Below are 72089 nucleotides of genomic sequence, written 5' to 3'. Positions count from 1 at the left end.
GATGCACAGGGGTTACTCCTTACTCCTGGCTCTGCACTCAGGAATTACCCTTGGTTGTGCTCAGGGGACCATATGGGATGCTGGGATTTGAACCCGGGTCGGCCGCGTGCAAGGCAAACGCCCTACCCGCTGTGCTATCTCTCCAGCCCCTGATTGTGCTTATTTTGTAGATGAAAAGATTTAGGGCACAGAAGGCCAGAGAGAGTTCATGGGCTGAGCACATGCTTTGCGTACAGGAGACTGGGTTCAGTCCCTGCACTAGCCAGTCCCCTGCCACTGGGCACCCTCCAGGAGCAACTCCCAAGCACAGGGCCAGAAGTAGCTCCTGAACATGACGGGGTGTGGCCTAATCCCTACACCCCCAAAATGTAAAACACAGAGAGATCCAATAAATTACCTAAAATTACATAGCTGATGACAGGGACATAATTGAAGCCCCCCCCCTTTTTTTGGCTTTAAACACTCATTCTTACCTGTCAGCTGCACTGCTCCGGGAACCCTAGAATGTTAATGTAAACTCTCAGCTGAGGGTCTTTACGTTGTTTCCAGCCCTTGATGTTCTGCGGAAATGTCAGATATCCCCACTCACACCCATAGCTGCTCACCTGGAGAAATGGATCAAAAGGTCAACAGCCGAAAAGAACGCTCTGTCACATTTTAATTAAATCACTATGCAGTCAGCTCTCTGGAGAGATGCCTGAGCTAGGTCAGGGGGGTCCTGCTCTTCTCCTGGCCTGTCTGACTTCTCATCTGCTTCCTCCCTCTTCCTGCCTTCCCCCTTCCTTCCTTCCCTCCCTCCTTCCTTCCCTCCCTTTTTCCCTTCTTTCTTTCCCTTTTGCCTTCCTTCCTTCCTCCCTTCCTCCCTCCCTTCCTTCCTTCCTTCCTTCCTTCCTTCCTTCCTTCCTTCCTTCCTTCCTTCCTTCCTTCCTTCCTTCCTTCCTTCCCTCCTTCCTTCCTTCCTTCCTTCCCTCCTTCCTTCCCTCCTTCCGTCCTTCTCTCCCTCCTTCCTTCCTTCCTTCCTTCCTTCCTTCCTTCCTTCCTTCCTTCCTTCCTTCCTTCCTTCCTTCCTCCTTCCCTCCCTCCTTCCTTCCTTCCTCCTTCCCTCCCTCCTTCATTCCCTCCCTTCTTTCCTTCTTTCTTTCCCTTTTACCTTCCCTCCTTCCTTCCTTCCTTCCTTCCTTCCCTCCTTCCTTCCTTCCTTCCCTCCTTCCTTCCTTCCCTCCCTCCCTCCCTCCCTCCCTCCCTCCCTCCCTCCTTCCTTCCTTCCTTCCTTCCTTCCTTCCTTCCTTCCTTCCTTCCTTCCTTCCTTCCTTCCTTCCTTCCTTCCTCCTTCCCTCCCTCCTTCATTCCCTCCCTTCTTTCCTTCTTTCTTTCCCTTTTACCTTCCTTCCTTCCTTCCTTCCTTCCTTCCTTCCTTCCTTCCTTCCTTCCTTCCTTCCTTCCTTCCTCCCTTCCTTCCTTCTCTTCCTTCCTTCTCTCCTTCCTTCCTCTGTTCCTTCCTCTTTTCCTCCATTCCTTCCTCTTTTCCTCCATTCCTTCCTCCTTTCCTCCCTTCCTTCCTTCTTTCGTTTCCCTCTTCCTTCCTTCCTTCCTTCCTTTCTTCCTTCCTTCCTTCCTTCTTTCCTTCCTTCCTTCCTTCCTTCCTTCCTTCCTTCCTTCCTTCCTTCCTTCCTTCCTTCCCTCCTCTCTTCCTTCATTTCCTTCCTTCCTTCTTCTATCCTACCCTTCTCTTTGTTTCCTCCTTCTGAATCATTTGTTTTAACTTTCTAAATTTCACCTAGAATCTAGGAACACTCGTAAAAGCGAGAATAAAGTTACTTCCTGTTTTTCCACACCATCATCTATTCAACTCATGTTTTGTTTTGTTTTGTTTTGGGGGTCACATCACACCCAACTGTGCTCAGGAATTACTCCTGTCTGCTAGGGATTTCTCCCGGAAGGACTTGGGGACCATGGGGGGAACTAGGGATTGAACTCGGGTCGGCCACATGCAAAGCAAGTGCCCTGCCCACTGTTCTCTCTCTCCTGCTCTTATCCAGTACATTTTATCAATCACCTATTACGTGCACAGGGACCAGTTTAGGGACTAGAAATGCAAACAATTCCATGGAGGTGATAACTGCCTTTGCAGAGCTGGGAGGAGATTGAGAGAAGCAGAGAGGAATCCATGGGGAAGGGCACCCTGAGAGCACTGTGCACCCCAAAGCCAGACAAGTTTTCCATGAAGAGGCTCAACTTAGCAGAGATGCAAAGAGATGCAGAGGGAGTACACGGGAGGGCCGCCGGAGAAAAGACTCTGAGAGAGGATTTGAGCCTGTGCATCTGTGAGTTTGGTGTATGTGAAGGAGGGAGTGACATAAAGAGGGTCTGGTTCTCGGGAGGTGGGGCGGGGAGGAGGAGGCGGAGACTGGAGAGGCTGGCAAGGCCCTGATTCCTCAGCAGCCAGATCAGGCTTTATCTTTAAATCACTGAAAGCCTCCCATCGGTGCCAGGCTGCCTTGCCATTCAGAAAGAGCATCCTGGGGGCTGGAGAGATAGCACAGCGGGTAGGGCATTTGCCTTGCACGCGGCCGACCCGGGTTCAAATCCCAGCATCCCATATGGTCCCCTGAGCACGGCCAGGGGTGGTTCCTGAGTGCAGAGCCAGGAGTAACCCCTGTGCATCGCCAGGTGTGACCCAAAAAGCAAAAAAAAAAAAAAAGAAAGAGCATCCTGGCTCCATGGATGAGAGGACATCAGAGGAGGGGAGACCGGAAGTGGAGGAGCCCAGGGATGTTTCTGTGCCTGCCCTGGCAAACATGAGACCATGAGTTTGATCCCCAGTGCCACCCCCATGCACAAAGTATCCCAGTGTCTTCGCTGTGTGGGGCCCCTGGCACACAGGTAGGTATGTGAGAACACTGCAGCCTGGCGTGTGGTTCCCAGTGCACCCTGCAGCCAAGGTGTGAGCAATGAAATCAAAAGCTCAATCCCCTGCCAGGAACACGGCCAAAGAGGTGTGTCCCCTGGTCATTACAAAAACAACATCTCCACAATGGAATACTAGGTAGCTGTTAGAAAAGGCAAAGTCATGAAATTTGCTGATAAGTGGATGGTCATAGAGAGCATCATGCTAAGTGAAATGAGCCAGAAAGAGAGGGACAGACACAGAATGACTGCCCTCATTTGTGGAATATAAAATAACATGATATGAGACTAACCCCCGAGGACAGTAGAGATAAAGGCCAGGAGGATTGCTCCACGGTTTGGAGCCGGGCTCATGTGCTGGGGGAAAAGGCAGTTGGGATGGAGAAGGGACCACTAAGTCAATGACGGTTGGAGATCGATTGGCATGGGAGATGTGTGCTGAAAGTAGACTAAGGACCAAACACGATGGCCTCTTAGTATCTGCATTGCCAAATAATGCCCCAAAGGAGGGAGAGAGTAAGAAGGAAGGTGCTTGCCACAGAGGCAGGAGGTGGGATGGGGTGGGGAGATGGGGGGATTACTGGGATCATTGGTGGTGGAGACTGGGCACTGGTAGAGGGATGAGTGCTCAATCATTGTATGACTGACACTTAATCATGGAAAGTCTGTGACTGCATCTCACAGTAAGTCAATAATAATAATAATAATAATAATAATAATAATAATAATAATAATAATAAAAAGGGACAGGGGGACACTAGATCATAAAAACCAAACAAGTCAAGCAAAAGGGCAAAAGGAAGCAAGTATGCTTCCAAGGTAGCTTCTGAAGCAGGGGCATTGGTGCTCTTTGATGAGAAGCCGCGGATGGGAGAGCGGCTAGGGTAAGGGTAAGGGGATGGGAGCACTGGCTGGGAGGAGGGAGCGCGGCCCCATCGAGGCTGGTGAGCCAAGCCTTGCTCTCTTTGCTTTCAGCAGCACTCTCTGGGGAGACCCTCTACCCCACTCTACGTCCACACTTCCTCCCCATGCCCCTTGCCGAGCTCCTGGGCCGGCTCCAGATCCATCCATGCAGCGACCAAGGGCTCATTTTCCTTCCGGGGCCCCTGGGCACACCTCAGCCCTACTGGTTCCTCCGGAGCTATCTCTCCTGCTCCCACCTTCCTCCTCGTCCTTGTGGCACCCTCATTTTGTGGGGAGTGTCCCCCCTGCAGCCAGCTGGCTCGCTTTCAAACACAGGCTGTGCACAGATGCGCGGGAGGGGGAGGGGGTCTGGGGCACTGTCTCCCCTCTGAAACTTGGGGTTTGGCGTAGCTGCTTGCCAGAAAGGAAAGGAGGGAGAGAGCAATTATCGGCCTTCACGGAGCCGCCCGCACCGTTGGCAGGAACGTTTCTTTCCCGGGTGTCAATACCAGCCCAGGGTCATTTGTCAGCGTTTGCCAATGGCTGTAATTGCATCAGCCAGAGAAGCTCTCCCGAGAATCCCATTCATTCCTCCCGGACAGTGCTCCGCAGACACGCCTCGGGCCATGGATCATGTGTTTCACATGACCCGTTAATTACTAAATAAAACAACCCAGCCTTCAACCTGATTAGCCCAGATTAATGGCCAGCAACGGGTTTCACGCGCCTGCACAATTTATCACTGAAAAGAACGGTGTCTTTAATGATTTAGCTACCTGGCCGAGGAGGGCCCCGCTCAGTACCGCCGGCCTTGCAGAAGAGTTAATTGCTATTCTTCGTTTCTGCCCTGGAAAGGCCCAGGTGACAGTTCCCATTAGCCAGGCTTGGCCTGCTAGATGACAGAGGATGGCAGGAAGCCCTTCCCTCCCACTTCGGTCAGGAAATATATGGAGGTTAAGTGTCCCCCACCCCCCAGCCCCCCACCCCCCGGCTGCCGGCTGGAACAAATTGTGTCAACCTGTAAATTTATGTGCTTCTCACCCCTCCTTTCCAGACCTTCCTCCTCTTTCCACCTTTCTTTCTCTCTTCTTTCCTGCCCTACTTTTTTCTTTTCCACTCTCTCCCTTTATCCCACCTTCCTCCCTTCATTCCTTTCTTCCCTAATGAACAATTTTTTTTTAATTTTTTGAGTTTGGGGCCATTCCATCTGTGCTCAGGGCTTACTCCTGTCATCTCTGTGCTCAGGGATCATGGCTGGTCGTGCTGGGGACCCGCTGCAGTATCAGGGACCGAAGCAGGGGCCCTGCATGCAAAGCAAAACACCTTGACTTTTGTACTATCCCTCTGGCTCTTCAGTGAATGACTTTTAATTTAATTTAATTTATTTTTTTGGCTTTTTGGATCACACCCAGCAATGCACAGGGGTGACTTCTGGCTCTGCACTCAGGAATAACTCCTGGTGGTGCTCGGGGGGGACCGTATGGGACACTGGGAATCGAACCCAGGTCAGCCGCATGCAAAACAAACACCCTACCCGCTATACTATCACTCCAGCCCCAAGATGATTTTTTTTACCATGGTCTAAGATTTACTCCTTTGTCAAAGGTCGGTTGACTCTGATTATGGGGGTGTATTTCTATCCTGTTCTGTTTATCTGTCTGTTCTTTCCTCAATACCACAATATCTTGATTACTGTTACTTCATAATAAAGCTGAAAGACAGGCAGTTTCAAACCTTCGGCTCTGTTTGTCAACATCATTATTGTTGTCTATCTAAATATTTCATGGATCCCAACTTTTTTGAGATCAATAAAATAGCAACCTGGGACAGTGACTGAAATTGCACTGGATCAATCTGGAAAAGATTGGCATCTTGGCAAAGATAAGCCTTCCTATTAACAGATATGAACGATGGCTCCCTTTTTTCATCAGAAGTTCTTTGTTTTATTCATATAGGTCTTTTTCTCTTTCTTCTTTCTTTCTTTCTTTCTTTCTTTCTTTCTTTCTTTCTTTCTTTCTTTCTTTCTTTCTTTTCTTTCTTTCTTTCTTTCTTTCTCTCTTTCTCTTCTTTCTTTCTTTCTTTCTCTTCTTTCTTTCTTTCTTTCTTTCTCTCTTTCTCTTCTCTCTCTCTTTCTCTCTCTTTCTCTCTCTCTTTCTTTCTCTCTCTCTCTTCTTTCTTTCTCTCTTTCTTTCTCTTTCTTTCTTTCTCTCTTTCTCTCTTTCCTTCTTCTCTTTCTCTCTTACTCTCTTTCTCTCTTCTTTCTCTCTTCTTTCTTTCTTTCTTTCTTTCTTTCTTTCTTTCTTTCTTCTTCTTTCTTTCTTTCTTTCTTTCTTTCTTTCTTTCTTTCTTTCTTTCTTTCTTTCTTTCTTTCTTCTTTCTTTCTTTCTTTCTTTCTTTCTTTCTTTCTTTCTTTCTTTCTCCCTTAACCAGCTGTGCTCGGGGCTTACTCCTAGCTCTGTTCTCAGGGACCATTCTTGATGTGTTCAGGGACCACATAGGATGCTGAGGATTGAACCCAGGTCTTCTATGTGCAAGGCAAGCACCCAACCTACTGTGCTATCTCTAGCCCCTTGTATCATACAAGCTTCGATCATACAAGTCATCAAACACCCATCCCTTCACCATTGGCAGTTCTCCACCACCAAAATCCCAATATCGCCCCCTTCCACACCTCCCCCAGCCTATGTGGTAGACAATTTGCACAATACTCTCTTTCTCTAGTTACCTTTGATATTTTGAGACCAGTCCCACCACCACTCATACCTGCCGAAAATGCAATGCTAGACAATGTGTTTTGTATTGCCTGTTATGGATACAATATAATGTCTCATGGCCACGCTCCAAGAATAATTAGGGTCTGAAGAAATCGCTGCAGCAAGTTGCTTGGGTCCAAGATTCGTTTGTGTGTCTCTGGATCGTGGTCATATGGAAGCTTAAATAGACGGTGGCGGATGTGGCATCATCTCGGAGTCTCATCCATGCAGGGGAAAGGAGGAGGGCCCATCCTTCTTGTCCTGTGGGGCTTGGGATTTGCCATCACCGCCACTTGTACCTGGAGCTTCTCGGTGACTTCTAGAAAATGGCAGCCGCCGCCGGGGTTCCTAGAGGGCAGATGGAGGAACAGCACCTGCCCCCGTCTGGAGCAGCCCAGCGGAAACGGCCTATTGCAAAGTCCCGGGCCATCTCTGCAGCAAGTTGTTTGGGTCCAAGATTCATTTGTGTCCTCTCATACATGATTTGTTAGATTCATTTTGGGAGTCTTTATGTGAATGATAACTGTATTTTTAAGTTCAAGTTCTGGACTGGAGCGATAACACAGCGGGTAGGGCATTTGCCTTGCATGCATCCAACCTGGGTTCGATTCCTCAGCCCCTCTCGGAGAGCCTGGCAAGCTACCGAGACTATCTCTCCTGAGCGGCAGAGCCTGGCAAGCTACCCGTGGCATATTCAATATGCCAAAAACAGTAATAGCAAGTCTCACAATGGAGACGTTACTGGTGCCTGCTCAAGCAAATCGATGAGCAACAGGATGACAGTGATAAAGTGAATTTCAAGTTCCAATTATTCATTACTGGCATATAAGAAAAGTACTGAGCTTGAATATCAAATTTATATGGTTTATTAAAAAGAATATATTTTCTAGTATTGCTTATTAGTTCTAGGAAGGTTTTATTCTTTCATTTTGAGTCTTCTACACACACAATCATGTCATCTGTAAACAAATACAGTTTTATTTCTTCCTTTCCAGACTGTATATTTGTACTTTCAAGCAAATATTTTTGTCTTTAAATGATAACCACTTGACTTTTTCACTTTTGCATTTTCAAATAAACAGTCTAACATTGTGTTATGGATAAGTGAGAAAAATTCCTTAACTGCTAACATTCCTTAACTTCTACCCCATCGTCTAAATAATCAAAGTAGCATAAATTTATAGGTAACTGTTAATAACTAGAAGCTAATAAAGAATTCCTACACATATGTGCATGCCAGTATGTGAGCACACACACACACACACACACACACACATTTTGTTTGGCACCACACCCAGCAATGCTCAGGGCTTATTCCTGGCTCTACACTAGGGATCACTCCCGGCAGGACTCAGGAGTGATGACATGTGGTGATATATATGTATGTATGTATCTATCTATCTATCTATCTGCCTACTACTACATATATATATGTGATATGTGATGCTGGAGGTCAAACCTGGGTCGGCCATGTGCAGGGTAAGTGCCTTAACCCCTGTATTATCTCTCTAGCCCAAACACTTCTTGTTATAAATGGAAAATTCTTTCTTTCTTCTGCACAAAAAAAGACCAGAACTTCCTTAAAGTTTTCTTCCTTAAAGAAAAAATAATTTTTTTTTCTCTTTCAAAGTCATTTTACTTTAATTTTGTGTTGGAGGGTACGGGCTCCCAAGCAGGCTCAGGGGCCATGGGGTCTCCTTCCAGGCGATTCTCAGTCAATGGGGCCCTGGTTCAATGTGAGGGTCTGAGCTCAGAGACTGAGGGCCACAGCTGGTGATGCTCAGGGAACCGTGTGCTGCTGTGGATTGAAATGGGGCCAGTTGCGTGTAACTCATGTGCTTAACTGTCTCTCTGGCTCCTACAGTATTTTCTTTATTTGGCCACACTAGTGGTGCTCAGGGCTTAGTCCTGGCTCTGTGCTCAGGGGACCGTATGCAATGCCAGGGATTGAATTGGAATCAGCTGTGTACAGTACTATCTTTTCGGCCCTCCAAATACACTTTATTTTTTTTAAACAAATTTCTTTAGCAGCATTTTTATGAAAAAATGTCTCTTAAAAATGTATGAACCTTGCTGTTTATCTTAAATGATACTTTAGTTGACTATATTATTTTAAATTCACAATTATTTTCTTTAAATAATTTATCTGTTGGGGCTGGAGTGATAGCACAGCGGGTAGGATGTTTGCCTTGCACTCGGCCAACCCGGGTTCAATTCCCAGCATCCTATATGGTTCCCTGAGCACCGCCAGAAGTAGTTCCTGAGTGCAGAGCCAGGAGTAACCCCTGAGCATCGCTGGGTGTAACCCTCCCCCCAAAATTTATCTGTTGACTCAAAAATATATGTTCTTCATATTTCTTCACCCCTATCTTCCAGTTCTCTAGTTGTCTCTCCAGCTGTGACTCATTTCAGGTTTAATGCCTATGTAGTTCTTTCTTCATTAATATCATTTTTGATTATTATAATCAATGCCTCCATTTGTAATTCTGTTGACTTGTTTCCTGCAAATACCTAGAATTTCATGAAAACCATCTGTTCCTTATTCATGCGGGTTATCCCCTCATTTTTTTCTCTTTTTTTTAAATTATATTTTTAAATGAATTTTTTAAATTGAATCACTGTGAGATAGACCCTTACAAAGACCCTGATTAGGTTTCAGTCCTACAGTGTTCCAACACCCATCCCTCAACTAGTGTACATGTCCCAACACCATGTCCTCAATTTCCCTCCCATCACCTCCCACCCCACCCCCAGCCTGCCTTTGTGTGGTTTGCAAAATACAGATACTGAAAGGTTATCGTGTATATCACTTTACCTACTCTTAACACTCAGACCTTGTGCAGTGTGATCATTCCCAACAATTATTATCATGCTGGTCCCTTCTCTATCTTGCCTGCTCTCCATCCTACACACACTTGTGTATTGACCAGTCCTTTGACCAACCATTGACCAGTCCTTCTAGCCCTTCTCCCTGACCTCTGGTTACCCTTTTCCTACCCCCTATAATTTCATGAAAACAAAACTATTCAGTTACATAATTCACACACATGAATCCTGGGGAGTTTACTGTGTTGCTTTTTCATTTCTTCTGATTCTTGTATACAGTGACTTGTTTTTCCATGTGTTAAAATGGGGAATTGTGAGGTCACTAGTGTACATAGTGAAATGTACACTAGTTGAGGCATGGGTGTTGGAACACTGTATGACTGAAACCTGTTCAGCTGACTTTTCAGCCCATGTGACATGGGCTGGAAGTGTAACCTTACAGAGGATTTGCATTTGTTTCTGCACCTTTGGGTGCTATAAGCTCATTTAATTCCCTACCTGGGTTTTCAACCCACAGATATTGTCAAATGTGCTCCCTTGCAAAGAGAAATTTGAACATATTGTTTCTAGCCCAGCCTTTAACTGAAGCATCTCACGTTATTGGGGGGAGTAAAAATCAGTTCTAATTTCAACACTTACTCAGTCCATCTGATCCTCTCTCTCCTCCAGGACTTCTCAGTTTGCTTGAGTGATTGACAAATGCTCTTGCAAGAACTAAGAATGACAGCTTTAGCACCAGCTCCCTCTTCCGTGTGGCTCCTGGGATTTCCCTTACTTTGGGGCCAGCTCAGCTCTGAATATAAAAGTAGGCCTGCTATATTTTATCCAGAAAAGCAAAGGCCCCTGCAGACACAGTGAGATTTTTTTCTTTCTGGAGGAGTTTTCAAGTTCTCTAGCTATTTGCCAAAAAGTCCGTTCTTTCTAAAATTAGTCACTGTTGGGATCTAGAGCTAGTATAGCGGGCACAGCCCGGGGATCAGTCCCTGTCATCACATATCTTCCCAAGGACCAGCAGAGACAGCCTGTGAAAGCCCCAAAGTACCACCAGGTTGGCCTAGGTATTGCTGCCCAGCACTGTGTCTGCAGGGGCCTTTGCATTGAACCACTTCCTGAGCATGCATGGGAAGTGCACCGCCTCAGTTAATTTTTAATCATTGTTCTTGCAACACAGACACTGAGAGTTCATCATGTTTGGTCCATTCCATAATGCCCAAAAGCAGAGAGAGAGTATGGGGAATACTGTCTGCCATAGAGGCAGGGGAGGGTGGGAAAGGGGAGGTATGCCCGGGATATTGGTGGTGGGGAATGCGCACTGGTGGAGGGATGGGTGTTTGATCATTGTGAGATTGTAACCCAAACATGAAAGCTTGTAACTATCTCACGGTGATTCAATAAAGTTTTAAAAAAAGAATTGTTCTTACTTTTATTGACAAAAATATCACTTTTTATTTGAAAGGATGGGTTGCATATATGTCGAAAATACCTAGTAGAAGGCCAGAGAGGCAGCACAAAAGTTAAGGTATTTGCCTTGCATGTAGCCATCCTGGGTTTAATCCCTGGCACCATGGAAGGTCCCAGGGTCCTTCCAGGAGTGAGCACTGAGCACAGAGCCAGGAGTAAGCCCTGAGCACCACCAGGTGTGGCCCTTAAACAAATCACTGTCACTGTCATCATTGTCATCCCGTTGCTCATTGATTTGTTCGAGCGGGCATGAGTAACGTCTCTCATTGGGAGACTTATTGTTACTGTTTTTAGCATATCCAGTACGCACGGGGAGCTTGCCAGGCTCTCCGAGAGGGGCGGAGGAATCAAACTCGGGTCGGCCGCGTGAAAGGCGAATGCCCAACCGCTGTGTTATCGCTCTAGCCCCCCTAAACAAATAAATAACAAAAGTAGAGGAGAAACTTTTCAGTTGCTTCTCTTCAGTCCACACATGCCTGGTTCTGTCTGAGAGTAGAGGCCCAGACTGAGGGAAAGAAACCACATCTGTCTCTGTGTATGTGTGTGTGTGTGTGTGTGTGTGTGTGTGTGTGTGTGTGTGTGTGTGTGTGCGCGTGTGGCGGGCGTGGGGGGGGCACGAGTGTTCAGAACTCTACTGGCTTGGGCGTCTAGTCTCGGCTTCTTCCCTGCTGTTACCTTGGAGCTCACCCAGGTTTGAGACCCCTGAGCCCAGATGCCACCTGGCCCGGCTGGTGTATCCTGGCTAGAGAAGATCCTGATCAGAAGCCATAAGACCTTACTTGTTCTCTTTGTCCTGCGGAGTTGGGGGAGTGGTCAGGGGGTGACCTCTCTAGCAGTGTTCAGGGGTCCTCCTGGAGATGCCGCACCTGGCTGTCCAAGCCAGATGGTTCCGTGCTTGGGTCTGCCAAGACACTGCTGCTGGGCTGCGCTGGGTGCACGGGGCAGGGGGTCCAACTTGGGGCCTCACGACTGCACGGCACTCCCACCTGCCCTGTGATCTGTCTCCTGGCCCCTGCCCTGCCTTTGATTTTTTTATTTGTTTGCTTTTTGGGTCACACCTGGCAATGCTTAGGGGTTACTCCTGGCTCTGCACTCAGGAATTACCCCTGGCGGTGCTCTGGGGGGACCATATGGGATGCTAGGAATCGAACCCAGGTCAGCTATGTGCAAGACAAATGCCCCACCCGCTGTGCTATTGCTCCAGCCTGCCCTGCCTTTAAAAAACTGAATAAGCTGAAGGAATGATCCTCAGTTCCCCGGGGGAGGGCAGCTCTGTGTTTTGAGAACAATCCTCTTTGGCGGAGTGGCATCGGTTCTGGGGTCCCCACACAGAGACTGGATGCGGGGGACTGTGCACTGGCAGGCCTGGGCATTGGAGTAGCATCCGGAGGAACGTTCCCCACAAGGCCAAACCCGCTTCCCAGGGAGCAGCTGCCCAGAGTCTCTCACAGTCCAGATCGATGCGTTTTCCCACCAGGAGTGAGAAAATAAAAATCCATGCCAAACCCTCTCCCAGCGCTAATGAAAAGAAGCCAGGCCACGGGGCGGGGGCCGCGGGGGTGCGGGAGGGGGGCAGTTAGCCATTGAACTCCTTCTGCGTATGCAATAGATCTTCATTATCTGAGGCGCCCTGCGCTGCCCCGACTCCCTGGGGAGAGGGGGGTGATAGGCGCGGCCTAATAAGCAACGACTGGCACCCCCAAAGAGCTGGAAGGCCAGTGGCTTCCCTTCCCCGCAGCTGGTCTCTGAGATAAAAGGCCGAGATGGACAAAGACCAGCTGGCCGGGGCCCAGGCAGTCCCCCTGAGGGACCAGTTCTTCAGGTGCTTTTCTCATCCCGGGGAACCAGGGTCCAGGTGGAGTGTGTATTCGGGATTGGGGGTGGGGTGGGTAGGGAAGGGTCTTATACTGATATGGGCACAATGTGTCACTCACCCCCCAAATCCCACCTGTTCTCAGACTCATTTAGAGCAACCCCCCAGTGAGTCAGGTCATATTTGAGAGTTTAACAAAAATCAGCCTGTGTGGGGTCCAAGTGGGCCAGAGTACAGCTGGTCTGGGACTTGCCTTGCATGGGGTTGACCCCAGTTCCATCCCGGCATCCCATATGGATGCTTGATTGCAGCCCAAAACCAAAACAAAAAACAAAATCCAAAGCCAATATGGTTTTGTTTGTTTGTTCGTTTACTTTGGCATTTAAACTTTTGTTTATTTACATTTTTAATTGAATCACCATGAGATACAGAGTTACACAGCTGTTCATGATTGGGTTTCAGTCACGCAATGGGCCAACACCCATTTCTCCACCAGTGCATATTTATCACCTCTAATGCCCCAACTTCCCTCTACCCCACTGCGGAAGTCTACCTCTATGGAAGACACATTTCCACCCCCCCTTCTCTTTCACTCACTCGCTCACTCTTGCTCGCTCTCTTTTTCTCTTTCCTTTGGGGCACTGTGGTTTACAATACAGGTGCTGAAAAGTTATCATATATAACCCTTTCTCTCCTTTCAGAACTCAGTTCTTGTCCAGAGTGATCATTTTCAACTATCATGGTCACAGTGGTCCCTGTTCTGTCCGAACTACCCTCCCCTCCTTACTCCATGCCTGGCAAGCTTCCAACCATTGACCAGTCCTCCTGGCCCTCACTTGTGCCTACTGTTCCTGGGTAATAGTCTCATGCTATGCTTTCTATATCCCACAAATGAGGGCAATCATTCCATGTCTGTCCCTCTACTTCTGTCTCATTTCCCTCAGCATGATACTTTCCATTTACAAGCAAAGTTCATGACTTCCTTTTTCTTGGTGGCTGCGTAGTATTCCATTGTGTAGATGTATCATAGTTTCTTTATCCGATCATCTGTTCTGGGACACTTAGGTGCTTTCCAGCTTCTGGCTATTGTGAATAAGTGCTGCCATGAGCATAGATGTGCAGATGGCTTTTTTTGCATCTGTGTACAAAAACAGTGTTTGGCCCGGAATAAACTCGGAACACTGCCAGTTGGGAGCTGCACCCCTGCCCCCTCTGCAAATGAGCCTCTGCTCTTGACCAGTGTGACTGAGCAGGGGACATTTCCAAGCAGGAATGAAAAGTGAGGAAACAAGGCACAGGGGTGAAGACTGCGCATCCCTAGGAACACGGGGGCTGCCCTGCACTCTCCCCCTTCTCTTCTCTCTGACGATGTTGCTGATGTGGTACACGCGAGGCATGCTAGGCCTGCAAGCTGGGCTGTGGGGCTCCCAGGGTCACATAGCCAGTGACAGTGCTCACATACTTGCCCTCGTGCTTGCCTCATCCCTCCCTGAGCTTCTGGGGCTCATGCATACTTGGTGACAGTGTGGCTGGAGAGAGTTTGTGGAGAGATGACAGAGGGCAGAGCTGCCAGGAATGGGCTCGGTGTATGTAGCTCAGGACCTTATGCTTGCACGGCAAGAGCTCTGAGGCACGGGCCATGCATGGCTTGTCCATGCATCTGACCTCCGTTCTGGGTCCAGGCGTGACCTTCTTTGTCTTGAGCCTGCCAGAGTTCTCCCTCTGTCCTCCTCGCCTCAGCCCTGAAGGAGATGTCCACGTGTTCATCGAGTACACAGTTGACATTTGAACATGGGTTTGGACTCAGCATCCACTTGCTCCCAATTCTCTTCTTTCAGAGTTTTCTGCCTTCTCAGATTCAGGCAATCATGAGTGCCAGATGGATGGATTCAAGGACACCAAAAGCCGTAGATGTTGAGTCAGTTCTAAGTTACATTTAGGGCTTTCACTGGGGAGGGCTGAGTATCCCTTAGCCTGCATTGTCCAAGGGGCCACCTGACACTCCCATTAGATGTTTCCAGATAATAGTTCATTGTCTGAACCTTTCTTCAAAAACAAAAATGCAAGAAGAGGCATTTGTCTCCTGCCAGGGTAGGTGGGAGTGGGATCAAGTTATGCACACAGGTATTATCCCAATGTGGTTTATAACATTGAAAAAATTGGAATCAGTGTTAGTGTTCAATGATACGAACCTACCAGCTGACAAAAAAATGAATTGTGAAACCATCAAATATTCCCATTTCAGAAGCAGGGAAGATAGTATAGGGTCCGGTAGCTTGCCACTCATGCAGCTGACCCTGGTTCAATCCCTAGTACCATATGTAGCTCCCAAGCATCACCAGGAATGACCTCTGAGAACAAAACCTGAGCACTGCCAGATGTGGCTCAAATCCCTATCTCCCCAAATTCCTGTTTCAGGATGGAGAGATCGGGAGCTAAGAGCACGCTCTGCATGCAGGAGGCCAGCATGTGGTGCCCCAAGAAGACGGCACACATATATTATTACTCCATGTATATTTAATCATGGGTTTACCAAGCACTTTGAAACTTTCTTTTTGGGGGGTATTCTTTTTTATTTCTGGGGGGGAAATTAAATAAAGTAACAAGCTGGATCTCATTCCCCTGACCCTGAAGAGCCCCCAGTGCAACATCGTTAGGAGGACCGAGTTAAGATAGACTTCTAAGATCTCAGGGAAAGGACAAAATGAGATGTTACTGAGCCCGCCCGAGAAATCGGTATTAACGGGATTTCGTGATTCATGATTCTTTTTTATTATTATTCTTTTTCATTTATTAGTGAATCACTGTGAGAGTACAGTTACAGATTTACATATTTTCATGCTTGTGTTTCAGTTATACAATGCTCGAGGACCCATCCCTCCTCCAGTGCCCATTCTCCTCCACTGATGATCCCAGTATCCCTCCCATCCCCCATCTCACCCCCCACCCTACCCCAACTCTGTGGCAGGGCATTCCCTTTTGATCTCTCTCTCCTTTTGGGTGTTGTGGTTTGCAATGGAGGCATTGGGTGGCCATCATGTTCAATCTATAGTCTACTTTCAGCACGCATCTCCCATCCCGAGCGGGTCCTCCATCCACACTTTACTTGGTGTTTCCTTCTCTTTCTGAGCTGCCTTTTCCCCCAGCATGTGAGGCCAGCTTCCAAGCCATGGAGCAAACCTCCTGGTACTAATTTCTACTATTCTTGGATGTTAGTCTCCCATTCTATAGTTTTATATTCCACAGATGAGTGCAATCTTTCTATGTCTGTCTCTCTTTCTGACTAATTTCACTTAGCATGATACTTTCCATGCTGATCCACTTATATGCAAAGTTCATGACTTCATCTTTTCTAACAGCTGCATAGTATTCCATCATGTAGATGTACCAAAGTTTCTTTAACCGGTCATCTGTTCTAGGGCACTCGGGTTTTTTTCCAAATTCTGGCTATTGTAAAAAGTGCTGCGATGAACATATAAGTGCAGATGTCATTTCAACTATACGTTTTTGCCTCTCTGGGATATATTCCCAGCAGTGGTATTGCTGGGTCAAATGGGAGCTCAATTTCTAATTTTTTGAGAAGCATCCATATTGTTTTCCAAAAGGGCTGAACCAGTCAGCATTCCCACCAACAGTGTAGGAGGGTCCCTTTCTCCTCACGTCCATGCCAACACTGATTACTTTTGTTCTTTTGGATGTGGATCAGTCTCCGTGCTGTGAGGTGGTATCTCACGGTTGTTTTGATCTGCATCTCCCTGATGATTGCACTTTGAAACTTTCATCCTTCCTTTTTTGTTGTTTTTTAATTTTTCACCATACCAGAACACACAGTGCTGGAGATCAAGCCCGGGCTTCCAGGATGCAATGCAGGTGCTCAGCCTACTGGACCTCTTTGGTCCTGCATCTGTGTTTTAATATTTCTCATGAACTTTGGGAACTGATGCAAGCATTTATTTTTTCAAATATTACTTTACCTGGCTCATCTATTTATTTTCTCCCTTAGGGACTCTAATGGCATATATTTTTAGTTTTGTTGGTTGGTTTTTTTAAAGAGGTACAAAGTTTCTGTCCATTTTTTGATCTTTCATCTAAATCTTGTTTCCATCGGAATAATCTCTATTGATATAGCTTCCATTTCTTGAGACCATTCTCTTGTATCTTTCAAGCTGCTATTAAACCAATTAAGTGGATTTTTTTCTTTCGGGGTTACAACTGGCAATGCACAGGGGTCACTCCTGGCTCTGCACTCAGGAATCACTCCTGGCGGTGCTCAGGGGACCATATGGGATGCTGGGAATTGAACCCAGGTCGGCCGCGTGAGTGCAAGGCAAATGCCCTACCCGCTGTGCTATCGCCCCAGCCCTCCAGTGGAATTTTTTATTTTACACAATACTCATATTTTAGAATTTCCATAAAGGTTTTACTTTTGTATTTGGGCCCTAGCAGGCATTACTGAAATGTTCACTCCCAGATCTGAGCTCAGGGGACAATGTGGTGCCAGGAATTGAACCCAGGGTGTCACCCTGGCAAGCTTGTGTTCTAGGTTTTTTAGCTATTCCCTAAGATCCATATATTTCTTTAAAAAATAATAATTTTTATATCTCTGCTGAGAGTTGTTAGTTTTTTATTGTCATTGAATGTATTAATAATAGCTGCTTTCAACTTTAGATCTTGCTGAATGCCAGTATCTATTTCACTTTAGAGCCCATTGATTGAGCTTTCGTATATTAATTTTGATGATGTCATATTTTCTTACTTCTTTACGTGCCTGGTCATTTTTTATTAAATGTTCCTCAGTATGGACATTAATCTAGATCAGTGTTTCTCAAATGGAACTCTATGCCCTCCTTAGGATATTCCAAGGGGGCTACAAATGAAAATTACATAAGGGAGGGTACAGCACAAGACTTGTGGGGGTGAACCAATAAGAATGGGGTGTACAGGAGGGAAACAAGGTCAGAAGCAGGCCACAGCTGGAAAAGGATTGAGAAAAGCGGGTCTAGATGATGACATTTTCCTTTGGCTTTGAATTCTGTTCTCAGAGACAGAAGATCATTTTGTTCCTCTCTGACTTGTTTTGCCTTGGTAAGAATGGGTCTGTGTGTTTTGAGCTTAGTTTTAAAATCTGGCCCAATCCTGTAGGGTTATGGGAATAATGATGGATCATGGCATTTAATCAGAAGGCAGCGCCTTTCCAGGTCTCCGCCGATTCTTCCTAGTACTTTAGAAGGTTCCTGAACACTGCCTGGGCTGAAAGTCCATGTCTGAGCAGGGCGGGACTTCTGGTCTCCCTGTTCAGTCTTGCAACATGCAACCTCTGTTTGGCTTCGGGCTGTTTGGCCTGTCCATGTCCTAGTCAGTTGTCAGTCTTTTTTTTTTTTTAATTAATTCACCATGTGGAAAGTCACAGTTTCCAGGCTTATCTTGGTTATACACTGCTTGAACACCCGTCCCTTCACCAGTGCACATATTCCACCACCAAAAACCCCAGGATACCTCCCACCCCCCCCAACTCCCACCCCCGCCTGCATAGCTGATAAATTTCACTTCATTTTCTCTTTACCTTGATTACATTACATATTTCAACACAATATTCACTATTGTTGTTGGAGTTTCCCCTCAAAAAAAAACAGCCCTACTGACAAGGAAGCATTTGATAATTAGTTTTCCATTGCTGAGAATGAAGAGATATGAAGTCACGCGGCTGCAATAGCAGCCGCGTGGTTTAGAATTTCTGCATTTTAGTACTTTAGTAGTTAAGTCCAGTGAGATTTATGTTAGAAATTGCATCATTTCCCTTCCTGGGGTAGCATGGGGCTCTGGCTTAGTTCACAGTCTAGAGACATTGGTGGAAGGAGTTACTGGTACCAAAAGTAGTCTAGCTGGCCTCCTGGTCGTGGTCTTCAGCAGCAGAGCGGCCGCACAAACAAACATGTGGCCACCCGGGTCGCATCTCGGCAGCATCAGTTGTCAGTCTTAATCTTCAGTCAAAACCTCACATTTTACAGGGGCCCACTTTCCCGGAAGCTCCTTCTTCTCTGATTTCTCTATAAATTCCAGCATCTTTCATGGTCTGAAGCATCAGTCTCTGCCTCCTCAGCTCAGGGTGATATTGCTCACCTGGGTTTTCTTTGTGTACCTCTTTAGGGGGCCACATCTGGTGGTGCTCAGTGCTCACTTCTGGTCCTGCTCTCAGGGACCACTCCTGGTGGTGTTCAGAGATCCATATTTAGTGCTGGGGAATAAACTGGGCCAGGAATTTTAATCCCCATCCCTGCTGTACTCACTCTCTAGCCCTTCACCTTGGTTTCTATCTTTGTTACAGGAAGAAATTTTTGTGGCCAGCCAGCTGCAGTGACCCAGTGACTTCTTGGGCAGTTCACTGCTCACTCCGTACATGAAAAACAGTTGTCTCAGGGGGCTGGAGCAATAGCACAGCGGGGAGGGCGTTTGCCTTGCACGCAGCCGACCTGGGTTCGATCCCCTGAGCACCACCAGGAGTAATTCCTGAGTGCAGAGCCAGGAGTAACCCCTGTGCATTGCTGGGTGTGACCCAAAAAGAAAAAGAAAGAACAGTTGTCTCATTTATCTTGCTTGTTTATAGGTTTAAAGGAGGAAGGCAAGTTATATGCCGGCAACTCTGTCATGGCCAGAAACAGAAATCCCCATGTGATTTTCATTCTTTGCAACATCAGTTCTCCAAAGTCACAGGGTCCATTTTATCTTAAACTCTTGTTACAGTCTTTTCAAAAATCTCCTCGGCTCAAAGGATGGAGTTGCCTATGGCTCAACTTTGAGTAACCTGATTTAACTGAGAGGGTTTACAGGGATATCTAGACACTGATCATAAAGTTCTATAAAGAAATGTTCTGCTTCTTTTGCTAAATATTTTTTAATTACTGCAAACTCCAAAAAAAAGAGGCAATTCAGCATTGGGCAAACTTTTCCCTTATATCTTGGAGATACATGTGATAAACACACACACACACACAGAGAGAGAGAGAGAGAGAGAGAGAGAGAGAGAGAGAGAGAGAGAGAGAACATTGTTCCTTGTTCTATTCATTGCCTTTAGCCAGAACCTTTATTGCAAGGTTAGCAGAAAATTGAGGTCTATCTGAAACTAATAAGTACAGGGTATCCTCAGAAATATTTACCTTAGCTTCTAATGTCACCTCCTCAGTGTCCAGCATAAGTTACTGTGTATGTATTCTGTTATTCTTGCCTCCACCAGGGCTTCTTTTACTTTAGTACACTGAAAACAGTTAATCACACATACACAAACACAACATGCACAGACACACATGCAGGTATATGTATATACACACACATTTTGTATATTTTCATTCTCTTCCCTAGATAATAAACTCCACAAAGGCAAAAACCCTCTCTTGTAGCTCCAGGGTTTAGCACAGGGTCTGGCTGATATATGGGAGCTAAGAATTATTTGTTTGCTTGTTTTTTTTATTTGGGGGCCACAGCTGGCTCTGCTCAGGGCTGACTCCACATTAATAGGTTCAGGGGATCATGTGTGGTACTCGGGATGGAACTGGAATCAGCTGCACGCACAGCACAGCAAACACCTTAACACCTGTACTGTCTCTCTGGCCCCAAGAATTATTTGTTGAAGGAATGAAACAATAAATGAATCCATAGGTTAACAGATCCCTTTGAAATTAGACCCCAAAAGTCATCAGCATATAAGGCAAGAAAAAATAGACTTAAGAGTTTCCAAAAAAAAATTTTAAAAAAATAGACCACTGAGAAAGTCTACTTTTCAGTTAACACAGAAATGGTAAGTGGAGAATTAACCCAAAGTGCAAAGGAGAGAAGCTACCTGTGCTCTCTTATGGATGGGGTGATGCTTAGATGTTGTCCTCAGACCATGACCACTATGATCTATAGGGGCACGTATGAGGGTCGCATACCACATACCAAGACTCTGGTTTTCCATGAGAGAGCTCCTCTTGGTGACTAATAATTCCCAGGGTACTGAGAGTCCATCTCTGGACAGGAACAGCTTGTATTCTCTTGGTTTTGGTGGCCAAAGAAACTAACAACAAAGACAGGAAAGTTTTTGGTCAAAGGGAGCCCCGGACACAGAGCCCTGAGGACTATTGGTCAAAACCACAACCCTCATGATTGGGGAAACGTGGTCTAGGGGCCACAATGAGACAGAACTGAACCCAAGGCACTTGATGAGTCAGGAACACCCCTAGATTCATTCCTAGGATATCTGTTCTTAGTTCGGTCTATTACTGTGTTTCTGTGTTTGTTCCCTGTTTTTTCTCCTTCCCCATCTGCTCTTACCAATGCAGGAGGCTGCATTTCAGCTCTGGTCACTCAAACTCCCCCCAGAGAGCTTGATGTTGTTCACTTGGTGCCTTTTTGGGTAATGCATTCCTAGGGAAAGTTGCCATTTCCAGGGCAAGAAGATCTTGGTCCATAGTCAAATCATTTCATGACCTCATAAAAGCCTGTAGACAAATTGGATTGGGCAGAGGGAAACAGCTCAGGTGTTCAGAGACTTGAGACCATACTGGCCCTGAGCTGTTGTGCCGGGAGGGAAAGCCCCTCCATCCGTTCTCTGCTTGGGTACCATCGGTCAGCCAACGGGACTGGAACTCATCCTTTATCATCCATCTTTAAACAGCCCCCAAACAGTAGCACACTGGAAGGAAATGTATATGGTTCTTCTACCGGCTCTGTTTTCTGCATTCCTCAGAGGCAGAATGGATTCTTCCTTTGTTTCTAAACACACACACGCACACATGCACACACACACACATACCTGGATTTGCATCCCACACCAGTGTGAGAATTCTAGTGTCAGACCTCCTCCTCATAAGCCGGCACACTCCATGTGTTCTGTGTCTTTCCTTACTCCAAAGCTCATTAAAAAGTAGAGCCTTTCAGCACTACTCTTCCTCAGGAATTTTAGATGTCAGGAGTCTATTTCTGTTTCTCCTCTGACCTATAGGCAATGCTGCTCAGCTCCCTTTCCTGACAGGTTACTTACAACTACGAGTTCAATCATGAAGAGAGAAAAAAAAATTCTTGGTGACCATTATTTGGAGCCCACAATATCAATTATGTTTAATAAACCCCCCCCAAAATATATAGCTCTTCAATAGACTGAAGGGGCCACAAGACTGACACACTTGGAAGATTCTCTCATGGCTAGTTTTCCATAAGACCCTTTTCTATGTCCACAAATCTCTCCGGAGTTATTCTCATAAATATCTTTCACATAAGCAGATATGGCAACAGTGAGGGGAATCCTGAAGTTGCTGATAACTGTGACCTTCACGTGACCTTCACAACATTGTCAGCTCTTCCTATCCCGATCACCTCACGTTTCCTCTAACGAGGCTTGGAGCTGGATGCGGCTGACACAAAAGAGTTTATGAAAGGGCCAGGGAAACCTTCTGGGTGTAGTTAAGGAAACTGGAAAAGAACAGCGTTATGTCATGAAGAGTGGAGAGAGAAATGGAAGGAGACAGGCTTTCTGTCACACGAGACAATAAAAATAAGTCTTTGTGCAAATTATAAACGTTATTCTTAGCTGAAGCAGGTCTTTTCAGAGTCAAGCACGCGAAGGGAGGGAGTTGTCCTGGACATGTGTAGGCGTTTCTTCAGAGGTCACCTCTGTGTCGGGCAGAGGCAAGGCAAGGTTGGACTGGGCAGTGAACTTCCTGGAGCACTTTAGGAAGCTCCTGGGCTAGAAACAAGTTGCCAGAGAACCGCAAACAAAATCGGAAGCCTTCCTCTGGGTGAAGGCAGAGGGACATGCGGGGTCACATCCAGAGGTAAGGGAGGGAGGCCCTCAGAGGCAGAAGAACCCCGTCCTACTCCTCTCAATCGCCCAAGGAGCGTGATCTTGTCATTTTTTCTCTCTGCATCCTCAACTTCCCCTTTTCTGTTAGAGCTCAGTCATCAGCCTACGTAGAAACCATAGGCAGGACCCAAGACACTCTTGTGACTATTTCCTGTTTCTCTCCTTGCCCATCCTGCCAAACTCCTTGATAAACTGCCTGCTCACCCCATCACCAAATTTCACTCTTCTCATTTTCCCTCATCCCCTCACCAGACCACTCCAGCTCCACCCACCCTCCGCAGCTGCTCTTCCAAGGCCGCTCTTCAGCTCAATTCCTTCATCCCTGTCCACCTCTCATTTCTCTGAACTCCCAGAAGCATCTCGCCCAGTGAATCACAGCCTCATTTTGGAATCCTTCTTTCACCTTGTTTTCTGGACACCATATACTTCTGATCTCTTCTTCTCAGACTCCATCTTCACCTCTTCTCAGCCTCCTCCTCTGCTTGTTCTTTCTCCTGGTCACTGCCACACCAGATCCCTCTGTACAAATTATTTTGCCCTCCCTACCCCTGGCCCCTGAGTCATCTTATTTTCCTTCTAGCTTTGAATAATAGGCTCCCAATGCCACCTCTCTGGCTGTATGAATTTCTTCAGGCATCTGTAACAAAGGGCCACAAACCTAGAGACGTATAGCAATGCAAATCTAAATCATTTGTAATGCTGCAGATCAGGACATTGAAATGAAATGTTGCGGAGAGGGGAGTGGGTTGAAACCAAAGTTCAGCCCAGCTGGCTCCTTCTGGAAGGCTCTTAGGAGAATCTTCTCCATGTCTCTTCCCACTTCCATGCTGCCAACATTGTTTCAGAGTCATATTGTTTGACCCTTGACTTGTGTCATCACATCACCTCCTTTCTTCTGGATTCCTCTTCAAGAACCACTAACACCACACCGGACTCATCCAAGTCATCTCATCTCAAGATTCTTAATTAATCTCACCACCAAGGCCCCGTTTTGTCCATATACAGTAACATTCATGAGGTCGGAATGTGGGTATATGGCGATTGTGGGGCATGACCCCATGCCAGCCAGCGCTCTTGATTCTAGGATGCCCAGATTCCTTCTCTGCAACTCTGTTGGAGGTAGCATGAAAGCCTATTATTTAAAGCTATGAGGAAATTGAGATCACTAAAGGGACAGAGATAGAGACAGTCTTAACATTGTATCGTGGGCTGGGAGGGAGATATGCTCCAAGACACTCAACCCATGGACAGTACCAAACCCCATATAGGCCGGCTTTCCCCATCAACACATACCCATGATAAAGTTAACTTTATAAATTATTCACAGTAAGAGATAAGAGCAAAACTAATAATAAACAGAACAATTATCACAACATATTATCATTAGGGGAATGCCACTTGCTCTCTGTCTCTGTCTCTGTCTCTGTCTCTGTCTCTGTCTCTGTCTCTGTCTCTCTCTCTCTCTCTCTCTCTCTCTCTCTCCTTCCTCTCTCAAAATAATCTACATAATAGTTGCAGACCGTGGTTGACCGCAGGTAACTGAAACTGAGGAGAGGAAACCACAGATCAGAGGTACTACTATAAACATTTTAACAGCAACATGATGGTAAGTGAGCAGCCTTTCTTGCATTCTTCCTCATTGCAATTAATGCTAACTCATTCCTTTTCATTGCATTGTGTCGCCTCTCTTCAGTTGTTTTTATTCTCCCTCCTTACATACCGTGCCCAACTTTTAGAAACAAAGTCTATTGTCTCTCTTCAAAATGCCCCAGATTTCTCCCACACTACCTCTAGCTGAGCCTGTATCAACTCATCATTATTTGTTCACCCATATCATCCAACACCCTCTGAGCCTGTTTTCCCAACTTTCTGTATCCGTCCTTCCGTTCTCCACACAGAATTCTAAGTAGCACTGTCGCACTGTCGTCCTGTTGTTCATCAATTTGCTCGAGTGGGCACCAGTAACGTCTCCATTGTGAGACTTGTTGTTACTATTTTTGCATATCCAATATGCCATGGGTAGCTTGCCAGGCTCTGCCGTGCGGGCGGGATACTCTCAGTAGCTTGCCGGGCTCTCCGACAGGGACAGAGGAATTAAACCCGGATCAGCCCCGTGCAAGGCAAACGCCCTAATCACTGTGCTGTCCTTCCAGTCCTAAGTAATCCTGCTAAAAAATCACATTTTCAAACCGTCCTGCTCAAAAACTCTCTGTTGGCTTCCCAATTTCCTAATAATGCCCAATGGGCCCTATTCAACCTATGCCCACGAACTTTCTGCCTCTTCTCTCATCAAAGTTTCAACCATCGATCCTAGACTCTCGAACCTTCCTTAACAAGCCAGGCGCCTTCCTGTCGCAGAGGCTCTGCTCCCAGATATCTCTGAGCTGTCTCCCCAGACACTGCTCCCTCAGGAAGTTCTTCATCTCTGGAGATGTTCCACCATATTCTTTTCCCATCGCAGCGCTATCTCCCTTTCCTGCTTCATGCTCCTGTTCGTTTCTTTGTTGGTGGCCCCCAAGGAGTCCTTACGGGCATTCGGGGCAACTCCCAGAACTAGAGAGTTCGGTGCTCAGGGGCTCAGGGTGGGGCTGTGGTGCTGTCTGGGCTCTATGCGGCTGTCACTTGTACTTTCCATTGCCCTTACTCCAGGTGCCAGAGGCTACTGGAACCATACCCAGAGCTCCTGGGGATGGATGGATGCCATGCCAGGGACCAAACACTGGCCTCATCCCGAGCTACCTCCTGGCCCTTCTGGCTTTATATTTGTGTCGCTCTTTTCTCTACCACTTGTTGCTGTCCAGCCATTTCTCTAATATATATATATATATAAAATATATGTATATATACACATATATGTATATATACACATATGTGTATATATATATATTTTTTTTTTCCTTTGATCCTCTCTTCTAAGCTGAAAATTCCATGAGGATACTGGGATCGGAGAGCTAGCACAGGGGTTAAGGTGCTGGCCTTACAGCTAACCCTGGTTCGGTCCTTGGAACCCCATCTGGTCCCCAGAGCACCTCCAGGAGTGACCCATGGGCACAGAGCCAGGAGTGAGCTCTGAGCACAGACAGTGTGGCCCAACCCCTCCCCTCCAAAATCCATGAGGAGATGGGCTTTTTCTCCTTTGTTCAGCCATAAGCACGGACAGTGCCTGGCATACAGGAGATTCTCTCAGTATGTGACAGTGTGGGAGGAGACTCCGTCCACCTCGGTGCCGACGAGGTCCAGGAATGTGGCGTTTGCTATAGCCTGTCCTTTTAGTTCTTCAGCCATTCACTGTGGAGGAGGCGGCTCTACCCATGGATTGTGAGATGACTTAGAGTAAGACATATACGCTTGGTCTTCCTAACACCGTTCTCCTGAGGAATTTCTGCTAGCAATAGAGATGTCTGTTGCTTCGTGAGCTGTGGGACTGGCCATGAGCAGGGCCAGCCACATGATCAGGTGATCCAACGTGGCACTCTAAGTCCCACCCCCCCAGGGTCCTGGGAGAGAGCTAGCAAGCTCTCTCAGCTTCCAGGCTCTTGAACCACAAAGCACCCCTGTGCGGGGCCCCAAACCCTAAGGGACAGATGTGTCTTTGTTGAGAAAACTCCCTTTACCTTTCTCTTCACCCAGTCATTGGTTCCTCATCCTCTGCAGTGAGCAAACTTGTGTGTGAGCCCTGGGAACTGCCGAGAAAATGAGTCAGTGCCAGGAACTGGGCGTGCAGGCCTGTGGTTGGCAGAATAGGATGTGCAACCGCAGAACTTTCATTCAAAGCCTTCTTAGAAATGTTACAGTAAGAGTTCAATGTGTAATGGGGACATATTCTCTTAAAACTCTCTATATATGTGTGTATACATGTATATACACATGTATATACATGTATATATACATATATACATATATATGTAGGGACTGGAGCTATAGCACAGTGTGTAGGGCATTTGCGTTGCATGTGGATGATCTGAGTTCAATTCTCAGCATCCCATATGGTCCCCCGAGCAGCACTGCCAGGAGTAATTTCTGAGTAAAAAGCCAGGAGTAACCCCTGTGCATTGCTGGGTGTGACCCAAAAAGAAGGAAAAAAAAAACTATGTGTGTATACACACACACACACACACACACACACACACACACATAGTTTTATATATATGGAAAGAAGCAGTGCTGGGAATTAAATCCAAGGCCTTAAGCCACATTCCTGTGCCTACAACTGATGTAGGAGCAGTTATAACTGGCCACTGTGTCCGCCCACAGTTCCAATGATCTTCAGTGCTCTCAAGGATGCAAAACATTGAGTAGTCAAGATAGTCAGAGTTAAAAAATAGAAAAGTATGTTGGAAATTAGAAAAGAAAGAAACTCCCTCGTCCAGTGAGGAACTTCATATAAGACTAAGAGTAATGGTCATTGATGGGGAATGAGAGGGGCTTTCGGATAAAAGTTGAGTTCTTTGCATTTCTCAGTGACTGACGGGAACATTACCAAGAATTCAAGGGTCCTGCAGAGTGGTCTGGCTCACTGAAGCCTTTCTGGGCTCTCCTTGGGCCAATTGTCTTCGGTACTGCCCATTTCCTCTTGGCTTCTGATGTGCTTAAGCTTTGGGGTAAAATTTTGTGGTCTTGGTAAGCTCACTTCCTCCAGGAGGGACCAAGAGTTTGCAGGAATGTTTGCAGGTCAAGTGTAGTATGGGATCTTGGGACTGAGGTGAGAGTCAGGCCTATGGGGACAGTGCAAATGAAGCTGCTGGCCAGGGGAAACTGAGGCTTCCTCTTTCACTATGTTCCATGTCTCTGTTTTCTTTAGGGAAGTCTCAGAAGCCATGACTCCAGCAGCCTTAGTGTTCCCGAGAGGGAAAGCGTGGGACCCCCGCTCCAAGACTCAGGCCCTGACATAAACCAGGCTGAGGTGGAAACGCTGAACTCGAAGGGCCTTTAGTTCTGGTCTGTCCTCAGCTTCCCCCATGCCAGAGTCCTCTCAGGAGAGGGCTGGCGTGATCACGTGTGCCAGCAGAAGGCGAGGCTCCAGCCAGGCCAACGGCCAGGTACTGTCTCCTGATGTAACGGGCGTCGGGCGGAGAACTGGGCAGGAGATCAGAGTCTTGTTGCGCAGGGGTGAGGGCAGGGGTGAGGGCAGGGGTGAGGGCAGACGGGAGCAAACTGAGCATGTGCCCTGTGGTGAGCTGAGGGCGGATCAGTCAAGAGGATCTAATATCAGGGTGGGGGGGCCCTGAATTCTCCCCCTTGTGTCTCCTGGCGGAGGTTCTGTGGGGAAACAAAGGCTGTTGCCCTGCTATCTAGGTCTGACCTTCTGTTCCCGTCTCAAACTTCAGAGCGGAGGCATCTGGCAGCCTCCTGTTGGCACGTCTTCCTCGCACACACGGATGTCTTTAGTGTGGGAGACCCAGGAACCAGTTTAGACCTGCCATGTGTAATTTGCGCACACACACAAACACCCCCACCCACACTCACACCTCCCACATCCCCCCACATGCACACACACGCACACACACCCACACCCCCACACACACATGCATATACACACGCACACACACATGCACACACACACCCCCACACACCCCCACACACATGCATATACACACGCACACACACATGCACACACACCCCCACACACACACCCACACCCCCACACACATGCATACACACACACACATGCACACACACATGCACACACACACACTCCCCCGATGCTGGCTGCTCCAGCTCACTGGGCTTCCTCACACATATGGGCACCCCCTAACTTGGCCCAGAGTCTCCTCTCTGCTTCTGGCACCCCACAGCGGCGCCCTGAGATGTTGCTTGAACCATACCCCGCAGCGTCTGGGTTCCAGCTGATGGCAGAGGAGCCGAGCCAGATCACCTGCCTGCAAGCCCTTTGGAGGCAGCGGCGGGGAGGGTGTCTCTCGAGGTCGCCCCTTGACTGTGGCCACGATGTGTGTGTGTGGGAGGGGGAGGAGCGAGCACCTTCCGAGTGTCAGAGTGCCTGGTGCAGCTGTCAGGTGGGGCCTTCTCGGACAGGGTAAAGATGACAGTGGGCTGGGTTGGGTCCCAGGCGCAGCTGGGAGGGGGCTTTGTCCTGAAGGGCAGGTAGCAGGGTGCAGCGGGCTGTGGAGTGTCTTCCTGTGGGCCTCCATGCAGGGGGGAGGAGGGGAGGGGGGAGGGCTGCATCATCACCCTGCCCCCACCCCACCCCACCCCAGGGGCCAGTGCCAGGACTGGGCTCAAAATCTACAGGTTCCTCCCCAGAGCCGGATGATCAGGGCTGGTTCAGAATTCAGTGACAAAGAGACGAAAGTAGATGCCAGACTGACAGATGACTCAGGAGCATGGGAGCGGGGAGAGACCAGCCTGAAGCAGGGCCCTGCTAGGACCCCGGGAGGTGGGCACAGAGCTGAGGACAGCCTGTTGCAAAACTCTGCAGGCAACTGACTGGGGAACGATGTACTCAAATCTGCGACCAAAACGAGTGGAAAAGTACCGGGGTGACAAACCGAAGGAGCCCTCTCGGGTTCCCACAGATAAGATGCCATCTGGTCCTGGCGAGTCTTCTGGTTATGCCGAGCTGAGCCGGCCTCTAATCTGCCTGGGATCAATGGGTCCCCGTTCTGCCCCTTCCTAAGGCACCGCGTGAGGGGCAACAGTCTCAACTGCTCCGTGCTCAGTTCCTCCTCTGCAGAACCGCCATAGTAACAGGAACTGCTCGTCTTGTGTGTCCTTGGACACAGGGTTACAAAGTTGCTCACGACTAGGTTTCAATCTTACAATGTTCTAACCCCCAATCCTTCACCAGTGCACATTTCCTGCCACCAACGTACCCAGTTTCCCTCCCGGACCCACCCCACCTGCCTCTATGGCAGACACCCGCCCCCACCCCTCCCCTCTCCTTTCAGGCACTGTGGTTGGCAATACCCTTCCTGAAAGGTTATCATGCATGTCGCTTTGCCTCCTTTCTGCAGTTCTTGTCCAGAACGATCATTTCCAGCTATCACTGTCATACTGGTCCCTTCCCTGCCCTAATCACACTCCCCTACAACTTGTGGCAAGCTTCCTACCATGGGCCAGTCCTACTGGCCCTCAAGAAACTGCTTTTTCTGAGCATCCCATGAGTGAAATTCTTTAGGCTGCAGAGATAGTTAAAAAGTCTCGCGAGCATGCTTTCCATGCGGGAAACCCGGGTTTGATCCCTGGCACCGCATGGTTCCCTACACACTGCTGGGAGCTAGCCCAGAGTAATCCTTTAGAAGCAGACACCAAGAACCTCCAGAACGTGCTCCCCAGTAAACACCAAGGAAAGCCTTAAGATAATGTGGAAAAGGATGTGCTAGAAATCGTATGTGCAGCTAGGTGAGTCAGCATCCCTGCACCCAACCTCCCTTCCTCCTTCCGTGAGAGGAGTCTCACCATCATCCCGTGAGCCTTCCACACGCAGATGTGGAAGAGTCAGACCCTGCCTCTGCCCCCTTTGTGGGTAAACTCCGGGCTGGGAGCACACAGGTGTGATGTGAGCAGTAGCACCCTGACCTACTGTATCACTTCCAAGGGAAGTCGGCGGACCCCCCCCCCCATGGGTGATTTATGTGAGGTAGAGAGGAGAGAGGAGAGAGTCTCTTGCCCGCATGCCTGGCTGTCTTCCCCGGGGCCCCTTGGAGGGGATGGGCTTCAGCTTCCCTCCCCACCCCAAGCAGAGCTCCCGGCGGCCAAAGACCAACAGAACCTAGCTACAGCCATGCTGGAGGCTCCTCTCTACACGTTCGGACAGGCCTCATGCATGAAGGTACCGGCAGAGGAACCCAGGTGTGTGTAATCCCATCAATAGTCAACATCCAGAGACTTAAAAGCAAGCTCTCAGAATCGATATCTTTAGCCTGCTTATCCCTCTGGGAGAAACTGGCAATCTTCTCAGAGTTTCCTTCCCACATGGGACAGCCATGCAAGCTTCCCATGGTGTATTTATATGCAAAATCCAGTAACAAGCTGGATCTCATTCCTGTGACCCTGAAGAGCCCCCAGTGCAACATCGTTGGGAGGGCCAAGTCCAGATGGACTTCTAAGATCTCAGGGAAAGGACGAAATGAGATGTTACTGAGCCCGCCCGAGAAATCGGTGTTTAATGGGCTATCGTGATCGTGATCGTGATCGTGATTGTGAGAGAGGAGAGAGACGGTCACTTTCTCCTGATCCACCTCTGCCACCCCGGCCCGACTGGGAAGGCTAGGACTGATGAAGTCTGCGATGAGCCCTGCACGGCCCGGGCCGGAGCCCCCCCAGCGCCTCCAGTGACCACCTGCCGCACCTGGCCATCTGCTTGGTCTTCACAGCGCAGGAGCTGACCCTCACCACCTGGACACTTGTGGAGCTGCGGATTTAGGCTGGATGAAGGAATTGCTCTTTGCAGGAAAGGAAAATCCTAGGCCTTACCCAGGGTTTCCGGATCCTTGTCTTTCTCACAGAAAGGAATTTTAGGAGTCGGCGAACAGTGAAGTAAGAACAGACTTTATTTGGGGGCTTTTTAGAAAGGGGAAGGAGAGGAAGTGAGTAAGAGAGAGAGACACACACACACAGAAAGAGAGAGAGAGAGAGAGAGAGAGAGAGAGAGAGAGAGAGAGAGAGAGCACAACATGTTCAAGCAAGAATGAAGGTATCGCCAAAGACGAGAGAGCCTCAGAACATGTCTCAAGAGGGATGCGGGCACATGTTTTCAGGCACCACACGTGCTTGGCCATGTGGGCACAAGAAGCACATGAACTTGGGCAGCACATGTGTGTGCTTCCTTTGTTGAAGGTGACTTTAATAAGGTCTTTCCTAAGCTGTTCCACATGGGGCTTTCTAGCTAGGTAAGAGTCCGTCGCTAGGGTGTTGCCAAGGGGGTAGAGTTGGGATGGTCTTCTCTGAAACTCCTGTCCTTGACTTTTGTTCCTGCTGGATCTTCTCTTGGAGTCGGGGGTCCAGTCTTCTCTGGTCTGGGCTAGCTCTGGGTAATGGCCATGGTGGGTCCTGACAGCCTCAGGGCTAGGTCTAGGTGGTCTGGCTACTCCCCAGGAATTCTATTGCCTTGGGCCAGGGATAGGGGGTCGGTTGGGGAGGTAGAGGTGAGGGCCTTCCCTTATCCACCTACCTACATCACAGGACTGTGGCCGTGTCTGGGAGTGTGGTTGTGTGTGTGGTTGTGTGTGTATGTGCATGTGTGTGTGCATGTGTGTGTGAGTGTGTGTGAGTGTGTGTATGTTTGAGTGTGTGTGAGTGTGTGTATGAGTATGTGTGTGAGTGTGTGAGTGTGTGTATGTGTGTGAGTGTGTGTGAGTGTGAGTGTGTGTGAGTGTGTGAGTATGTTTGAGTGTGTGAGTGTGTGTGTGAGTATGTGTGTGAGTGTGTGTGTGAGTGTGTGTGAGTGTGTGTGTGTGTGTGTGTCTGTGTGTGTGTGTGTGTAGGGGAGTTGTTACTTGCCCTGGTCTCCCCACACCCTTGGGTATGGTACATGGAAAGCAGTCAGGAAAACTCTTGTTGGAAGAACATAAAAACCCTCTTCTAGTTCCTGACACTGCCTGGCGCACATCTGGGGTGCAGCTGTGGGGGGTGGCAGGACTGGGCTGCGGCTCTCCTTGCAGGGGTCCCTGGGCGTACAGGCCCACGGGCTGCGGCTCTCCACCTCAGGGAGCTTCTCCTCACACAGGAGTGAGGGGCTGGGGGCCTGGGGGTCCGGAGAGGTGAGGGCAGGGAGGCTGAGTGAGCATGTCCAGGAGACCCTGGACCCTGGCCTGCACTCAGAACAAAGGCATATGCTGTGATGTGGCCACTGGGCACCACTGCCTTGGTGTCCAGCTCCTGGTCTGAGCCCCACACACACCTGGGCCTTCCCGGCCCCTTCCACAAAGCCCGGGGTGGGGGTTACTGGGCAGTCCGGTAGAAAACCAACGGGCGTGCGTCCTCGCTTTCCTTCCTCCCACCCCTCCTTGCACCAAACTGCTTCTGGCTTCCACAAGGCCACGGGGCTCTGCTCCGATGCTGCACACAGATACAGATGAAGTCCCTGTCCGTTTCTGGGCTGGGGAGCTGAGTCAGCCCAGCCCGCCCCGAGCAGCGATGCCTGGAACCGTGACTGAGCCTCCTCGGGACCAGGGCGCCCTCCCCCACCCCGGAAAGCACAGGCATCATGGGGTTCCTCCCCGCCCCACGCCACCTCTCACTTCCCAGGGCTCTCTGCATCCATTATTCATGTGACCCTCACAGCCCTCTGCTGAGGTCAGCAGCTACTACCTGGGGTGGGAGGCAGAATGGGTTTTGCAGGGCTCAGCAAGCTGCGGTTGGCTGGGGCTGGAGTCGGTGCTGGGAAAACCTGCAGCACGGAGAGAAATGCAACCCCGGCCGCCGCGGCCTCGCCCGTCTCAGTGAGGCCGGCCCCGGGCAAGGTCAGCAGGCTGCGCCTCTGAGCCCTCTGGTCCAGCTTTCCTCTGTGTACAGGGAGTTCACGATGCCAAATTGCTGGCCCAGTGTTTGGAGGAGGATGCCAAAAAGAGATTTCGTCGCGGTCTACACCCACGGTTGAGTCCCCCTCCTGCTCTGGGGTAATGAACAATGTCATAAACATGACCACTGCTGTTTGCAAGTCATAGACACGGCCTCGAGCCGCCAGCCCTAACTTGACTCTGTGTTTTTCTTTTGAACTGGTGGCTCCTGGCTGCCCGAACGATCCCCTGGAACTTCAGATGGGTGGGAAGAAGGAGCCTGAGCCTGCCTCCTCCTCCCCCTACCTCAGACACGGTCAGACTCCAGGAACAAGCCGGCCGAGCCATCCGCACCCCTTCTTCCCAGCTCCCTGGCTTCCGGGACGGCTGCCATTGACATGTTCGGTTCAAGGCCGGAGACGCGGTGGAGCACGGTGCACAGAGCAACTGAGACCTGCGTCACCAAAGGCACCTTGGTCCCCAGAAGCCCTTAGAAGCAAAAATAAACAGAAACTCAGTGATCCTGAGGCCAAGCTCGGCAGCATGGATGGTCCAAAGCACTAAACAAGAAATGACTCTTGTTCTTTTTTTTTTTTTTTAATTTTATTGAATCACTGTGAGATAGTTACAAGCTTTCATGTTTGGGTTATAATCTCACAATGATCAAACACCCATCCCTCCACCAGTGCACATCCCCCACCACCAATATCCTGGCTATACTCCCCACTTCCCACCCTTCCCCGGCCTCCATGGCAGACAATATTCCCCATACTCTCTCTCTACTTTTGGGCATTATGGCTTGCAACACAGACACTGAGAGGTCATCATGTTTGGTCCATTATCTACTTTCGGCATGCATCTCCCACCCCAACTGGTTCCTCCAGCCATCATTTTCTTAGTGATCCCTTCTCTATTCCATCTGCCTTCTCCCCTCCATTCATGAAGCAGTCTTCCAGCTATGGGGCAGTCCCCCTGGCCCTTGTATCTACTGTCCTTGGGTGTCAGCCTCATGTGATGTTATTCTATACTCCACGAAATGACTCTTGTTCTCAGTTTAATGAACACCAGGCCAGGTTGAAAGACGGAACTTTCACAAGGGGTTGTCACCCATGGACTTGAGCCTACATCTGGTCTTCCCTTCCAGGAGGCTGAAACAACCCCCGTCCGAAAACCCTGACTTCGTTGGAAAAAAAGGAACACTAGGAGTGCAAAACCTTAAATGATTTTATCCGATTTATAGCAAATGTAGTTATTTTTATGGAGTCCTGAGATAGCATCGGGTTTAAGGCGCTTGTCCGGCGAGCAGCTGCCATGGGTTCAATCCCCAGTACCTCATCGGGTCCCCAAAGCACCGCCTCTTATGACTTTTGGTGAGCGTTCTTGCAAGAGCCTGAAAGGAGTTTATAGTTTATGTATTTGAAAGGGTGAACAGAAAGGAAATAGAAAAATGGTCAGGTTGTGGGGGGGGGGATCTTCAGGATTTTTCCTGGGGGCCCTGGGGAAAGCCCCTCAGACCGCTTTACACCTGAGGTCAGCAGGCAAACCCTGGCTGTCCAGCCAGCACCCTGAGCTCAGCTGTTTCCTCAATCCACAGAGCAACGGCCCAGAACCACAGCTGCAGCATGTTGCTTATTTGGGGGGTGGAGGGAGGGTGGGTTTGGGCCATGCCTGGTAGCAGTGCTCAGGGCTTTCTCCTGGCTCTGTGCTCAGGAATCACACCTAGCGGTGCTCGAGGCATCTTAAGCGTCAGGGATCCAATCAGTGTCGGCTGCACGCAAGGCAAGCACGGAAGAGGAGGTTTCTGAAAATAAGGCCCCTCTAGCCCTCTAGGATACAAACACGGGCCGCCGACACTCCCTCCACCTCCCGCCCCACCCAGTCTTGCTCATTTATTTCAAGTCGGGGCACACAGATGTTATCGGGAAACTGCCTGGCTCGGCGCTGCCTCAGCTAACCCTCCCGTTCCTGTGTTTCCTGATCAGGAGGGAGTTCCGGATTCACGGGGCTCCCAAGGTCACAGGGAAAACCAGGAGGCAAATGGACACCGATTCTGCCTGGATGAGCCTTGCAGCCATGGCCGGCTCAACCCCTCTTTTCTCTTCAAGGACCCACCCGATGGGGGGAGGTGATGATGTAGCACGTTTCTTCCTGACTGTCAGAAAGGCCGCTTTGCGGACAGTGTGCGCTGGTCCTTTCTAAAGCTGTGTAAGAGTCTGGAAACCACACCCTCCCGTCTGACTGTTATCCTGGTGACGGGCAGGCTTACGAGATGATCTCCATGGACCCTGGGTTGCAGCTCAGGTTTCCTCCCATCCCAACCCTTAAGAACCACAAAAGAACGTTGAAAGCTTCTGCTTTTATCTTTTTTTGCTTTCCTTTGGGGGCCCCACCCAGGGTATATTCCTGACTCCGTGCTCAGGAGTCACTTTGAAATTTGCTTAGCACCCCATAGGTGGAAAATTCAAGTGCTGCCTAAAAGAAAAGTTCCAGTTACTATCTCTCAGGCCAAGGGTCCTGATTTGTGAAGATGGTGTGTGTGTGCAGGGGAGGGGGAAGCAAAAGGCTAACCCCTCCACTAATCCCAAGGGGCTCAGGGATAAAGGTCAACTCTGGGGACCCCTTGCAGGGTCCCACCCAGCCCCTTTTTCTAGGGTCCACATCCTGTTGGCGAACCTGATGGAGAGGATATATTTATTTTCACCCTCTCTCCTGCCCTGTCCCAAGCCGGACACTTAAAAGAAGGTCCTTGTGAATTCTTCCGACTTCAGGAAAGAGAATGTTCAGTGTGTTGACAAATTCCAGTGTCCTCCAGGCCCGGGTCTTAATTCTTTGTGCAAACTCTCATTTCTGAGTTTGCCTGTCCCCCATGTGCCCCTAATTAGTCTTGTCATGAGCTCCCCGGCTATTGTTTTAAACACAACCCCGCGTCCCCGGAGCCCTGCAGTCCTTCAGGGGTGAACAGTCTTGGATTTGGGAATATTTCAAAGAAAAAAAAAAAAACCTACCCGGCCACGACTCCTCTGGCGGTGGCCGCCATCATTTTTCAGGGGAGGTGTTGCCATAGAGATGTTGTCTGCCCCATCTCTATTGATAGCCCCCGTTCCGGGCGCCCCTGAATAGGCGCTGAGGTAGGTAAATGTATGCAGTGACATTGAGCGGATGATTCTATTCTGCAACATTCCTGCACCATTTGTTTCTGGGCTTGTCTGAGGGCCGGGACGCGGTGTTGGGTTTTGTTACACGTGCTCCCCTCACGGGCCCGGAGTTAATGCAAGCCTTGTTTGCAGGCACTGAAGCAGAAATCTCTCTGCTGCCAAGGACAAAAGCTTCACAGGCCACCTCGGAGGCTGCGTTGGGAAGGCCGTGTCTCCCAGACTCCCAAAGGAAATGGGAGATAAGGTGGGAATGGCGCCCCTGGGAACGCTCCCAGCCCTCCCCGGCTGCACACATCTGGCCCCACGGGTGAGGCCTCTGGTGGCACGTGGGCGGCACCCACCAAGGGCTTCGCTTGGATGCGCCTTTCTGCAGCGTGTGCCGAGGAATCATCGCCAAGACATGGGTGCCTCCGCTGGTGGCGACGAGTGGGTGTTTGCTCTCAACTCAGGCGTAGGGGAAGGTGCTCTCTTGAGCTAAGTGTGGCTCCTCCCTGTATATTTAAAGCAAATAACACCCAGCGGCTTCTCTTCCCACCAGGAGAGGGGGTGGGGCAGCAGGAAAGGGAGAAAGAAGAGAAAAGGGGAGGGAGAAAGGAAAGAGGAAGGATTTGTCGAGCGCCATGTCCTAGAACCATGTCTGGGACTTGTTGGTCCCATAAACGCACGTCAGTTAAAGAATGAATGAATGAATAAATGAATGAATGAATGATGCAGCCTTCAAGCCAGGCGTCACACTGAGGGTGTCCAGGTAGTTCTTCCATCTGCCCCGTTAGGCGGAAACGAGCAGTTCCTCCGTCTTCGAGAAGTAATTGACCTGCCCAAGGCCACCGGACATGCACCTATCCCTGGTCACAGCTCTGGTCTTCCGTTCCCAAGCGCGGGGAGCCCCTTTTCTCAGTCCCCAGCACCCCTGCCCTGGCCTCTGTGCTCCGTGGCCTCTGCCTAGGAGGACCCCCGTAGTGTGAAGCGGGCCAGCTCCCTGAGGGTCGCCTGGGGGCGCCGCCCTTCTCTCCGAACTCCTGCCTGCCCCTGACCCCTGGCCATTTGGCCCTCGCAGCGTCAGAAACGACAAAGCTGCCCCATGTTCTGAGCCCCGGGATTGGGGCGGGGGTGGGGGGCGGGGGGGGTGTTGTGTAAGAGATGCCGGCTCTCAGATGTTTGCCGCTGCTAAGTGCTTGCAGGTGTGGCTCGCGTCCGCGGCGGGCTGGGCGCCTGGCGGAGATTCCGCGTGTGGCTCCAGGGACGGGATCGGCAGCCCTCCCCCCTGCAATCCTTGCCGCCCCGCGTGGCTCACTCCTGTGTTTTCCCTTCCTGTCCTTCCCCTCGCGGCTGCTGCTGGGGCAGCGGCTGCCCACGTGGCTCGAGTGCTGGCTCGGTGCCGGCGCGCACGCACAGTCCGCTTGCAGGGCTCACACTTGTGCCCACCAGGGTGGCACCCCCTAGCCACAGTGCTCCGGGGTCCGCAGAGACACGCTCTGTGGGTAGGCTCAGCGTCCCTGATGGCAGAGAGTGGGCGGAGCGGTGCTGGTGTCCGTGCCTCAATCGCCCCCATCTCAGCTCCTACTCACTCATTCCATTTATTTGTTTGTTTGGGGAAGGGCGGCTCGTGGTGCTCAGGACTGACTCCTGACTCTGTGCTCAGGAATCACTCCTGGCAGACATGGGGGGGATGCCAGGGATCTAAGCGGGGTCAGCTGTGTGCAAGGCAAGTGCCCTAGCCACTATCTGGTCCCTGCTCACTCATTCTATTATTATTATTTTTTTTTTTTAGTGAATCACCGTGAGGTACAGTTACAAACTTATGAACTTTCATGTTTGCGTTTCAGTCATGCAGTGATCGATTACATCCCTCCACCGGTGCCCATTCTCCTCCACCAACGTTACCAGTATCCCTCCCACCACCCCCACCCTAACCCCCACCACCCCACCCTGCCTTCGTGGCAGGGCATTCCCTTTTGTTCTCTCTCCTGATGGGTGTTGTAGTTTGCAACGGAGGTTGTTGAGTGCTCACTCATTCTTAACCTCATTCATTCATTCAGATACTCAGGGAGGATGTGAGCCCAGAGTTTCACACAAAAGGTGCAGATATGAGCAAGACGTGAACTCCACTTCCTGTGAACTAAGCATGGACTATTACGGCCGCCCATCTCCACCAAGGACTCCAAGAACACTGACCCTGGTGTCCTAGAGAATGCTTTCACATCTCTTATTCAGCTTTAATATACTATTGCATAGACTAAGGTGGTAGAGATTACGCCAAAATTCATGTCACAGATGAGGGAAAGGACACGCAGAGAAGCTGACTAAGGTTAGTAAGTGATGGGGCAAGACTTGAACCCCAGTCTTGGGGATTCCAGGCCCCATGTGACTTTGAGTGTAGAGAAACTTTTCTTTTCTTTTGTCTTTTTTTTTTTTTGCTTTTTGGGTCACACCTGGTGATGCACAGGGGTTACTCCTGGCTCATGCACTCAGGAATTACTCCTGGCAGTGCTCAGGGGATGCTGGGAATCGAACCTGGGTTGGCTGCATGCAAGGGAAACGCCCTATCTGCTGGGCTATTGCTCCAGCCCCGAAACTTTTCTTTTTACAAAACTTTTATTTATTTTTTATTATTAAGGTAACAGGGTTACAAAAGTGTTTAAGTGCATGATATCGATGTACAAGGTACCTGCACCCCATCACCCCCGAAGTGACCATGACCCTCCACCCTGACCTTATGTCACCTCTGGTCTGACTTTCCTGCCCTCCCGTGCAGCCCCGCATTCTATGTTGATTGACAGCTGTGGTTTGGGTACGTAGTTGCACCCCTGAGCAGACCCAGGTGCTTCAGACCCAGGCTCTCACATTCCCTCCAACCACCCTCATCCTTCCGTCCCTCTTGTTCCCCCTGCCTGTCCCCACACATGGCTCTCAAGTTGATTTCCAGTATACAAGGTTTATTACTGATACTGCCCACACCCTTGATTTGTTTCTCTATATGCTACAGGTAAGGGAAATCACCCTGCATCCTGTATTTGTCCTACCTCCGGCTGATTTCACTCACTGTCATGATCTCCGCCCCTCCCCCCCACCCCATCATTCCATCCACAGTGCCATAAACTGCATATCTTAATTTTCCCCCTGCGATGGCAGAGTATTCCATTCCCTGTCTATTCCATATCTATACACCACAACATCTTTATTGATTCTTTTGTTGCTGGACATTTGGTAATGGAACTGTTCTGAGTTGCTCCCCCTGTCTTCTTGTGACCAACGAGTCGTTGACCCAAGCTCTGGGGTAATAACGAGAGAAGTCCCTTGTACTAGCACTGTTTTTCAAATAACGAATCTAGTGCGTCTGAGAAAGTACAGCTCGGGTAATGTTCTTGAAATTTTGAGAAAAGGTGGCTAGGATTCCACAGTTTTGATCAAAACCAGTAAGTTGTTGTTTTTTTTTTCTACTTAAACCAGCATTCTTTTTTTTTTTTTAAATTTATTTATTTTTAATTAGAGAATCACCGTGAGGGTACAGTTACAGATTTATACACTTTTGTGCTTATACTTCCCTCATACAAAGTTTGGAACCCATCCCTTCACCAGTGCCCATTCTCCACCACCCGTAAACCCAGTGTCCCTCCCACCCTCCCCAATCCCATCTCCCCCCCACCCCACCCTGCCACTGTGGCAAGGCATTCCCTTCTGTTTTCTCTCTCTAATTAGCTGTTGTGGTTTGCAATAAAGGTGTTGAGTGGCCGCTGTGCTCAGTCTCTAGCCCTCATTCAGCCCACAACTCCCTTCCCCCACATGGCCTTCGACTACAATGTAGTTGGTGATCGCTTCTCTGAGTTGACCTTTCCCCGGAACGTGAGGCCAGCCTCAAAGCCATGGAGTCAACCTCCTGGTACTTATTTCTACAGTTCTTGAGTGTTAGTCTCCCACTCTGTTATTCTATATACCATAGATGAGTGCAATCTTTCTATGTCTGTCTCTCTCTTTCTGACTCATTTCACTCAGCATGAAACTTTTCATGCCCATCCACTTGACTACAAAATTCTTGACCTCCTTTTTTCTAACAGCTGCATAGTATTCCATTGTATAGATGTACCAAAGTTTCCTCAACCAGTCATCCGTTCTGGGGCATTCGGGTTTTTTCCAGATTCTGGCTATTGTAAACAGTGCTGCGATGAACATACATGTGCAGATAAAACCAGTAAGTTTTGATTTCCCCAGATTCCTTGGTCTGAGATGGGGTCCAGCAACAAGACCATCCATGCCCTAGGGTAGGGTGTGTCTTAGCCCTACCCTAAGAGGTCCCTTTCAGTCTGGCTTTCATGGATGTGTCTCTGAGGTGCTGGGTAAACAGAGGTGTGTGGTTTGAGTGCTCTGGCCTTCAGGCCCCCCCCCTATCTTCAGTGTTGGAACTCACATGGGTGGACACTAGAAGCTGACGTGAAATAGCAGGGACGTGGGTACAGAACAGGTGACTGAGGTGTGCCGGGACCCAGCTCATTCCTGTGCATGTCAAGTCTGGTGCCCCTCTTGCGTGGTTGGTTGTCACAGAGGCGATGACACAGCACTCAGGTGAGGAGGTGGGAGGGTGAATCAGACTCCTCCTTCCCGGGAGCACCCCGTCTGAAGAGAGGAGTCCAGAGCAAGGTCATTTGAATAGATGGGACTGGAAAAGGGGGTGCAGAAGCATAGTGAGGCTGGACCTTGGAGGGGACCCTACATCTGGCCTTGCAGGGTGACTTGAACTATTCCGGACTCAACCGGAAAAGATTGTTCTAGGTGGAAGGTAGGAGGAGGGGACATGTCCAGGAAGAGAAAAGTCCAGTGTAAACAGAGGAGATGGGGCAGAAGATGAAGCTAGAGCAGAGGATGATGCTAGGGCAGAGGATGATGCCAGAGTAGAGGATAATGCTAGGGCAGAGGATGATGCTAGGACAGAGGATGATGCTAGGACAGAGGATGATGCTAGGGTAGAAGATGATGCTAGAGCAGAGGATGATGCTAGAGCAGAGGACGATGTGAGGACAGAGGATGATGCTAGAGCAGAGAATAATGCGAGGGCAGAGGATGATGCTAGAGCAGAGGATGATGCGAGGACAGAGGGTGATGCTAGGACAGAGGATGATGCTAGGGTAGAAGATGATGCTAGAGCAGAGGATGATGCTAGAGCAGAGGATGATGCTAGGACAGAGGATAATGCGAGGGCAGAGGATGATGCTAGAGCAGAGGATAATGCGAGGGCAGAGGATGATGCTAGAGCAGAGGATAATGCGAGGGCAGAGGATGATGCTAGAGCAGAGGATGATGCTAGAGCAGAGGATGATGCTAGAGCAGAGGATAATGCGAGGGCAGAGGATGATGCTAGAGCAGAGGATGATGCTAGAGCAGAGGATGATGCTAGAGCAGAGGATGATGCTAGGACAGAGGATGATGCTAGGGTAGAAGATGATGCTAGAGCAGAGGATGATGCTAGAGCAGAGATAATGCGAGGGCAGAGGATGATGCTAGAGCAGAGGATGATGCGAGGGCAGAGGATGATGCAAGGGCAGAGAATGATGATAGGGCCAGAGGATGATGCTAGGACCAGCGTGGCCCTTCCCTCCCCAGTCTCAGGAGACCCAGGAACAGGTGTTGAGGCAGGAAGTGGTGTGGCCTTTGAAAGCCCTTAGAGCTGGCCAGGGTGCACAATGGTTTGGGCTTGCTGGCTCCAGGGAACAGGGGAGGGATAGACACACCCAGAGCTGCACCAGCACCAAGCAGAGTCGGAGGTCAGAGAGTGGCACCAGAGGAGGATGCTGCAGCCCTTGCCCGACCCCAGAGGGGAGTGAAGGGCCAGTCGTGGCGCCACTGTTGGGAAACAGTTTCAGCGCAGGTGGGGTCCAAGCCCCAGCTCCCTGGACCGTCCCCCACCTCCACCCAGAGCCACCTCAGGCTGAGCCCCCTGCCCCCTGCCCAGGTCTTGCTGCCTCTGCCCTCCGGGCCCCTCAATTCCCGACAGGGACCAGGTTAGCTCTGAATGTTCTGGAAAAGGCATGCCATGTGTGGGGCCTTACCCGTCACCAGAGGCTGCCGGGTTGACCCAACACTGTGACAGTCCAGGCTGCCTGCTCTTTGGGGAACAAAATTAATTTAATTTGTGTTTCACTGCAGGGGTGGGAAGAGGAGCAGAAGCCCACCCGTTCTGGGGATCAGATAAAAGTGGGGGGGGGATCGAGGGGGCTGCGAGCTGAAGAACATCTGGGTGTATTTATACCTCCAAAGCCACAGCGGAAACAGATTCGCATGCGCCGAGTCTTTGGTTGGACTATCTGCAGGCCCCTGGGGTCTCCTGACAGCGAGAGGCAGAGCCGAGACCTCCCGCCTTGCCCCTGGAACATTCTGGTACAGCCAAGCACAGCTGACATCTGCAGAGGTGAGGGCCCGGGGAGCAGGGAGAGGACGGAAGGAAAACGCGGTCAGGTCGCTTCTTACCCAATCACCCCACTTCACGGCCGGCTGGCACCAAGGACCCTGAGACCAGGGCAGCAGTGACGGGCCGAGGGCGACAGCAGCCTCAGGAGGCACAGGGGAGAGAGGGGCCGGGGCTGGAGGAAAACTCAGTAGGAGGACACATGTTTAGCGTGTGTGAGGTTTTGGGGTTGATCCCTGCCACACACACACACTCACACAGACACATGCACACGCACACACACTCACAAACACATGCACACACTCACACACACATGCATGCACACTCACACATGCACACGCACGCACACTCACACATACACACATGCACGCTCACACACGCACACAGACACATGTGTGCACACTCACACTCACACGTACACACGCATACACACAAACACATGCACACACATGTGTGCTCACTCATACACTCACACGTACACACGCACACACACAAACACATGCACACACATGTGTGCATACTCACACGTACACACACAAACATACACACGCATACACACACGTGCACACACATGCACACGTGCACACACACGTATACACACACACTGAAGTAGTAGAGATTTTTGTTGTACTTTGTTTGGGGGCCACCCATGGCAGTCCTGGCTGTTTGCTCCGGGATCGCTCCTGGTGGTGCTCAGGGCACCCAAGGGGACGTCAAGGAGAGAACTGACCTGGCCAGAGCTAGACAAACCCCCTTCCCACTGTGCTATCTATTTGGCCTGAATTATTAGATTTCTCCCCAAGAGTTACTGACAAGCCCTGATGAATGACTTCCCTGTGTCCCAGAAGTGATGGTTTTGTAGCATCTGACAAAATTCTGGAGCCAGTGAGAGCTGCGGAGGGAGTGGCTTTCTAACACAGGCAACAGACAAAGCGTTCCTTGGCTTAGTGTCATACCCAAGAGCTAGGGAAAATAAGAAAAGCGGCAGGAACCTTCTCTCTTGCAAAAACCCAGAGAAGAGGCATTGGAGCCACAGCATGGTGGGTAGGGTACTTGCCTTGCTGCTGACCTAACAGCACCACAGATGCTCCCCTGAGCACTGCTAGGAGTGACCCCTGAGCTCAAGGCCAGGAGTAAGCCCAGCCAAAATGAAAACCCAAACCAAGCAATCTCCGAGAAGAATCTTCTAGAATACATCTGTGCAAGCCCTCACACAGACTCACACACACAGCCTCCAGGAGTGACAGAGGACAGACAGGAAGCCATTTCCTTGGCCCATGCCAGCTGCTTTCTTTTTTTTTCTCTCTCTCTGTCTAAAGACAGGCGGCTTTGCAAAAGGCGTTTTTTGAACAAATTGTGCCATTTGAGAGAAGGCGGGTCTGGAACAGAAGCCATCCAGCTTTAATTTCTCAGCTAATTAATGGTTGATCATCTCTCCTTTTATGATTCTTGACCCCAGAAGGAAAATTTATTAGTACTTTTAGGTTTTGCCCAGTCGGGCTAAATGAGGCGTGTAATGCACTAATTTAGTGCCTCGTTAGCATACGCAGGGCCTTCCCCGGCAGCCTGCTCCCCGCAGCACCCTTCTCCGGAGCAGTTACTGGGGCTCAGGTACCAGAGAGGCCAGAGCCAAGAGGGGCCCCTCCCCCCCCACCAGCACCGGTTTCACCCATTCATTGTCTTTAGTATTCAGGAGCACATTGAAATCTGAGATTCCCCCAGCTTCTGCCCACTCACTTCCTCCTCAAACTCTCCTCTGGGCGGCAGAGTCCACGAGGCTGGTTTCCAACATTTCTTCCCTGCCCCCCTCCCCAATACACACAATAGAACCCCCAGACATTGGCCCCCATCTGAGAGGATTCCTGGTAGCTGAGGTGACGGTGAGGTGATATCTGGGGCTGGGGGAGGGGAGGTATGTGCAGAGCGGGTGGGAGCTTTATTTACCTGGTGCCAGTAGATGCCCGTTCAGCCGATACAAGGCTGGCTCTACACCCCTGAGAGGTGCGGGTTGGGCAAGGATGGGAGTGGGGGTTAGCCGGGGGCCAGGGAAGCGCTGAGAAGTGGGCGGGGCAGGGCTGGGCACACGGTCCCCACTGCCACCAGTGGTGTTGGAGAAGTACGGCAAAGCGCTCGCCCTTCTTGGCCCCCCTGTTTTCCTGTCTGTAAGATGATCTGCAGATCTTCATGCCTCTAGACCTGTCGTCGGGTGGGGTGCCAGAGCAGCGGGGGGGACCCGGCTCCCACCAGGGAGTCAACCAAGAAGAGTTCTGGAGGAAGAGGAGGACTCTAGAAAGTCCCTGTCTGAGAGCATAGCTCTGAGAGCCGCGCCTGCGCATAAGGGCGTGTCTGAGCCCCCGACGGACTGGCCCAAGCGAAAGGCATGTAGCCCTCCAGAGAGATGCCCCGAAAGTGCTCCCCACAAAGCCACAGGGCAGTGCAGCTTCAGGGACAGGCGCAAGGTCTCGTCAGGCGAACAAATCCTTCTAAGGATCTCTCCCCCATGGCTCATTTGGCCGATGCGGATGGACCGGGGTCGGCAAGGGTCCAAGTTCTGTCTCGCAGAGCCGCTCCTTCACATTTGCCCCTCGGTGGGCAGGAGGCTAGGGGAGATTTGTTTTCTTCCCTACAATTTTCTTTTTCTTGTCTTTTTTTGTGTTTGGGCCACCTGGGGCTGTGCTCAGGGATCACTCCTGGCTCTGTGCTCAGGGATCATTCCCGGCTCTGTGATCAGGGATTACTCCTTGCTCTGTGCTCAGGGGATGACTCCTGGCTCTGTGCTCAGGGGATCACTCCTGGCTCTGTGCTCAGGGATGACTCCTGGCTCTGTGCTCAGGGATCATTCCTGGCCCTGTGATCAGGGACTACTCCTTGCTCTGTGCTCAGGGATGACTCCTGACTCTGTGCTCAGGGGATGACTCCTGGCTCTGTGCTCAGGGATCACTCCTGGCTCTGTGCTCAGGGATCACTCCTGGTTCTGTGCTCAGCGATGACTCCTGACTCTGTGCTCAGGATTCCCTAGGTATTACTGGGGACCACACAGTGTTGGTTGCAAATGTGGCAAGCACCTTAACCCCTGTCCTGTCTCTCTGGCCCTACACTTTTCCGTATTTCCAATTTTTGTCTTCTTTTCCTTTTCATTTTTTTTAATGAAGGAGCCGTAATTTACAGTCATTGATAGTTGTGTTTTAGGCATATCAGATTCCAATGTCTGTCCTACCGTCAGTCTAAATTTATTTTTCTTTACAGCAAATGTGTATCATTCTTCAAGCCAGAAGGGAAAAAATGACTTAGAAATAAACCAGAAATGACTTCGAGGCAGAGAAGACGCTGGCTCTCAGTTGGAGTACACTCGTTACATATGTAGAAACAGCCATTAGTGCTCATGTGCAGGCTCACGTGACGGCTGTGGGTCCGGCACAGGCCCCGCTCTGGGTGGCTGAGGGCCAGGGGGTGTGTCCACAGACCGGTGCTCCCGAGAGCCTGTGGGCCTTCCTGCCCACGTGCCGGTGTGCCCCCTGCAGAGAGGAGCTTTGAGGAGCTCCAGGCCGACCCCGATCACACAAACATGCTTCAGGCCCGAGGCCTCATGCCAGCCCCAGCCCGTTCGTTCCTCAACTCCCACCTGCCCCACACAGGCCCTCAGACACCCCCCCCCCCCCCCCCGCCAACCTCCTCCATGGAGCATGCGCGGGTGTGAGCCCGGAAGTCTGAGGGCTCAGCCTACTTTGTGCTCAGTGCAGGTTTGTCCCATCTGCCAGGAGGCGAAGGGCTCAGGGGGGACATTCCCAGGGCTCACGCAGAGGAGGGGCTGAAACGCATTCTGAGCTTCCCAAGGGACAGTAGCTGAGAGGGAAAACTGGATTCCGTGAAGAGCACTTACCACCACAATTTGATTTGGCCCGTGTCCTTGAGGTCGGCCTCTGAGAGCAGAGGGATTCCAGCAGGGAAAGGCTTGGTGGGCTGCCGCAGACGCAGAGCCCGGACGGGTGGGGCGGGGCGGGGGCGGGGGTGAGGTGGGGAACAGGGAGGAGACCAGGAGACCAGTGTCTGGAGAACTCGCGTGTGAAGGGAAACGTGACAAGAGTGCCAGACTGGTTGCAGGAAGGCGGGGCGTCATGGGGGGGGGGGGGGAGCGTCAAGACCCTCCTGAGGGTTTTCAGGCTCGTCCTCCCAGGGGAAAGAAGCCGTTGCCAGGGGATTTGGGAGTCGAGCTGTGCTTCTCCAGGCTTTCCTTGCCTCTGCCGGGAGGAGAAGCCGCAGAGAATTTTGAGGAAAAGACAGGGAGCCCCAGATCCTTGCCCCCGCTCGTGGGGGGCAGAGGAGAGGAAGCATCCCCCCTCCCCCAGGAGAGAGACTTTCACCCCGGCGTGTTCCAGAAGCATCCGTCAGGAGTGAGGAGAAGGGAGGTCCCCGTGGGGGTGGCAGGAGGTTGGCGCCACCGGTCCCCCCAGATGAGGGAGAATTTCTGCTCCCTTTTGCCAGCTGTGACCCCCCCCGCCCTAATCTCAGTGGGGGCCGTAAAGCCACACATTTCCCAACGAAGGGATGCCGCAGGAAACAATAAATCTCTCCAGATTTATGAGCCAGGAAATTCCTTCAGGAGAGTAAATAGAGAAGAGGTGAGGTCCGGGGGTGGTGGTGGTGGTGGTGGGATGGGGGGCGCGGGTGGGGTCCCAGGCAGAGAGGTCACCTCTCCTTCCGGCCCAGAAACCTGGGAGCACCTGGGCTGGTGGCGTTGGCCACCGAGATTGATGGCTGAGCGGGACCTGCGAGGTCTTGGCGCTCTCCTCATCAAACTCACGCTGGTCAACCCTGCCCCCCTTCCCTCCCCCACAAAATGATGGAGGGGATGAACTGTATGACCTTCGGGGTCCCTGGATGCTGAGGGCAGGCCAGGTTCCTTCTCTGCATCCCTGGCCCCACGCTGGACCGCCCCCCCTCCCCTCTCCCCCTCTGACAGCGCAGCCCACCGGCTCTCACACATCTCCCGTGCCTGGGGCTGAGGATTAAGGCGAGGAACATCTGGAAACTTTCCTGCGGGGTCCACATCTGCGCCCGATTACCTTCTTATTTACTGGACTCACCCAGAGGAACAATAACAGAAGCACGACACCGCGCGTTCCAGCACACCCTCCGAGCCACCCGCAGTCCAGCGCGCAGCCGGTCACGGCCAAAGAGCGCGCCAGCGCACACGTGCCCCTTCTCCCCCGCCACCCCCACCCCGTTTCCGTGGTCCACGGATGCCTGAGCGCCAGCCAAGTCCCAGCCCGCCCCGGAGACCCTCGCTGGGGGCCCGACCGCCGCCGCCCGTTTCTGGCTCCGGCCAGCAGATGGCGCGCGCGGCTCTCAGACGGCCAAGGCTGAGGGTGGCACCCAGCTGCCCCGACACCGACACCCACCTTTGGAATGGGCTGGTCTGGGAGTCATCTGGTGGGGCCAGGAAAAGTGACCTCAGCCTGACACTGATAGCACGGGGCTGAAGAAAGATTCCCCGCCCCACAAGGGAGCTCTGGGTGGGGGAGGGACGCGTGTCTAGTCCCCCCCTCCTCCCCCCCCCCCCCCCCCCGCCCCGCCCCGGGTGGGGGTGAGGGGCTGCCTGGCAGAGACGTCAAGGGTGCTCAGTCCCGTCTAGGGGGCGGGGGAGATGCTTTCACTGGCGTGGAAACCCAGAACAAAAGGACTCACGGATGCCAAAGGAAGCCAATAAGGGCTGGGAGATCATCTCTGCCTCCCACTCGCAATCGGTGACTCATCTCTGAACCCCAGTTTCACCCTGGCCTCCCTCCGGGTGAAGCCTTTCCTGACCCGAGTGCTTACTGGGTCAGAAATGAGCCAGCTGCTGCCTCCTGGGGCCCCCGAAGCTCTGGGCTGCATGCTAGGGAGAGTGACAGAGTGACGGGGACAGCAGGGGTGTGCATGGCTGGGCGGTGGGAGGCCCTGGGGCAGGACCAGGCTCTGGTTACCCCGCAGTCTCCAGGGGCCCCAAAATCACTCCTTCAAGGCACTGCCAGGGCCGGCGGGAGGACCTGCGTGCAGGAAGCTGGCCTTGTGGCTGGCCTGGGTTCCATGCCGGCATCCCATAGGGTCCCCTGAGCACCTCCAGGAGAGATCCCTGAACCCTGAGCCAGGAGTCAGGTACTGAGTACTGCCCGGCATGGTCCAAAACGACAATTACAACAACAAGACCAACCTTCTCTTGGGGTCTCCACTGGGAGCTAGAAGAAAGTTCTGGCAGCTAAAATTGTGGAGGGACTCTGAATTTTGAGCTGCATGGCAGCTGTCTGTGGCTTTCTTCCTGAGGGCAGGAATACACGCACACACACACACACTCACACACACATACTTACTCACACACACTGACATACACACATACACACTCACACACACTCACATACACACAGACACAGACACAGACACAGACACAGACACAGACACACACACACACACACACACACACACACACAGGCACCAGCACACGCCTCACAGCAGCTCCAGGACAGCAGAGCGGGGAATGCAAAAAATGCGGCCGTGCCAGCCGCAAGGAGGCCTGGAAATGCCTTCTTACTGGGGCTTTCCTGGGAGCCGTGCTGGAGCCGAGGCAGGGACAGAGAGAGCAGCCGGCAGGAGTATCTCATCACCTGAGGTGGGGTCGGGGTAATCCTGCCTCCCTGGGGGTCCGCTGGGAGCCTGCGGTGTCTTCCCCAAAGCGCCCACTGAGAGGGATTTGCTCTGTCCTTGAACCATCCCACAGGCGCCGGGAGCCGGCTCCGGGGAGCCCCAGCCAGCCTGGCCCATTGCACTTTCACCCGAACCATCCCCACCCCCACCCCAGACAAACCTCCTTGCTTTCTCGGGGAACACACGTGGCCAGGCTGGGCTCGGAGCCCGGGACTGACCTCTCACCCCGGCTAGGACACGTTTGGCCTTGGACAGAGAGTTCGAGGGTGGTGTCGGAGCCGCCCTAGGCTGTCGCAAGGGAGGAAAGGGCTGCAGAGACGGGCGTGGCGTGCCCCAGACACACACGTGGGCCCCCGGCAGCCCTTCCCCTCCCTCTGGCTGCCCGCCAAGCAGCTGGACACAGGCGTCCCGGCTCCAGGAACCCTCTGGCCCCCAGACCACATGCTGCTGTCTTCAACCCTCCTCACGGGCGCCCCAGGCCTGGACTGTCCGGCCGGTTTCTGTGACTCCCGGCACAGCCCCACCCCCCCTTTTAGACGGTGTCCCACAGGGAGGTTCCCGGCCAAGGACTGGTGTGTGCTCTCGGCCCTGCGGGAGAAGCGTTACGTGCCAGCCAGCAGCTGGTGCATTGCACGTTCTGTTTGGAGAAAAAACATGAGCCTTGACTCCTGGACACTCGCTGGCCTTGGCCCCTGGGACGAGTCTGGGCAGCCCAGGGCCCGGTCTGAGATGAGCAGGACTCGAGGCCAGTGACACAGTCTCTCCCGCCGGCTCCTTTGCGCTCCGCTCAGAGTGGGTGCCGGGGCCTTTGAATGCGACGCAGTTACTCCTGGGAGCTGAATCCCGCTTTCCTGCTGCTTAACATGCGGACAGTGTGGGAGGGACAAGGGGGCAGCTCCCCGCCTGACTCTTCTCCCTGCCACCACCCGCTCTCACTGAGCACTTTACCACTCTGGGGTCCGCAGTGCCCCAGAGGTGTGCATCATCATTGCCACTGCCATTGGCATCCCATATGGTCCCCCAACATGACCAGGAGTGATTCCTGAGTGCAGAGCATGATACTCTCATCCCCCACCCTCGTCACTGTCACTGTCATCCCATTGCTCATCGAGTTTGCTTGAGCGGGCACCAGTAACATCTCTATTGTGAGACTTGTTGTTACTGTTTTTGCCATATCCAATACGCCACGGGGAGCTTGCCAGGCTCTGCCGTGCAGGCGGGACACTCTCAGTAGCTTGCCGGGCTCTTCAAGAGGGATGGAGGAATCGAACCCGGGTCGGCCGCATGCAAGGCAAACACCCTACCCGCTGTGCTATTGCTTCATCCCAGTCATGCATCATATAAGGGGGAATGCACATGTGCTGGCTTACTCTTTTATCCTTGAAATAAAATGCAAATTGGGCCTGAGAGATGCTACTCAGAGGGGTAGGGTTCTCCCCTTGCACGTGGCTGACCTGGGTTTGATGCCTGACACCACCCATGGTCTCCCTGAGGCCAGGCGTGACCCCCCCCACCACCCCGAGCGCAGAGCCAGGAGTAAGTCCCAAACACCTCCGGGTATGGTCCCCAAACAAAACAAAACAAAATAATGCCAATACAAATGCTAGTAGACTGCGACTCGCCACTCCTTTTCCTTGTGAAATTCTTACTGGGTGTCCTGAGAATCCAGTTTTATGGGCTGGGATTGAAATTCATCTGACACCAGGGCCCCAAGCCCTGACCCCCACCTGCACATCTGGTCACCCCCAGATGCAATACAGATGAGGCCCTCAGCCAAGGTCAGGGCTCATTAAACAAACGCGGCACGTCTCTGTCGAGAGAGGTGCGGACACGGGCTTTCTCTCCGCGCAGTTCCCAGGAATTTGAGAGACTTGGCATGGTCATAGGGGGCACAGAGGGAGGGGCCAGAATGGATTCTGACCTCCTATATATGGGAGGAAGAACTATGCAGGGATCGACAGGATCCGTCCCAGCCAAGTTGATGCTCCGTTTCTGCTACTCGCAGACCTGAGCTCCTGAGCGAGGAGGGACCCCGTGGTGGAGTTTTTGTGAAGTAATTGCAATCAATGCGGATGCACCGAGACAGACATGCAGTCAACAGCTCTGCTCCCTGCCTCCACTCTCTCTTTCTTAAAACTCTTTAATTAAAAAAAAATTAACACCTCCACCTCCCCCCCACACCCTGGCTACAAAGCAGTGATAATTCAACTTCCAACTGGGGTTTTAAGTGCCCTAAGGTATCACGTGCCTAGCATTAAACAACACAGAAAATATACTTTTAGAAGTACCCGCTAGCAAAGTGCTAAGAATGACACTCTGCCTTTGCCTAAGTATATTATAAGGAAGGGAAATGCTGGTCTCTGGGGGCCTGTCTGCACAGCCCACGCTTCTAGGAACACCCCCTGGCCCGCCCATGATATATATATATATATATATATATATATATATATATATATATATATACATATACATATATATATATATATATATATATATATGCAATAACTTAGTTAAAGCAGAGAAACGATCTAAACCAGACAGAGTTTTAGTGCCTTCATGATAAATGGTTCTGAGCAAATGAGAGCTGATTATTTCTCTCCCTTGCCTTTTCAAAGAGGTGGTCCCTGCTTTTAAAGACCAGTCCTTCCTGGAAATCCCCTCTTGCAGGGAAACCCAAGTCTAGCCATACAGTTAAGGACTTGTTTTGCAAACATACTTTGGGCTCCGGAGAGAACTGAAGGGTTTGCAGGGGCGGGAAGGAGGGTGGGGAAGCTTCTGTGGGCTTCAACCGAGAGAACGCAGCCTGCAGGAGTGAACCCTGGACTGCAGCAGGGGGGATCTCCGCCTGCTCCAGCAGCCTGCCCGGGGGCATTCCTGAATTATGAGGGACCAGGGAGGTTTGAGAAGATTGACAAACAGGGGAAAGATCGGAAGCACCCCAGGAGGCTTAGCAACTGGCTCCAGATAAGAAGCCCCATCTACTGGTCCTCCGTCCCCCACTTCTCTCTTTTATTTATTTATTTATTTTTGCTTTTTGGGCCACACCCAGCGATGCTCAGGGATTACTCCTGGCTCACTCTGCTCTCAGAAATTACTCCTGGCAGTGCTTGGGGGACCATATGGGATGCTGGGAATCGAACCCAGGTCGGCGGCGTACAAGGCAAACAGGCTACCCGCTGTACTTTCGCTCCGGCCCTCCACTTCTCTTTTTCTCCAGACCTTCTTTCACATCTTCGTGTCTTGGTCCAAGATCAGTGAGAGCTGTGATCACAGACCACCTCTGGGTGCCTCATTTCCATCACACAAAAGTGACCTAGTTCCAAGGAGGGAGGGGACACTGCCAGGAGTGGCTCTGGGTCTCCTGAGGAGGAGGGAAGCTATCAGCCTGAGCCCGGAGATCAAGGATGGCTTGAGCCTCCCACACTCAGACCCCAGGGCGCACGGGCCACAGCACCCACACCCCACTCAGGGCAGACAACTAAGAAGAGCCTGTGTCTGCTCTGCTCTTCCTATCTACCATTTTTTTCTGAAACGCTCTGGGTCTGTCTGGGGGTCGTACCCAGTGATGCTCAGTGTCTATTCCCAGTGGTGCTCGGGAGAACAGGCAGTGCCAGGGATCGAATATGCAAGCCAGGAGCTCCACCCACAAAGCTGTCCTTGATCCTTCTCTCCCATTTGAAGTATCAAAGTTAAACGCCAAGGGTTTGCCACGGGCGACTTGAGCTCTGAGCCGAGCAAGTCTGGAGAGAAAGCAATGATGTGTTCTCTCCCCCAGGGGAGACAAGATGGGCATTACCCACCGGGTTCAGCTGTGCGTGCGTGTGTGTGTGTGTGTGTGTGTGTGTGTGTGTGTGTGTGTGTGTGTGTGTGTGTGTGTGTGTGTGTTGCGGGAGTGACATGAGGCCTCTGGAGCTGCAGAAAGGGGCTGTCTCCTGTGCATCTGGGGGCAGATCACTCTCGGGGTGAAACTGGAAGGGAATTTGGATGCTCAGGGAGGAGTTGGCATCGTTCTCACTGGGGAAAGTTCCAGAATGACCTGACTCAGAGAAATTGTGGGGGGGGGGGGTCGTGGGATTTCACTTGCCTGGCTTCCTCATTGGGGGAAGTGACGTAACAGACAATGATCTCCCCCCGCCAGCCCCACAGGGCCCGGGTCCATGTGCGCAGGGGGCTCGGGCCGGCTCAGGTGGGGAGTGGGCGAGCTCGCACAGAGCTACTTGGCTCCTGGCAGGGGGGCCCAGAGCCCAGCACAGGGCTGAAGGGCTGGCTAGGGAGCAGGGACCCCGGGGACCCCCCTTCTTCTCTCTGGATTGTTGCAGTGGCAAGGACCAAAATGTGGTGACCAGGCTGTGAGGATGTGGTACTTGGCGCGTGGCTAGGAGAGAAATCTAGAACAGCTTCTCCAAATGGGGCGCTCCCTCCCCCATTGGAAAGGGGGGCTGGGATGACCAGGCAACCTCAGGACCAACAAAGGGTCACTTAAGCATGGCAAACTCTTGCCTAGATGGGCCTCTAGCTCCCGATGCAGGAGACGTCTTTAAGAGGGCGGGAGCCACCCGCAATGGGAGAAAGTCACTGGACTTAGGACTCTGTTTTCACCAGCTGCAGACGGAGGTGCGCGCCGTGAGCACCAGGTTATCAGCAGCGAGTTGAGTGGCGGTGGGCGTGGAGAAGCCCTTACTCTTGCCATCTCGGGGTCCTTCCTGGCCCCAACCTCAGCCTTCTGGGGCCATCGGTCCCAGGTCTTGATGGAGCCCTTCGAGCAAGGCGCTGAACTGGAGTGGGGGTCCCCACCAACAGGGCCTGTTCCCCCCCCCACCACCAAGCCCCTGGTTCTGCCGTGCAGAAGAGCACAGGGCAACTTGGGTGCCCGCAGGCCGGCCCCAGCCGCCTACAGGGGGCGCTACGGAACTGCAGGACCGGGCCAGGCAGGGAGGAAGGGCTGGGGCCGGGCTCCTCAGGGTGGGAATGAAACCCGCTCCTCGCAGCTCCCCCCCCCCCCCGCCCCACACACCCCGTCCTTCAGAGCTGACAGTCCACAACATGTGGTTTGCAAGTTCAGAGGACCGTGTCCTCACCGCCGGCGCCCCCGCCCTGCCCCACCCCGCACCGCCCCGAAGCCGGGGTGCAGAATCCCAGGAAGGGGCCCCGGAGGGGGCCGGGGAGGGGCCGGGCTAGAGGCACGCGCGGGGCAGCGGGGGCCCGGCCTGCGGGGGGCGGGAGGGAGGCAGGAGAGGAGGAGGAGGAGGAGGAGAAGGAGGGGGAGGAGGAGGAGGAGGAGGGGCCTCCCACTCCGAGCCTGGTGAGCTAGCCCCCACCCCACGGCCACATCTGTTTTCTTTTCCGGCCCCTGGGGGACCCTGGCAGGGCTGGGGGTCTGATGTGAACTGGAATCTGTTCAATTTCACCTCTCATTGCTCCCGCCAGCTCGCCAGCGCCGGCTGACAGCGGCAATTAGAACCAGACGTCCCAGAAGGGCATTCGGCGAGCGCGCATTCCGCCCTGCTTCCTGCGGCAGCTGGGGTGGAAGGACGCGGCCCTAAGTCACAGGCTGCGAGCCGGGCGGAGAGGGGGTCACACACGCGTGCACACACACGTGCGCACACACAAACACGCAGGCACGCACACATGCACAGACACACTCATGCGTGCACACACATGCACACACACATGTACACACACTGACACACACACGCACACACGCATAAACACACACGTGCACACTCAGACACACACACAAGCATGCACATGCACATGCAAAGACACATGCATACGCGCACACACACGCACACACACACACACACACACACACACACACACACACACACACACACACACACACTCTTGTTCATGCACAACAGAGAGGAGAGGACCAGCGGCCAGCGCGCCCTCCTTCCTGCCTCCCAGGGAGGGAAGTGAGGGCCAGCAAACCACCCAGCAATCTAATTACTCTCCTACTGAGGGCTGAGGGCTGTGTTGCCCATTTCAGGGGTGCCGGAAGGGTGGGTTGGGGCACGTTTCTGCTGTTCTTCCTCCCGAGTGGGTTCTGGGGGAAGCCCAGGGGTGCAGGTGGTGGACTCTGACCCCCAGCCGCTCTGCCTGCTCCCCTGTGGCAGCTGCGAGCCTCCCTTCAGGACCCCGACTTGGCCACCCCCCTTCACACCCCAGACCTCCAGGGGCTGGGGCAGAGCCCGAGTGGGTGGCGCCTTTCTGCAGTTCTCAGAGGGCCCTCGCCCCGGCCAGCACCCGTGCCCCTGATGAGCCGCCAGCACTGGAACTGGCCACAGTGGCCTTTTGTTGCAAGCCAGTGGGAGGTGGCCGTCTGGGGCTGCGGACGGGACCCACACATCTTTCTTAAACTGGGGGTGACTCCAGAGCAGGGGGCTGGCTGTGCTTTACAGAGGAGACGGGAATGGCAGGGCACCCATGGGCTCCGTACGAGTAAATACCCTCCGGTTGGTTGCAGAGCCTGGCCTGGAATCCGGCAACCTTTCGGCACCTGCGTGGCATGGGCGCGTTATTAGGCTGCAGACCAGGGATTTTCAGCCTCCAGTGCTGTGGACTGACTGATGATCAGAACTCTTGTTTCCCAACCTGGAAGGGTTTCAGAGACATTCTACCACCATTCCTAATGCATCCATTTTGAGATTGGATGGTCACTTGACTTTTGTGAGGACAGGGGTAAAACACCTCGCCCCCCCATTTGAAATCCGCTCGTGTTTATTTATTTATTTATTTTGCTTTTGGGCCACACACTCAGTGGTGCTGGGTTACTCTTGGCAGTGCCCAGGAGACCATATACGGTGCCAGAGATCCAACCTGAGTTGGTCGTGTGCAAGGTAAAATGCCCTACTACTGTCCTATCTCTCCAGCCCCATCCATTCATGATCATTTTAACCTCATATTAGACATGACCAGTAATTCTGACTGTCTTTGAAATCCATGTCCTGGGTTTGTGGTTAGTTGGTGATTAACCCTCAGCCCCTGCAGTACATGTGAGTTCACATAATCTGGTGACTTGCTATCTGATTTTCGCTCATTGGCATCCCTTAGATGCTCTGTCTGTGTCGTAGAAATAATATTTCTTATAGAAATGACACCCCAGGAGAGAAGGATGAATTTCGCAATCCCTTTTTGCAAGTGATGTTTGTGTTTGGAAGAAGATATTCCTTCCTTCCCTCCCTCCCTCCTTCCCTCCCTCCCTCCCTCCCTTCTTCCCTCCCTCCCTCCCTCCCTCACTTCTTCCCTCCCTCCCTCCCTTCTTCCCTCCCTTCCTTCCTTCCTTCCTTCCTTCCTTCCTTCCTTCCTTCCTTCCTTCCTTCCTTCCTTCCTTCCTTCTTTCCTTCCTTCCTCCCTTCCTTTCTCCCTTCCTTCTTTCCTTCCTTCCTTCCTCCCTTCCTTTCTCCCTTCCTTCTTTCCTTCCTTCATCCATCTCTCCCTTTCTCCCTCCCTTTCTCCCTCCCTGTCTTCATCCTTCTCTCCCTCTCTTCTTCTTTCCATTTCTCCCTGCCTTCTTTCCTCTCTACCTCTCCCTCCCTCCCTCCCTCTCTCTCTTCTTTCCCTCTCTCCCTCCCTCTCTCCCTTCCTCCCTCCCTCTCTCTCTCCCTCCCTCCCTCCCTCCCTCCTTCACCACCAAACCCTCCCTGTTGCAGGGATTCTGTGTGTGGTGCAGAGGCTGGGACGGGGAATGTCCGGACAAAAAACCTGATCTTAAGGAATTTATACTCTGGTGAAGGGTGACAGATCATGCCCATAAATCTTAGCTCTGGGGCTGGAGAAGCAGCTCAATGTGCTGAGTGCCTGCATATGGGCGGCTCAGCTTCCATCCCCGGCACCTCACGGTCCCCAAGTACTGCTGGAAGTGACCCCCCAAGCATAGAGCCAAGGAATAGCCCCTGAGGAATCTCCCCCCCAAAAAACCCCAAAAGCTTATTAGCTGTAAATAAGAAAAGTAAACTTTGCCAAAGAAGGACAGACAAAGTGAGGTCAGAGGAGAAGTCATTTCCTGCAAGAGCAGTTGGGGAGCAAGGAGGGAGGGCTTCCTGGAAATGGTGGCACTAAAACTGTGCCTGGAAGGTGAGGGAGGAGGCCAGGAAACCAGGAGGGGCCGGCAGGTGGGCAGGGAGGGGAACGCGTGAGGGCTGGTTTGACTAGTTTGGGGGTGTCCCTTGAGTTGAGTCCTGAAAGGTCACAGACGTTGGGGAGGGTGTGGGAAACTGGCAGAGCCTCGCAGGGCGTGAGCACCTTTGAGAAGGTGAATGGACCGGGCAGCGCGTGTGCCCCTGAGACTGGGCTCGTGCCCCGCGTCCCCAGAAGGTCCCTGAAGTAAAATCCTGGTCTTCCAGGTTCTTGCTTGAGCGCTGGATAGTCTGTGAAGCGGTTCCCCAGCTGCGACTCTGCTAATGCCCATGGCAATGCTCTGGACAGCTCAGGCGCTTTCCGCGGCAGTGCGGGTCAGGCACCCCTTGGAGACAGGACTTGACTCACTCAGGTGGGAGGCGGAGATGGTCAAGGTCAAGGATGAAATCCGGGTCCCGCTGCTTCTGCCACTAAATCCGGGACTTTCCCCTTTGCACCACCCTGGTCAGCCAGATGGGAGAGGGGAGGGCCTGTCCCGGGACACTAGCCTGGGAGGTTTCAATCAAGGTGGTAGCTCTTGATTGAAACACGCATCGTGGGTGTAAAATCAATCAAAGAGACCAGGAAGTAAGCACATGTGTGTGTTTAATTAATTGATTAATTGGTTTGGGGACCACCCCTGGCAAGGGCTCAGGGGTTACTCCTGGCTCTGCGCTCAGGAATTACTCCTGGACTTGATCAGGGAGCCATATGCGATGCCGGAGATCAAACTCAGGTCAGTCGTGTGCCAGGCAAACGCCCTCCCCGCTGGGCGATCTCTCCAGCCCCACGGGTGTGCTTCTTGATATTGGCACTGAGACGCACGCTGCAATCGGGAGTCACCACTGGTGCATGCCACATCGCCACGATCTGCCCGGATGTTTGGTGAACAGACTTTCTTGCCCCGGTTCTTAGTGCAGAGAATCAGTCCTAACCACCAGAGCCGTGCTAATGCCAGGTGCTGGTCCTCGGTGAGGAATGGGGGAACTGTTCGTTTCTCCGTCACCACCACGTGTCTGCTAACAAGGCAGCACCGAGCCGAGAGAAGCAGCAACGCTGCATGGAGAACCTTGTCGACAGCCGAGGAATTAAACCCAGAAGCCAAGACACAGGGGCTTGCCCTGCATGTGGTTGACCCTGGCGCTATCCCCAGGAACCCCCTGGAGCTGCAGGTCCCAGCAATGCCATATCCTTGCATCGAACCACTGGCCAGGTCGGCTGAGACTTGCTGAGGACCTCACGCCCCCACATACTGAGAGTCCATTGCCACAGAAGGACCGTTTCCCGCTCTCTGGGACAGAGAAACCAACAGTTCCCCCGTTCCTCACCAGGAACTGGCACCTGTCATGAACCTCCCTCTACTTCTCTTTTGGAACCATCTAGCCACAACCCAGGGCCTTGTTTGTTAAAGCAGGCATCAGGGCGTTGGGTGACTGAAACCCAATCATGAACAACCTGGTAACCGTAACTCACGGTGCTTCAATAAAGAAAGGGAGGGGGAAAGCCACAAAAATCAGGTCTGAGGAAACATCAAACCAGATGTTTGAACAGGGCCCTCGGAGCTGTGAAGCGGGGGTGAGGATGTAAAGTCCCACAGTCAACAGTCACCAGGACGGCCCTGGTGTTTCGGTAGGGGCGGGCTCCTCTGTGTCCTGTTCCCAAGGATGGAGACTGGAAGGCAGGTCTGGGTCGCCAGTTGCTCCCTGACCCCCCCCCCCCCCCACTGCTTCTGGGGGAGTTTGGGTGTTGGGAGACACTGAAGCCAAATTAGAGCCAGGAGGTTACAAATGCTTCCCAGGAGTCTTTAGTTCAGGGACATCCAAGGAGCTGGACTTCCAGAAGCGTCCACCTCAGCTGGCCGAGGAGGGTCTCAGCACAGGGCGGGCTCACCTGAGAATAGGGGTGGCCGGGTGAGAAGACAAGAGAAGGTGCTCACTGAAGCAGCACATGCAAGCTGCCAGCCGTGCCCTTCCCATGAAGCCCTTCCTGTTCTCCCCGGGAACCCCCACAGGGGCGGGGTGACCTGCTCAACACCCCCTAGCTAAGTGGTCTTTGTGAGGACATTTTTTTGACAGCTCTTTATGCGAGACCTGCGAGAGGCTTCTGCAGGGTGAAGAAGGTTTTAGGTGCAAGTGAAGATCCCAAACATCTTGGTAAGGCCCCAGTGGGGAGCTGGTTGCAGACTCATAGGGAGCAGCATAGTGGAGGGATTCTGGGGGTTTCGGGGGGGACAGCTACTCCAGGGGGGATAGTGGAGGTGCGGCTCAGTGGTAGAAGGAATGGCTGGAAGGTGTATGAGGTCCTGGGTTCCTTCTGCATCACAGAATCAACCAACCAATGAGAAACTCTCATTGCAAAACCAACCAACCAATGAGAAACTGCCATCACAAAAACCAACCCACCAATGAGAAACTGCCATCACAAAACCAACCTACCAATAAGAAACTCTCATTGCAAAACCAACCTACCAATGAGAAACTGCCATCACAAAACCAACTTACCAATAAGAAACTCTCATTGCAAAACCAACCTACCAATGAGGAACTCCCATCACAAAACCAAGTAGCCAATGAGAAACTCCCATCACAAAACAAAACAATGAGAAACTCCCAGGAGCCAGGTAGTCACCGCCTCCGCCAAGAAGTGCAGGATGATGCATGCAGGAAGAGCACCTGAGCAAGTGAGAAGGTGACTAAGGAATGCACGGAGAGGGCCAGTTCCATCCGGAATGCAAGACGAAGGACCAGGAGCAATCTGCAAGGTGCCCCAGGATGTGTAGCTCATCCTGGCCTCAAGTGCTACCTCGAATGTACTAGCTGCACACTCGGAACAAGTCACCGCATGCCTGAAAAACAGGCCTTGCATTCGTGTATTTTAAAAAGTGGGAGCCAGAGATGGATAAATGAGCGGGGGCACATGCTCTGCTTGCTGGAGGCCCAGGTTCAATCCCCAGAACCACAGGGTTGCCTGAGCACTGCCAGGAGTGACCCCTGAGCACAGAGCTATGAGTAACCTCTGAGCACCACAGAGGGGCCCAAAACAAAAAATAGGCAAAGTTAGATAGAAAATAAATTCAAGTCATCTGACTTTGAAGTCTAGAATAAGCTTGAGTATTGCGGAAGTGGGCTCAATGGGCGTATTAATAAGCCGAACAGGTTACGAGGCGAGGTGGTTGTTCATGTGGATGCAGATTGGAGGCGAGATCTGAGCTGTTTGGCGAGCGCGGGCTGCTGAGAGAAAATGCAGGGGACGTGTGGAGAAGGGTCATCCAGTGCCACGTGGTGCTGCTTCTTCAACAGAAAGGCAAGAAAGAGACTTAGCTTAGCAACCTGAGCTGAGATGGCTTCAGCCCTTCCTCTAACCCTTTCCCAGCTCAGCATAACTTTGGGCTCCTATTTTCTTAGGCGTATGTTTTAGAAAACTGGACACTGATGCCTTTTTTACAGGCATTAAAGGTATCCTCCACCTGTGATCCAGAGGCTTTTCTGGGGTCTATGAGTATTGCCATATAGATTTGCAACCTATTTTTAAAATGTCACTCAATCACTCATATTTTTATATCCTGTAGAAAACCAGTCCAGGTTTTATTTTTAAAGTCTTTGAGGGGCTGGAGCGAAGGCACAGTAGGTAGGGCGCTTGCCTTGCATGCGGCCGACCCGGGTTCGATTCTCAGCATCCAATTATGGTCCCCTGAACACTGCTAGGAGTTAATTCCTGAGTGCATGAGCCAGGAGTAATCCCTGTGCAACACCAGGTGTGACCCAAAAAGCCAAAAAATTAAAAAAATACAAAAATAAAGTCTTTGAGGGCACAAGCTAAGTTAGTGGAAGTGACAATGGGAAGGGGATGGGATAGTGTATGTTTGTGTGTGTGTGTGTATGTGTGTGTGTGTGTGTGTGAGAGAGAGAGAGAGAGAGAGAGAGAGAGAGAGAGACAGATGAAGGAGTGAAGGAGGTTTTCAGAGTGGTGTGTCAGCGGACACCTGCCTTGTCAGCACGCCCTGTGGAACCCAAGGGAACTATGCTGTTTCCTGAACCATCTTAGACCTGTTGAGGTGGAAACTATGAAGGTGTGTCCCGGAAGTCAGACTTTTAAAGACAAGAGATCTGACACAGGCTCAAGTTTGAGAGACTGAAGGCTGGAGGTGAGGACAAAGGCGAGAAAAAAATGTGCAGAACACAGAAAGGGCTTGAAGGCAAAGGAAGCAAACGGGGCCTTTTGGAGTACTAGGCTTGCCTGTTCCCAATGTGGGTAAATCCCTGATGGGTGGGGAGGAATTGTCTGTGGGACCTAGGGGGAGGATGGAGGGAGTTCTGAGAGTATTCTTGATGAGGAAAGTAGAGCCCTGTCCATATTTCCAGTAGGCGATGCCAAGGGGCAACTGAATCCAGGCAACATGGCATAGCCATGGAATGCACTTGGGGTACCCTTGAAGTGGTCCTAGCCTGGCTTTGTGACCTTGGAAACCCGGGAATGTATGCCAAATGCGTTTGTTTGTGTCACTAGGTGGTCCAAGCCCTGCTTTGCAAAATAACATGCTTTCAGATTTCTGCTTCTGTCCTCTCCTGCCAGGTGCCTGCAAGTGCTCCAGCCCCCATCAGATACCCTCTAAGACAGAGCTCTCGCCTTTGTTCTGAGCCCAGTGCATTTGGAGCATGAGGTCTGCTGGGTCCACCTGATAAAATAAACCAAGATTTCTTTTCCTCAGTGGCCTGTTGCTTGGTTTTTCGCTGGTTTGGGGTGGGAATTTCCACAATGATCTGCAGATAGAAACTGCTTTTACGAGGGAAAATCAGGATGTTCTCATCAGGGACCAACTCACATCTTGATTTCAGGAGATGTCCCAACCCCGCGTGAAACCAGACCAGGCCCTGGGAATCGGGACCATCCCCTTTCCCTGCACCTGCATCCCAGAGCATCTGGTGATCCCGAACTCAGGGAGAATCAAACAGCACCAAGGAGACTTGGCTATTTCCTTTCTCCGGAAACACCCGCCCTGAGTGATGGGCTTGTGCCTGCATCATCTCTCCCCTGCAGAGGATGCACAGAGGCACCACACAGTGCTCAAGAATGCTTTCATGTGTTTCTTGCCAAATAATCAAACTGTTTAATAGGTAGGACCCGGAGAGACGTCCAAAGCCAGCCCCACCCATATTACCACAAAGCTTTGCACAATAAACCCAACATCTGGTTTCTCGCCTGTGACGTTGCCTCTGGGATGCCGTGGAGACTGGGAAGCCACCGCTGCTGTAAATCCATGGAACTTGGAGCCCAACGAACTCTTTTTTCACCCTGCGCTGATGTATTTTGCACATGCTTGGGCTATTCTTTTTGACTGCTGATTTTAATCAACCTGGTGGTGCATGTATGTGGACACCAGCTCCCTCTGATTTTAATATTCTTTTGATCTGCTTATGTTTTCTTTCCCCCCAAGAACTGCCAAATATCAGCAGCTTCAACACTGTGATTCTTTTTTTTCTTTAAAATCTGCTCTTTAATGGGAGCTGTTTCTGTTAAGAAAAGGCTAGAGACACAGAATCATCCATTCACCTATTGAATGATGTTTTGTGAGCAGATACAGTGGTGAGATGAAAATTAAAGCAGCAGCATCTACAGAGCTTATGTTTTGTTGGGGAAGATAGACTACCAAAAAATAATAATACTCTTTGTTTGCTTGATTTTGACGGACCCACTTCTGGCTCTGTGCTTGGGGATCACTTCTGGCAGGCTCGGGAGAACCCAGTTCAGCTGCATAGCAAGGCAAGTGCCTTACCCACTGTGCTATTGTTCCAACCAAAAATAAATTATCAGGTGAATGTACTCAAAATGAGCCAATTTTAGGTTCTCTGCTTTTGAAAACCATGAAACAGGAAGAGGGAATGGGAAGGGTTGGAGAAGACGGAATTAGGGAAGGCCTCCGTGGTAAGGCAGGACCTTAAATGAAACAAGGGCATTGCCCACACAGACACGAGGTCTCCGGCAGAGAAGATGCCGGATTCGAATGTTATGAAATGGGAACTTGTGTAGAACATGGAAGAGGTTGGCGTGGTCGGAGCAGAAGCAAAAGATTAGAAATGAATACTGGGCTATTGTGGAGAGCAGAGGAGAATGGGCCCTTTTAAGGGCCAGTCATGAATTTTGCCATAACTCTTTACAAAATCACAAATTTTTATACACATGGACCATAACTATGAATCTGTAGCTGTTTAAAAGTAACAGCTAGGGATGATTGCAATATTCCAGGGAGTGAGCAGGGAGATCTGATGCAGGATGATAGGGTTAAAGATGGCGAACAGTATGGATTCTGGGTCTCTTATTTATTTTTATCTTTTTTTATTTGTTTTGGAGTCACATCCCACTGTGTTCAGAGCTCACTCCTGGCTCTGTGCTCAGGGATTACTTCTGCCAATGCTCTGGGGACCGTCTGTGGTACTGGGGATGGAACCTAGGTCAGCTGCATGTAAGGCAACTGCCTTAACTTTGTGCTATCTCTTGGCCCCCTCTGGGTCTCTTTTCAAGGTTGAAATAGTAGGGTTTGATGATTTGATTGAGCGTAAAGCAGAGATAAAAGACCATGTCAAATATGGCTTACAAGTTTCATCCGTGTAAGCAGCTGAATAGAATCACCTTAAAGGGTGGTAGGAAGGCTGTGGAGGAGGGGTTAAAGTGGGACATTGGGAATTCCATTGGCAGAGCTTAATCTTGAGAAATTACTTAACACACAGTCGTGAGAACTTAGAGAGACTTGTTTGTGAATTTTGAGATTTAACTCAAAGACAGCCTAGAAATGGATCTTCTAGCTATTCCGGAGAAGACAGCTGGAAATAAGCAGTTAAAGACTAGAGCCAGGGCCTCAGACAAGGAGAGAGTAGATGAGGGAATCAGAGGGAGTTGAGAGCCATCTAGGAGGTAAACTGAGGGCGTTACTGTCACTGTCACTGTCATCCCATTGCTCATCAATTTGCTCGAGCAGGCACCAGTAACATCTCCATTGTGAGACTTGTTACTGTTTCTGGCATATCAAATACGCCATGGGTAGCTTGCCAGGCTCTGCCGTGTGGGCGAGATACTCTCGGTAGCTTGCCAGGCTCTCCAAGAGGGGTGGAGGAATCGATCCCGGGTCGGCTGTGTACAAGGCAAGTGCTCTACCCACTATACTGTCACTCCAGCCCTGAGGCTGAGGGCATCAAGATTCTTTATTCCGGTCGAGAGCTGAACCCCAGTCCTGCCACGTGCCCCAGCAAGAAGAGCGCCTGAGACTTCACCCAGCAGACAGAGGGAGAAAAGTTCCCACACTCCAATGAGAACCCCTTCCAACACACGGCCAGAATAGCCAAAGACACAGGGACATTGCAGGGACCTATCCATTTTCTCCAGCATGGGTAGCAATAAAATACAAGGGACTGATTTGATTATTAATGACCGGCACTTATGCCTCCCTGTCTAAAGCCAACTGGATTGATCCCCCTCTGTCCCTCGAGGACTAGTCACAGAGGAGAAGACAGACACACATGGACTGTCCAGGCGTTAAGGTCACCTGGGCAGCCACCAACGAGCTCACAGGCTGGCCATTTATTCAGTATGACAGCACTCCCCCTCCCTGGCTCCCGGCAGGTGAGTTATTGTTTAGGTTGACAGAGACATCAGCAGCAGTAAGTATATCAAAATCAACGGGGACCTGAAGAGCAGCGACTGGAATATTCCTCAGAGCGAATCAGCAGGTTGTCACAGTTTCCTGTTCTATTTTGCATCTTCTAGATGTTCTCTACATCTAGACGGCCATCACTGTCACTGTCACTGTCATCCTGTTGCTCATCAATTTGCGTGAGTGGGCACCAGTAACGTCTGCATCGTGAGACTTGTTTGTTACTGTTTTGGGCATGTTGAATACACCACGGGTAGCTTGCCAGGCTCTGCTGCGTGGATGAGATACTCTCGGTAGCTTGCCAGGCGGAGGAATCGAACCTGCATCACGCGTGCAAGGCAAATGCCCTACCGCTGTGCTATGGTTCCAGCCCCCTAGAATGCCATAGACTATTTTATTCTATTCTTTCCTGGGTGCAGTTTTGGTGCCTGTTTGTATTCTAAGACTAAGACAGCTGCTGTTTTTCTCAGGAGATTATCCTGGCCTTGACCTTGGGGTTTCCTGTTAGGGGGGCAATCTCCCACATTTCCCTATAATACTCGATCCCTGCATATGAATGAGAAGCGAGCACCTTTGCTTAGTTACTCGGCTGCCCTTGTGTTGTTATCTTCTTCTGGTGGGGAGTTGATTTCCGGTAAACCCTGTCAGCTTTCCTCCTTTGCTGTATCTCTTACCCAAAGCAAGACATAAAAACGAGACAGGATTACCAGCCCAAATGACAAAACCAGATGCAATAAGAAAGTCTTGGGGTTTGTTTCCCACCCCACCCCCCTCCCCCGCGCCCAACTCTAACCACATATACATCTTTGGTCCCACACAGCTGTTCTTGGGAAATAGGAAGATTCATGCCAAGGGCTCCACAGTGAGCGACAGGGCGGCAGAGCCCCATGGAATTCTCATGTGAGTAGAAGGGACACTCGTCAGGTCCCACTTTCTGTCTGAGAAGCTCCAGATGTTCCCATGGGGGACACCGGGCTAGAACTTGTGGCCCCAACATTGCTTTCTCTTTTCCAAACCCTGAGATCAGGAGCAAGTCACATGCCCTCCTGAAACCTGTGTCCTCGTCTGTGGAGCAGAGATGGCCTATTCATTTTCCTTGATGTCTCTGTTTCCTTGATGTCACACCAAAGGAACTGAGAAGTGGAGTTTATCTGTGTGTTTCTTTAAAGGAGTCTGTGTCCAAGTGGCATGACTTATTCTATCAGCGCTCGCTGGAATTTACCACTGACATCCTCAGGACCCAGAATTTTCTTTGTGGAAACACTATTGACTAAGTTTTTTTTTCTTTTGGGGTCACACCCAGCGATGTACAGGGGTTACTCCTGGCTCTGCACTCAGGAATTACTCCTGGTGGTGCTCAGGAGACCGTGTGGGATGCTGGGAATCGATCCCGGGTCGGCCTCGTGAAAGGCAAATGCCCTACCCGCTATGCTATCACTCCAGCCCCTAAGATTTTGGTTTTTTTGTTTGTTTTTTGTTTGTTTGTTTTTTGGGTCACACCCGGCGATGCACAGGGGTCACTACTGGCTCTGCACTCAGGAATTACCCCTGGCGCTGTTCAGGGGACCACATGGGATGCTGGGAATCGAACCCAGGTTGGCTTCGTGCAAGGCAAACGCCCTACCTGCTATGCTATCGTTCCAGCCCCCCCAGCCCCTAAGATTTTGACTCGAATGTCTTTGTTTTTATTTTGGTTTGAGTTTGGGGGCCACACCCAGCTGTGCTCAGGGTTTACTCCTGGCTCTGTGCCCAGGGATCGCTCCTGGCAAGTCCATGTGTGGTGCTGGGGATCAAAACAGGACCATGTGCAAGGCTTCACCTCTACTGTCTCACTGGCCCTGTTTAAAGACAACTCTTTCAAAAACAGAAACCAGGACATGTTCTTCCTGATAAAAAATCTTCAAAGCCTTCTTAGTGTGCTTAAAACAAAATCCAGGAGTCACCCTGAGCACAGTTGGGTGTACTGCACCCCTCCCCGCCCCCAAATATCCAAACTTCCATGAGTCCAGAAGGACTTCATGATTGTCTAGATCCTGATTGTCTAGATCTCTGGTTTCCTCCTCTAGAACTCTAGGCGTCCCCAGCGCTCTCTGGCTCTGTGTTATTCTTCAGTCGCTCTGCGCTTTGTTCTGTTTGCTGAATGCACTGGCCTTATTCCTGCCTCAGGACTTTTCCATTTGCTGCTGCCTTTTTCCCCCCTTTTGGCCAGGATTCCAGCTTCAGCCTAGTTACCGCAGGAGGGGCTCCTTCAAGCCCTTCCGTCTCGGTTCACACGTCTCTCTAGCACATCACCCCAGTTTAGTCCCTTGGGAGAATGTTCCGCTCTTAGCTTTAACTCATTAGTTTCCTTGCTTGGACTGTTGAGTGCTATGCGCCTGAAGCGGAGGACGGAGCTGGCAGGTCGTGGGTATTTAGTAATTACGTGTGGGATAAATGGATGAACGGAGGCGGTAACATCAGCCTTTTATGTCATTCATGATTATCTGTCTACTTTACAGTTACTTCATGCTGGGTGTTATGACTAGACTGTGGGGTCTTTGAAGACAGAAATTTATTCAACCTTGAACCTGAGTTCCTGACAAGATGCAGCAATTTCTCAGTCAATAGTTGTTGGATAAAGATGGAAAGTCTATGTTTTGCTGCACCTCTACCAGGTACTTTCTTAACTCCATCACCCTTCCGAGTCCACCTTGCTAGAGTGGGGCCCAGGGCCTCCTGCCTAATGTGCTCAATATGTATTCAGAGAGAGAAAGAAGGAAAGAGAAGGAAGTGGGGGGAGGGATTTTTTATAGCTCTAATGAACACACTGGCTGCCAGTTTCAAATTGGGGACCCCCAATAAAGGGCTAGAAAGGGTCCCCTAGCTCCTTGGTCAACTCAAGAAGTGAGAAGAACTTGAGTTGTTGGGTGGACGGTTCATTTCATCTCCATCAGAAACCCAGGAGACAGGGTGTGTGAAAATGCTTAGAAATTAGAATTCTTTCTGTCTAACCCTATAGCACAGGACAGATACTTAGTTGAAGCCCAGAAAACTGGGACTGAAGCATTCTCCGATACATCTGATTAGCTGTGAAGTCTTGCTTTTCTCTTCAATGTTTGTTGGAAGTGAATCTTTAAAAAGACAAGGGAGTGAGAAGTGTGCAGTGCAGACGGTGAAATCACCCTCTGCCTCCACCCTGATGGCCGGGCTCTTGAATGATCCCAATCAACCTGAAAGGTCCCATTTTAACAACATTGTGTATAAAACTGAGTTCACTGGACCACCCAGTGCTTCTGTGCAGTAGCATCTTCACTGCCTCCTCCCACGCCTAGTCCAGAGGTTGATACCAGGTAGCACCAGGCAAGCCAGGGGACCTCGAGCGTGATGTGGGTTGGGAAGCTGCCTTATTGTAACCAGAGGTGCACCCTCCCCCTCACTTCCACCACGGGGCCACTTTGGCTGTCCACTATTGCTCCTAAACTTCTACTTCATTTGTTTTATCAAGAATGAGTGCACAGCCCCAGTTCGGTGGTGCTTGGATCTAGTCTCTTTATGTTTCCGTATGGTGAATCTGCTGAATCATTATGGAATATTGGATATTTTTTAAGTGGAAAATTGACTGCAATTTGGCTTCCTTGCTCAGAGATCCATAATTCTGGAGAATATAGGTTCATCCTATATTCTAATATAGGTTCATCCATATTAGAATGAACCTATTTTGGACTAAAAACCTTATATCCCAGGAATAAAAAAAAAAATCTGTCTATGCTATATGGAGAAGACTAAACAGCCAGTGTGGAAATTGACGGTGATGATAGTGCTAAAATCAAGATTTCAATGCATGAAGTTTATCCATCACATCCTAATGCAATAATACTACTGCTGGATTCATAAATTCAGACTCTCTGGTGTTACATGATTAAAATTGAGTTTTAGGATCAACATTCTTAGGATTAAGAAGACGGAAATCTTTCTGGTCATCTATGATCTTCAAAAGGGCATTTTAGGATTAGAATGCAAATGTCTATGATGCATATTGAAAAATGGATTCACCATTTCTATTTATTGAAACAGAGAAAAAAGAATAATCTGCCTGAAAGCTCAGAACTGGAAAAGACCTTTATGATCAGATTGTCTGACACTGTCTTAAAAAATAGGCAGATTGGGGGCTGGACCGATAGCACAGCAGGTAGGCTATTTGCCTGGCACGTGGCTGACCCGGGTTCAATTTCCAGCATCCCATGTGGTCCCCTGAGCCAGGAGTAATTCCTGAGTGCATGAGCCAGGAGTATCCCTTGGGCATTGCCGGGTGTGACCCAAAAAGCAAAAAAAAAAAAAAAAAAAAAAAAAAAAAGCAGATTAGCTGACAGCAGAGCTTCTGGAGCACCAGTTCTTGGACTGGTGCCAGGCTTTCGAATATTACGTCACCTTAGAAGAGTATTAAACAAGGAGGGTTGCCAGGCCCCATCCCTGGAGGGTCTGAGTCAGTCAGCCAGGTCTGGGAGCCACTAGATTCAGTGTTCTTTCCCAGATGTGCAGCTTATAATGCCAAGGTTGATCCATTTACTGGGATGGGCAGAATAAGGTTGGCAATAGCATTAGGGTCCATTTGCAATGGGATTGATGTTGTGTGTTATTAAGTCTTTGGGTCTCTATAGTTATTCATGAGTCACAAGTGGCAACTTCCTGGGTGCTAACGACAAATCTTGAGCTCCAGTTACACCAAGCTAGTTCATCCATTCGTGTCCCAGATCATTGCTGATCACTCAGAGCATAATAACCCAGTGGGTGTGCAAAGAGAGCAGAGTGCTGCAGGAGCACCGGGGAAAGAGCCTCACCTTGGTTTTGGAAGTCAGTTGGGTTGATGTATGGGTGGGGTTTAGATCTACTTTGAGGCATTTTCTACTGATGAGGATGTTCCATTTGAAGAAGAGAAAGAAGGAGGAGGAGGAGGAGGAGAAAGGTGGAGGTAAGGGAGGGGAGAAAAGGGAAGAAGAAGGGGAAAAGGGAGAGAAAGAGGGAGAGGGAGGAGGAGGAGGAGGAAAAGGAGAAGTAAGAGGAGGAGGACCAGTCAGGAAATCAAGGAGGACTCTACAGAAACAAGAGGGCAGCCAAGAATATTGGCCAAAGAAGCCATCACAATTATTCATCATTTAAGAGAAACAGTACAGAAGGCAAGACACTTGCCTTGTATGTGGCCACAGCAACTGTGGCCCAGGTTTGAATCCTCATTAGCACATATGATCCTTTGAGCACTCCCAGGTATCATTCCTGAGCATGGAGCCAGAAATAGTCCCTGAGCACCTCTGAGTGTAGCCCCCTGCAGTAATTCTATAGTATACTAAATATTTCTTAGTTTTGATATCAGTACTGAGTACTGGGATGTTGGATGGAGAGTAAAAAGGAATCCCCCTGATCTTGCCACAATCAACAGAGAAGTGGCAGGCATTCTGGTGAGAAACGCGGCCCGGAAAATGCTCTGGACCCGAATTGGGGCCAACAACACCAGGGAGCCGGAAGGAGGAGGTGCAGCCAGCACACCTCCAGATGGAGCCCTGGTGACACTGAGCAGCAACTAACACGGCTCCCGGATTCGGGACTGGGACACATTCGAGCCGCGCGACCTTTTCTAAAACCTGAAAACATACAATCTTTTAATGGAAAACTAATTATCGAATGCTTCCTTAATAGGGTTATCTTGTTTGGGGGTATAACTCCCACAACAATAGTGAGTGTTGTGTTGAAATATGGAACGTAATCAAGGTGAAGAGAAAATGAAGTGAAATTCATCAGTTACACAATTGGGGTGGGGGGCGGGGGGTATACCGGGGATTTTGGTGGTGGAATATGGGCACTGGTGAAGGGATGGTGTTTGAATACGGTATAACTGAGACATAAACCTGAGAACTCTAACTTTCCACATGGTGATAAAATAAAAAGAAATAAATAAATAAAAACCAAAACAAACAAACAAAAAAAAGGAATCCCCCTTCTAATTTCCACAAATTTTAGTTTATTTTAAGAAATTTAAATATAGTACAGACCCAGGTTCAATTCCTGGTACCTCATATGGTCCCCTGAGCTCTGTCAGGAGTGGTCCCTGAGTACAGAGCCAGGAGTAAGCCCTGAACATATGGCTCAAAGCACTTGTATCATTTGTCATCCTGTTGATCTTCGATTTGCTTGAGCGGGCGCCAGTAATGTCTCCATTCGTCCGTCACATGCCAGAAGAGCCTCAAATTGTTCATACAAGGTTTTGACGAAAATGTCTGACCATCTCGTTGGTGGGCGGCCATGCGGTCTTTTGACGTCCTGTGGAATCCAGTCGGTAACAGCTTTAGTCCAGCGGTCATCTCTGAATCGCATTACGTGTCCAGCCCATCAGATTTTTGACGCCTTGGCAAATGAGACAGTGTCCCTGATTCTTGAACATTGACGGAGGTCAGAACTCCATATTCCTTCTCTCACTTGAGTGAAATGTGATACTCCTAACATAGCTCTTTTGATTCCTCTTTGAGATACCCAAATAGCGTTCTCATCCTGTTTTCGTAGGGCCCAGGTCTCTGAGGCGTATGTTAGTGCAGGAAGAACGATGGAGTCAAAAAGATGTGCCCAGAGCCGGAGGTTCTTCATCCTCTTAACCACTTCTTCGACACTCTTGAAGGCATTCATGCTGTTCTCTTCCTCCTGCGCAGTTCTGGCACCAAGTTGTTCGTCACGTTGAGTTCTTGACCCAGGTACACATAACTGCTGCATTCGGAGATGCTCATTCCATTGAGCAAATGGAACATCAGGAACTAGTTCGTTTTTCATGAACATCATTTTGGTGAGATTCAGCTGTAGTCCAACCTTTCCACACTCGCAGTTGAAGTCGGCCAGCATTTGTGTCACTTGGCTAATGTTGGTGTTATGAAAACGATGTCATCAGCAAAGCGGAGGTGGTGTAGTTGTCGATCGTCTATCTTCACTCCCATTCCTTCCCATTCCAGTCATCGCATGATGTTCTCTAGGGTGGCTCTGAAGAGAACACCTGTAAGGAACACCTGTAAGGGCAATTGGAGGCCTCCCTAAAAGCCTCCATCCCTCTCGGAGAGCCCGGCAAGCTACCGAGAGTACCCCGCCCACATGGCAGAGCCTGGCAAGCTACCTGTGGTGTATTTGA

The sequence above is a fragment of the Sorex araneus genome, chromosome 2 (genome assembly GCF_027595985.1).
Source record: "Sorex araneus isolate mSorAra2 chromosome 2, mSorAra2.pri, whole genome shotgun sequence".
NCBI lineage: Eukaryota > Metazoa > Chordata > Mammalia > Eulipotyphla > Soricidae > Sorex > Sorex araneus.
Note: the sequence above shows the minus strand (reverse complement) of the source record.